Raw genomic sequence first — 72,089 nt, 5'->3', positions numbered from 1 at the left:
AAAGTTGGTCCCCCGTCTTCTCTCTTCTCAATTGCTTGTGCCTATCTTGTCCACCATCTCCGCATTGCTACCGCAATCAATGAAGGTCGGAGCAACCGCAGAGAATATGAGTGTAAAAAAAGAGACCACTAGTGAAAAGATCCCTGACAGTAAACCGTCAGGGAATGGGTACCTGAGTAAAACTATGTAATTTTGTTATTACCTCTTGGGTGCCCTATGTAAAACTATGTCAAATACATAGAGTCTGTTGCTCTGCCTCTGGGGGTGCCTAGTCCTGCAGTCCTACTACACGCTGTAGCATCTGATGCTACTGCTGCATGTCAAATATCCCGTCCCGTTTGGAGGATAATTTCCCGTCCTCATCTCCACATGCAGGGAACAATTTTTCCCCATCCCTATCCCCACATGGGGAATTGTACCCACCGTATTTACAGAATACGGGTCTACACATGTAAGAATGTAGTGTGAATCATGACTTATCAAGTGTACTTAACAATTTATTTGTAAGACATGGTTTTCCAAACTCAACTACTTCAATATTAGAAAACATGAAGACTTTAACATTTCATTGTGCTCGGAAGAAATTGATTCATTGCTTGAAAGCATTTAAGGAATAGTTCATTTGCAAAGCTCATAAAACATGAGAATGTATCAGAAGGCACGGGGACAATGCTACACATGCAGAGAGAAATGGACCAGACGCAACCACAAATGCGCATACACCATGCAACTACACTTCAACGTTGTTTTATCCCGGGTGCGAGAGGGGTGAATCGTCTGATTAGATCAACGGCTGACGGGCGTCAAGTGCTGCCGCGGGCTGAGCTGGTGTGATGGGCCGCTCTCGCGTTTTTGGGCCGAGCAGTGCGCGAGTTTAAGGGCTATGCACGCACAATTTTGGGCCGCTTTGGCCAGGCCGCATTGAGTCTTGGGCTTTAATAAATTTTCCGTGCATTTTCTTATGTTTTAAGATTATTTTTTGATGCGCTGTTTTAATTAGTGATTATTTGCCCAATAATGTCGTATTATTTCATAGAAAATTATGCTATGCCTCTAATTAAATAGAACCAACAAGAAATTTTAATTAAATATGTTTTGAGGATAATTTTGGGATTATGTTTGGCTCATGATTATATTTCCGACCAACATTGTTTATAATCATGGGTCACCCCATTAATCTTGTTAAGTTGTTTTTCGTTTTCTACTTAATGGTGATAATACGGATTAGAACTGCAATTTGCATGCTATTAATCAGATCAACGTAGGATTAATTTTATGTTAAACATTATTTTATGTTATTTACTAATAAGAGCCTATTTTCAGCTGTGAATCTTCAAGCATTGCCACCGTAATTGACGGCATTGAGCAGCTTACTGTGAACAATTTCCCCTCCTAGAAAGAGAAGGTTTAGGTTGTCCTTGGAGTTTTGGACCTTGGCTATGCCTTAAGAGTAGCTGCTCCCATTGCTCCCGCCGAGGGTGATGATGATTATGATGAGAAAAAGAAAGCATATGATGCAAATGCTAAAAGTGGGATCGGTTCAACCGCTCACACGCTAAGACTTTAATGGCTAGGCCCACTCACGCGCTAAGACTTTAATGGCTAGGCCCACTCACGCGCTACGATTGGAGACGCAATCCATCTATTGGTTGCGGTCCCCAGTCACGTTGTGCTATATAAATAAGGGGGAGCCGACGCCTTGCGATCACTAACTCATGCAAGGCCCAACTGACCCCGACAACCCTAAAACTGATCCTTAGGAGCGCTGCAGTGACCCGAAGACCGTCACCGATGCCGGTCAATCCTGATGATAACGACATCAACAACAACTCCGGTGACCCCATGAACTGCTACACCGATAACTCCTCATTGCCGATCTGCACTGCATCAAGCCCACATTGATCCCTGCTGCTGCTATTCTCCAACGGATCTACAAGTCATTAATGGCATCGTCTAACTCAGGTTAGTCCACGATCTTCCGTGTTAGCTAGGTGTTCAAGGTCTTAGGCTAGTGATTATGATGTTTAGACTAAAGTTTAGACCTAACAATAACCAGTATCTGCATGCCAACAAATGCTAGTGGCCGCCACTCCTAACCAACATCCATATCCATTCATGTCCAAGCACATCCTAGCAGTTAATCTGTGTACTGCAAGAGATTGGGTTCCCTTTCCCTCCCTGAGTTGCTGTTGTCCATTATTGAGGTTGATAGCGGAGGTAACTGTTGTCTATGACACTCATGCACATCATCTGCAAGTAGTAATTAACTTAAGGGAGCTAATCGTGGCCTACAATGCACGTGCACTTGAGATCGCGTACGTCGTCGAAGCCGTCCTGAGTGTTCAGAACTTCTGATCCTTCTGCAGTGCATATACAGTGGCAATTTATGAGCTGTTGGGCCAGATCCAGTGGTTGGATTGCATTGCAGCACCAGTACGTACGTGCTCCGAATCATGTGGCCCCACCCCAACAGTCGCGAGATGCTCTGCCAATCATCATCACACATCAGTGGACTTGCTCGCTCTGCCTACGGCTAATTAATCCGCCGCACCTTTGCTGCTGTACGGCGCCGTGGAAGCTGGTTAATAGTCGAGGATATTTTTTACTCCCGACGGTCAAGTTCACTCACGTTTCAGTCTGAAACCTCACTTGCGTTTTAGAAACGTCATCAAGTAAACTTAACTGGAGCAAGTGTTCCGAAAAACCATAAAGTGTTGTAGTAAAATTCTGCTAGGATTATATTACTTTTGAAAAGGAAAAAATGTAAACCCCTTAAAAGTCATTTGGATTTTGACTTTTCCTCCAAAAATTATTTTGTTGCAAAAAAAACTCCCCAAAAGTTTGACTTCATTGCAAAACCCCTCCAAAAATTAAATAAAATAAAAAAATCACAAAAAAGTTCTAAAACAAACTAGAGACAATTCTAAGACCTTCTCTGAAATTTGTTTTTAAAAATAATATCTTTTGCATCATATTTCATGGAGATGAAGTTTGGAAAAAAAGAAAAATATGCAGCTCATTTATTAACTCATGTTATTTTAACTTTTTCATGTCTACCATTATTTTTTCTACATAAATAATTATTTAAGTAAACTAATAAAAGTGGTTGCACTAATTTTGGGGCTGTTATGGATTAGTTATGAATTAATCTATCTGCAACACATTTACTCAATCCTGCACGTTACAATAACTATTTTAAGATTTCATGTATTTTTACAAGATAGAGGATAATGTAAGAAGACAAAAAATATTATTTCATGATTTTTGGATTAGTAAATAATTAACTATGCATTTAGCTTGAATTAATAAATGAGCTGCACGTTTTTCTTTTTTTCAAACTTACTCTCCTTGAAATATGATGCAAAAGATATTATTTTTGAAAAAAAATTTCACAAAATGTCTTAGAATTGTCTCTAGTTTTTTTTTAGAATTTTTTGTGATGTTTTTTAATTTTTTGAATTTTTAGAGGTGTTTTTCAAACAAAATTAAACCTTTAGGAGGTTTTTTTTAAACAAAACAATTTTTGGAGGAAAGTCAAAATAGAATTGACTTTTGAGGGTGTTTTCTCATTTTTTCCTTTTGAAAATGTGACTTTTAACTGGCCATGACGTGCAGATGTAGGTGAGGGACAAGTGTAGCGGGGAGCATTTAATTTTTTTGGACGAATTCCCTCTATACCATAAAAATATAACTCTTTCCTTTGTATCATAATTTTTTTTGAACTTTCTTATCTAATATATCTTTCTTTCCCTCCTTCACTCCGTCAGCCCTCTCTCAGAACTCCTGTTGAAAATCGCTATACATAAATACTGTTCACAGATACTGTTTATAAGCCCATCGATCTTTTGTTACTGGTCTTTAGTTCTCTAAGTTCATAGATTTGTTTACGTGTTTCATAATTTATGTGCAACATATTTTAATTAGATTCATATAAAAAATCTTCTTAGAATTTAAATTTAAATTATCAAAAAAAATTATTTTTATAATTTCTAACAATTGTTATGACCTTAAATAAAATCCAAAAATATAATAAAATTCACTAATATTATTCTTATATGATGGAGTAAATTTTAAATTTATTTTCAGTCATAAGTTATATAGTGAAAAATAAATTCATTTGTAATGCTCTATATATATATTCATGATGAGAATATTCGGTGACAACAGTAAAAAATTCGCTTGATTGTATAAAAACAAATATGAATTATACTTAGGATAGCACCTGACAAATATAAATTCTCTTTCAAAAACTACCGTATGCTAATGAGCTGATCTCCGTATTTTCGTCCATGTACGTGCATGAGTGCACGCGCGCACACTATCGGCGTCGGCCACTGCAACGTCTTCGCCGCCCGCCTCTCTCCAACTTCGCCGACGCCGGCGCCACCGCCGGCGGCGCCGACCCGACACTCACAGCCGCCTACGCCGCGCAGCTGCGATCCCTGTGCGGGCCCTCGGCGTCCTCCAACAACGACACCGCGGTGCCCATGGACTCCGGCAGCGCCGCCCGGTTCGATGCGCACTAGCTACTAAGTGAACCTCAAGCTCGGCCGCGGCCTCTTCACATCCGACGCGGCGCTTCTCACGGACCGCCGCTCGGCGGGCATGATACACCAGCTCACGAGGCAGGGGTAATTCCACGAGGAGTTCAAGAACTCCGTGCGCAAGATGGGCCGCGTCGGCGTGCTCACCGGCGGCCGGGGGGAGATCCGGAGGAACTGCAGGGCCGTCAACTGATCAAGACACGGGGCACCGTTTTTGGAGCACCGCAGCTGATTTGTAATTTAGTTGTGTTTCTTGGGGACAGTAATTAATATATACAGCATATAATTTGGGAGTAATTTAAGTTATTAATTTGTGCCTTTTTTTATTTTCTGTACTCGGGTTTATTTGGTGTTGATTCATGTGAAAAATGTTTGAGACCGATGAATTTGACCAGGTAGTTACTGGGCTGTGTTAATCATTTTCAATTGCTTTTCTCGTGCCAGGAGATGAGAAGGTAAATATACTCTATTTGTTTCGCAATGTTTGTCCATGCTCACCATTATATACAAACTAGTAATACTGAAATCGAATGAAAAAATACATAGAGATGATCATGCTACTCTTAATTAATATAATAATAAGAACAAGTAACTCATTAATATTGGAGTAAATACATGCATGCACTTAAGTACATAGTAGTAAAATAGATTATAAAATATTCTTGATTACCGTAATGGACAAACAATTTAAGACAGATAATACCGAGACCATGTATAAATATTACGAAACAGAGGAAATATATGGCTGTACTAATGAACCGATCGTTGTTTTTGATGTTTTAGCCTCTTGTTATCTCCTTTGTCAAACAGAGCCCTTATTGAAACTATGGTTTATACTCGTTCTTAGTTCTGAATCTTTTAAACCAATTTATACAGACTGACCTCTCTCACGCGGAAATTCCCGTGTTCCGAACTATATACAAAAGACCGCGTTCCGAACTATATACAAAAGACCGCGTGAGAGAAAGCAAGTAAAGTACTATCGTCCACCGTTACACAGACCCGTAAACCGGAAACCTGATGCACGGAATCCTTTAGGCCCTGTTTGGATATTTTGGTCTTATTTGGAATAGTTAAAATTTATGAATCTTTATTGAAAAACGGTTTTTATTGAAAGTTACTTATGCCTTATACCAAAAACTGTTAGTTTTATGAGAAAATTTTAAGTTTTTAGCATGTCAACTTTTAAAAAAATCATTTTCAGTTAGCTTATTAGTTTTTAGTTCATTTTATCATAAACTAGTTTTTCAATTTTTCAAAAGTCAGCAATAAACCAATCTATTTGTTTCAATCTATAGTTTCTGAAAAATAGAAACTATCTATAAGTTGTGCTAAACAGAAACATAGTTAAGTTTTGTTTTGGAGTTTTGAAAAAAAGGCTATGATTTCACGAGATACTTTGGTTTTGGAAAACCATGCTGCTGAATACTTTGATCAGTCCAAAAGTTGGGCCCAAATCAAGTCCTGCGAGTTGGGCTTGGTCTGTCACAAGTCCACTTGAGCCCATAACCCTCGCACCGGATGATCTACCAGGCCTAATTGCCAGGAGAAACATAACCAGGCTCGCCTCAGGTACCCGTCATGAGCAACCAGGGGCTCGGCCCCACCGATCACCAGCCCACAAACATGGCACACCGTGCAGGTTCAGCTCAACTCAGCCCAAAAAATATGATATACTCCTTCTGATTATAAATATAGGTCATTTTAGACTTGTGTATAAAGATTAAGAAAGTAGATCAAATAATTTTATTATCTTTTATTTATTCTGTATTGAAAAAGATAACTCATTAATTTATAAAAGTGGTCTTATTCATTAAATAAGAGTAAGAAAGAAAAAAAAGAGAAAAATGTACATAAAAATTCGAGAATAATTTATATTAAAAAATAATTAAGAAGATTAAAACGACCCATATTTATAATCAGAGGAGTGCCTCGTTGACTGCTCCGCTCATCCAGATCGGGAAGAGCCGCAACACAGCTCCCCTTTCCACTCGTCTCTCTTTCTCTCTCTGTGCGTTGAGGATTGGGTGTTCACTTCATTGCAGGAGGCCGGTCTCCATGCTGCTCAATCGACGCACTGGCGCCAGATTGAGGACGGGGATGGTGGAGCGGGGCCCAAATCCAGCGAGAGGTGACCTCGCGGACCGCCGGGGACGCCGCACGCGATGCTGGGCACGCGCTGGGCTGCCGTGCGTGGCGCCAGGCGCACCCTGAGAGCGCCACGTGCGACACCGTGTGACGCCTCGAGCTCCACCGTGGGCATTCAGATACGAGGCCGCCGCGGCTTGCTGTTGAGCCCCATCGGTGGGGCTGGCTGCTAGCTTCTCGCAGCTGTGTTTTCATGAGGAGAGATGGAGAACTGGAGAAGGGAGAGAAGGCATGTAGAGAGTTTCCAGCGCCGCTGCCCTTTTTTTTGCTTGTGATTTGATTATGCACAGTTTCGCCCTTTCAAATTGTTAGGATTCGGTAGCAAATATGGTATAACTTGCTTAACCCAAGCCGCATGGATTTGCCTGAAAAAACCGTGGATTTTGCTCTCTCAGTTCGTACGATTTGCATTGTAAATTGAAACAAATTTTCAAGGTCTAGCGTATTCGATTAGAGTGTTCATTGCAGATTTTGCACGTTCAGTGTATTTGGAACTACGACAGTAACTATAGTTACAATTGAAACTCCTTTTGTTGGTAAAAAGCAAAGTAACTTTTACTGATCATATGTGAAAATCGCCACTAGAGATTATGTTTAAAGCAGTAGGTGTTGAATTATTTTGGTCATGTACAAACTACGTGTAACACCATGGGACCACTACAAGCCCGGAGTGCTACTAAAATATTCTATAAGATCATCAAATCTTAAAAGAAAATTTTTAGTAGCACCTCCTATATAACTAGAGGTATTACTGATCAATCATCATAGAGCAAGAGATAAATAAATCATCACACTAACAGAAAATAAACATCATAGTAAAACGAGGAATAACCCTCGATCATACTTTCATACCACAATGAGGCATATATACAACACAACAACTAAGAGGCATCAACTGACTTTACAACTAAAAAAACAACAAGCGGAGGTGATCAGTGCGAAAGTCGTGCTGTTACTAATCCCGTATGGTTGACGTCATCTCTAGGCGCACCTGGAAAGATAGCAAGGGTTAGATTCGAAAATCTTAGTAAGTGAATTGCTTAAACAAGCCATTTAACCATATTTGATTAAACATTCATCTTTTACAAAGATATTAAGCTGAACATGTTAACATTAACTAAAAAATATAATTAAACATGACAATACAACATCAACCACGTGCTATCCTACACTAGCTATGATCCGCCATTATAGTACCATCCAAAACGGTAGTAAAGATTTCCTTGCAATACGAAGAGACAACATCGATACAAATAAAGTAAAAACGTTCACATGAATACTTATGTATGCTCATGAGATGCTCTTCCTCACCGTTATCCTTTTTAGAGTAACATAAGGGTGTGCACCGTATCCCTTCTCGAGTAACATATATACGATACTGTATCAGTACGGTCACAAACCTTGCGCGACATAACTTCCAATGCATGAGACATACATACATACACACACATATACATACATACATATAGATACATACATACATACATACATACATACATACATACATACATACATATATGTATATATATGTGTATATATATGTGTGTATATATATGTGTGTATATATATATATATGTATATATATATATGTGTGTGTGTGTGTCTATATATATATATATATATATATATATATATATATATATATATATATATATATATATATATATATATATGCTTCATGCATAAGCAAAAAACATAACTTTTAAGATAAATTTTTTTCATGAGAATGTGTACAGATGCACATGCTATGTTCTTCCTCACCCTTACTCCTTCTCGGGTAACATATGGTGTTGTACCGGTATGGTCGCGACTAAGTGCGGCGACAAAACTTCCGATGCAAAATGTCGTGCTTATGATATACTTCATGCATAAACGAAAGATATAACTTCCAGGATATGAATATACTTCAGGTATTGCATACGAAGAGTATGAACATCTGCAAATCATAACATACCCTACTTCTTTTACCTCATAATCCATGAAATCATCAAATCCAGAAGGTAGATAGAAATAATATGCTCATATTCAATTTAATAGATTATGGTTTTTTTTAGTTTCACAAAGCAGAGTGGGATAACTAAGCTTCTGCAAGCGGCGCCACTGATTATGTGGGATGAAACCTTAATGACTAAGAGGCATGCGGTGGAGGCCCTGGATAACAGCATGCGCGACATAATGGGCCGGCCAGATGTCCCGTTCGGTGGGAAGACGATTGTGTTTGGTGGTGACTTTAGACAGGTCCTCCCCGTTGTCTGAAAGGGGTCAAGGTCTCAGATAGTTAATTCGACGCTGCGCAGGTCCTACCTATGGGAGTGCATGCGACACCTAAGGCTCATGCGTAACATGAGGGCTCAGAGCGACGCATGGTTTGCGGAATACCTGCTGCGCATCGATAATGGCACTGAGGATGTTGATGGTGATGGCAATATACGACTTCATGATGATATATGCGTGCCATATACAGGAAAGGACACATACCTCGATAAACTTATAGATAGCGTGTTTCTAATACTTGACGCTAACCTGGCTGACCCAAACTACATCACATCGAGAGCCATCCTGTCCACACGAAATGAGTGAATGTATACGATTAACATGAAGATGATTGGTCATTTTTGGGGGGACGAGATGGTGTACCATAGCTTTGATTGCGCTGAAGATGACCCCCACAACTACTACCCCCATAATTCTTTAACTCTCTGACCCCAAACGGGCTACCTCCGCATGTGCTGAAGCTCAAGGTTAACTGTTCTATCATACTGCTCAAAAACATTGACCCCACCAATGGACTTCGCAACAGGACAAGGCTTGTGGTCTGGTGGTTCCAAAGAAATGCTATTGACGTAGAGATCGTGCTCATCAGCATGCCGGGAAGAGGATTTTCCTCCCTTGTATCCCCTATGTCCCTTTGATGATGAGATGTTCCCTTTCCGGTTCAAGCGGAAACAGTTTCCTATCAGGCTCAGTTTTGCCATGACAATCAACAAGGCACATGAACAGACCATCCCGAATGTCGGCATGTACCTTCCCCAATTAGTGTTCTCTCATGACCAACTATACGTCGCGTTATCTAGATCCACTGCTAGAAGGAACATCAAGATCCTCGTCGTCCCAGATGAAAGTAAGGAAAAGGAGAAGCGCTCAAAGCAGAGTGGGACATGCACTAAGAACATCATCTACAAAGAGGTCCTCACACCATAGTCGAGGTATTTTATTGCTTATTTATTGATTTGTGATTACCGGCTATACTTCGCTTATCTTTGATGTGATACATCTAATAATTTTCTCTTCTTCGCCGGTGGGCACGAGTTTGATTCTTGCCTATTGCCAAAGCTCAAAGTATAAACATGGTCTAACATTGCATCTTGTTGGTAGCTTAGTTGATTAATGGATTCCTTATGTTTGAATTGGTTCAACGAGGATGGTGCAGCAGCCATTTTCCAAATTATTTGTATTTTTAATTTTTGTTTATGGTTCGTGACAAATTTTTGAGTATAATAATACTTTGTTATGTTCGACGCCAATGCTTGGCCTGAATCTCCTTTTCTTATATTTTTTATGGGTGTTCAATGTATACTCGAATAAGGATGTACAGTTTGTTGTATGACAGTGTGTTGCCTAGTGTTCAGAATAATACCTTTAGTGTTTGCAGTGCTTCAACAATATTAATAATATTATTGCTTGAAAGATATTTCGACGATGATGTCTGGTTTTATAGGAGTCAACAATGTTATCATGTGCAAATTTGTGGCTCCCGTTGCAACGCACGACACTCAACTATACAATTTAATTTGCACATGCATGCAGGGCAAAACCATACTTCATCCTCCAGAGGTACTAGAAATAAAAACAATTACAAATGAATAGCAGATCCGCCATACGGAAGCATAGGGAATCACTTTTTAGATCTATTGATGTAAGCAATATCTATACATATGCTTGATATTATTTTGTGTAAATTTTATTTTTGTTGTAACGCACGAGCACTCAACTAATCATCTACAAACAATTGTCTAATATTACAGAAGGCCTCGTTCCCATGTGGCTTGCGAGTTGTTAATCTTCTATTATATAGTCATGCTTAGTTGAACATTTGAAGTTATGGTTCTATGGTTTGATATTCCCAAAATGAATTATGGGTTCCCGACCGATGCCGGTATGTTTCCGTTCCGATGACTCTGTTTTCGAATATCCGACAGTTTCAGCTTTGTTTTTGCTTCTTGATTTCCCATTTTCGATTTTGATTTCAAGAAAAAAAAAATGAAAGCAAAAGTGGTTTGAGGCTTTTCCTTACCGTTTTCATCCCTAACGGCTGATACCCATCCTGTCAGCTATTGGATTGCCGACAGGGCCCTAGTTTTGCTATTATGCAATTTTGACAACTGTTTTTGCAATTCTTTAAAAAAATATTATTGAAAAAAATTCCATCATCTGCAACTGTTTTGCAACTATTACCTGCATGATGGCCAATGAGGCAATGGTTCGCCTGGATCTTATTTGAACATCCGAGGCAGATGCGACTACATCAGTGACAGTCAATAACAAACGAGGCACATGTTGTGCTTTGAGAAGCAAGAACACTCAGACCCTAGTGTCCAATCTCTATTCTGTTCCTTCACTATTGCCTACTTACCTGTTGTGTCTGTGTATTCAGCAATTGTTCTGCAGGTATTTGCCTACATGAGCACTAATAGTTACAACACACCTGAACCTCCTATCAACTTTACCCCGAAGAACGGATCTATCTTTGGTGTCGGACACAGTACAACTGTACCAAGTAATTGTTATAATGGGAAATCTCGGTATCAATTAATCTTACTACTGTACTATGTTCTTGTTGTAGGCAATCCTCATGCTAGTACTGTGATGAGCACATCAATTTGCTAGATGAATTTTTTGCTCACAATACAAACAGAGACACGTCAATGCAAACAGTAGTTCAAAAATAAACGACAATTCCTTGTTTGATATATCAGTCATAGTAGGCATACCGAGCAGGTCTATAAGAAAGCGTCTTCACATGACACACTCAGATGCAGCTGTAGCGAAAATGATCATATTAGATTATGATTGTGATTTTGATGATTAATAACATATAATCAATGAGACTAACATATTTGTCAAGAATATATGTTAGTAGGTCTCATGGATACAATACACGAAGAAGTCACCGTAGTCGGGACAAAGTTGGACTTAATTGGAGAAGTCCTAAGAAGATTTACCTCACCGGATAGTCCGGTGCTCTGGGTGTTGAACTCATCAGAGTGTATTTGACAAAGGGGGAGAGAGGCCTGAAGACCTCACTGGAAGGTCCGGTGATTAGCAAGTGTGCTCACTGAAGCAGTTCTTCCAGAGAAGGGTGTTGTGCTGAAGAATAAAGGCTAAACCTCACCGGATAGTCCGGTGATCAAAGAATAGCAACACCGGAGTGTTTCTGTCCAGAAGGCAGAATGAAATAACGCATCGGATAGTTTGGTGATCAGAGAAAGCTACACACCATAGCATTATTACCAGAGAAGGATGCAGCCGCAAAAGATCGAAGGTTCAACTCATCGGATGGTCCGGTGTGAATAGAATCAACACCAAACAATACACCGGATAATGAACAGTGCAAAGAGTCAGAACAAAGTTCAAGGCATCGGATGATTTGGTGATGGAGGCTGTATATACCGGGGCATTATTTCCAGAGAGGGTTGCAGAGGCTCGACTAGCTAAGGATCACTCACCGGATGGTTCGGTGATGAAGTGATGGGCACCGGAGAATACACCAGAGCAATTTACTCAGAGAAGAAATTGGCTCGGATGGCTAAGGATATACTCATCAGAAAGTCTAGTGATGAAGAAGAAGTATACACTGGAGTGTCCGGTATTTACAGAGGTTTGAGTGGAGGTTCCAATGGCTAATTTGTGAGAATGTACTCACTGGATGATCCGGTATTAATACTACTGTTCTCACCGGATCATTCGGTGTTAACATCTTTTCTAAGCCGTTGGGTTAACGGCTAGTGTGCGAGTTTGAGTCTATAAATACCCATCTACTCAGTCATTTGAAGGTGTGACATGCTGCTGGAGTCCAGAGAAGTCCTTATACACCTGACAAGACATCCAAGCCACCGAAGTACTTAAAGTGATCATCCAAGGTGATTAAATACACCATTAGAGAGTGATTAGTGCTTATAGGCATAGAGAGTGTGTTGCTAGGTGATTGTTGTCTAGAGAGTGGATCAAGGAGTGATCCTAACTTGTACCAAGTGGTACGCTGTCACCTTGTAGTCTTGGTGACTCGTTGGCAAACTTGTTGACCCTCCGACTTGGTGTGGAGTGGCGGCAAGGTAATTGTACGGGAACGCGGAGACCCTTGTCTTGGTGGCTCAAGCTCCAAAGTGATTACGACGGTAAGGAACCGGAAGAGAGGTTAGTGGTGAGACCTCGCTTTGGTGGCTCATCCGGGTGAAGACCTTGTATTTGTGACTTGGTGGCTCAAAGGCTGTCATCGGGCACTGACCGGGAGTATATCCTTTGTGGAGCTCTAATGTGGATTAGGGGTGACATTTATGCCATCGATACCACGGGATAAAATTTTTTGTGCCTAGTTTGCTCTCTCTACCTTATTTATATTTTCGCATTTACATTCTTGCAATTTAACTTCCTAGATAGGTTGCAAGCTCTTTTTATTGGTAGAGTAGACACACTAGATAAACCGAGAATTATGTAGTAAAAAGTGAAATGTTAAACAACCCCGAATTGGCAATCGTTGAGGGAACAATCAGCTTGTCAAGTCAATATTCCCAAGGGTATGTGCTAGCAATATATATCTAATAGAATAATTTTCACACTTTTGTCAAGTCCTCTGTATTTCAATCTCTCTACTTATCGTGGCCCTATTTCTCATGTTTCCTTTTTTGCAATGCTACTTCAGTTGCATTTGCAACACCTGAATGCATATAATTTATCACTGAAGCATTTTGATTTTAATGTGACATGTCTATAGCGGCAACGACATCGTGTCGCTTTTCAGTTCAGACACTATAATAGCAACAGCAAGTAGTCAATTGGGGGTTATATAGCTGATGATGACAGGCTTGTGAATATATACATGTATCAGTAGCTTAGGTTTCTTCTCTGCATTACCATTATATTCTTCGGTCGAGCTTCTCTGCAAAGGTAAGGGTGTCTTCTCTCTCTTACGAGCATCACTAAAGAAAGATTGTGAAGAGCATCTTTGATTTCTTCAGCTGTTTGCATGGTCGTTTTGTTCGATTTTGAACCTACTTTTGTCTGGTAGTAGCATAGCGTACCATTTTTTTGCGCTGACTCCACGATGGATTTTCAGAGTATTTTGAAGCTAAAATTTGATCGTTACGACATCGACTATCACTTTTAGGAACCAATAAGCACTCTAGGTTCCAATAAGTATTATCAATTATGCCATTACATACTGAAGAAGAAATTACCTATATTTTAATATAATAGTTGTAGACTTTAATACAATAGACTTTTGAAGGGGTGGAAAGAATTTGCCCTCGACAACAATTTGCAGCTGAGAGACCTATGCCTTCTTGAGCTACTAGACACCAAGAAGTACATCGTCAATGTGCATATCATTCAGGCAGAGGTCTATTCAATTATACACCCTATTTATAGTTTGTAAAGTTTGATTGCCGCTGATTCTGAGTATTTCTATTACAGGGAACTACCAATGATACCATTGATGGGGATCATGATATGAATGTAAGCATTTTAAAGATATGTTCTTCACTTATGATCTGCTCTTTCCTTTACATTTTTTCACTTTTGATTCACCCAACTCATTATCTGTTTCAAATCCTGTGGTCAATTTTTATATGATGTTACCAATCATACCATTGATGGGGATCACGACCTGGACGTAAGCGTTTTAAATATATGTTCTTCACGTATCATCTGCAATTTCCTTATTGTTTCACTTTTGATTCACCCCAACTCATTGTCTGTTTCGATTCCTATGGTCAACTTTTATAGGACGAGCTCTAGATGATCGATCAGAATGAAATGGAAATACATTCATGCAATGACCTATCCCCAACTCATTATTTGACACAAACTTGAAGCTGGTTTATCTGTTTATCTAACTTTTGTGATATGTACATAATATATTGTAATATGGCTACGTGTGATATGTACTTAATATATTGTGTAATCTGAACTCTGGTTGTCAATATTTATATTGAAAACATCTTTTTGTTTTGGGATATAAATATGTCATGCAATGTGCTAGATATGCCAAATGGGAAATTATGCAGCAACCTGTGATGCTTTATAGTGTTGTTGCTATAATCAAATTTGACAAGTTATAATCCCTCTTTGAAATGATTTATAGTTATGGGTCTTCTATATGTATATGGTACCAGTTTAAAGACGACTACCTCATCACAAGTTACAAATGCATGGTATCTACCTATTCAAATTACAATGAATAAATCAAAATATCACCAATTATATTTGGCAACAGGCTACATGGCGCGCTAATGGCGTGCTATTTTATAGTCCAAAGCTATAGTGTAGAGAAAAACAACCAAGAGAGGAAGCTTCAGGGGTAGGCATAGGCATTACACAGGAAGAACACTCAAAAAGGAGCAGACAAGCCGCCGGCCTACAGATGGATGTAGTATCAGCCAAGAGAAAAACAATGAAGCAACCAGCCCCTTCAACTCAATATTTCTAGCATTCATACAAGCACCGCCTTTGGTCAGCCCCTTGCCAAGCCAAGCCAACCCAACCGACTCAAGCACAGACACTTCACCCATATAACCAGCACCTTCTCATTTCGTTTCCACACACACACATGCACAATAGAGATAAAAATCATGGCTAGGGTATCACCTATGCATGCATGACAAATTCATGTTCATGTCAGTAACTAGCACGCGTATGTTCATGTTTCTATATTTTAAATCACATATGACATAATGAAGTGATTGCCCGTACTGTTTAAGAAAAGAGTATGCCTAGTTAGCTCTGAGTGTTACATATCATCATAGAGCTAAATTAGTAGGCACCGCTTTTAAATATTTGGATCAAGTCGTGAAACATCTGTTCCTATCCAATGGGTTCTCAACACTTCACATATCTTGGTCTTCCCATTGGTACCACAGCAAAAAATTGAAGATTTTATTCCTTTGGTCCAGAGGATTCAGCTGCTCATCCTTCTTAACTCAAGGAGGAAAGTTAGAAATGGTTAATTTTTGCTTAACCTCTCTTCCAACCTTTTATATGTGCACTCTTAAGCTGCGCCTTCGGTGATCAACTAAATTGATAAATACAGAAAGCACTGCCTTTGGAGAGGCTCATATTTGAATGCTAAGAAGCAAACTCTTGCTGCTTGGAACTTGGTATGCAGACCTAAATATGAAGGTGGGTTCGGTGTTATTAAGCTTAGGGTTCAAATGAGGCACTCCTTCTAAAAAACTTAGATAGATTCTTCAATAAGAAGGACCTCCCTTGGGCGAAACTGATTTGAGACAATTATTATGCAAATGGAAAAATTCTAGGTACGGGACAAAAGGCTCCTTTTGGTGAAAAAATATTATTAAGCTTCTAAATACTTTCAAAGGGCTGGTTGTTGCTAAAATCGAAAATGGTACTTCAATTCACTTCTGGCAAGATATGTGGGGAGGGTAGGTTCCCCTAAATGCTTTTTCGGAACTTTGTTCCTTTATCAAGATCAACAACATTTCCCTCAACTCGGCTTACAGCAAGAATAATCTTCTTGAGCTTTTTCACCTCCCCCTATAGGTTCAAGCTTTTTCATAGTTTCAATTGCTTTAAGACAATGTACAAGGTATACTTCTTTCAGCAAGGGCCGACTCCTCGACATACATTTGGGGCATGACTGGCTTTTCTTCAAAGAGAGCTTATACTTTACTAATGGGCCATACAACTATTCACCATGCTTTAAGATGGCTTTGGAGTTCCTCTTGTCAAAAGAAACAAAATTTTTTGTCTGGCTACTCATTATGGATAGGTTGAACTCAAGAGGAATGTTACGAAGGAGGCATATGGTTCTGGAGGATTATACCTGTGAGATGTGTATTTGGCAGAGCGAGGAGACAACCTCTCATCTCTTTCTAAGGTGCAATTTTGGAAAGGCATGTTGGTTGTTTATTGGCATAGATCTACCTCACCGCACTCAGTTCGATCGAATTTGGCACTACATGAAAAGGAGGATTAATGCACCTTTCTTCATGGAGATAATAATCCTTATGCGTTGGAGCATTTGGTCAGCAAGGAATGGTTGGATTTTCAATAATATCGACCCTTTTGTTTCACAGTGCAGAAATCATTTCCTCCATGAGTTGACATTAGTTACTCATAGGATAAATAGAAAGTACCTTGATCAATTCTCAGAATGGATAAACTCAAGATTGTAATCTCTTGGTTTTATTTTGTTTATTTCGCTCCCTAACCTCTGTATATGTACACTCCTATTTTTTCTTTAATATATAATCTGTAGGGACCAAGTCCCTCCAGTTTCGATAAAAAAAGAAACATCGAGACTATCATAAATAGGAGTTTCGCTCCTAGAATTACATCATAGAGCATTCTTGCAAATCCATGCACTGTAACCCATTACCAAATTTAAATAGACAATGATAGGACTGACGGGGCATGCTCATATTTGAATATCATCACTGCAATGCTACAATTGTTCATCTAATGATCATACCTTCCAAAAAGGGGTTTAAACTGTTATCTAACCATTTTCTTTTTGATTAACTTGCACCATCTTGACGGCCGGCAAGGAGAGAAGACGATGGCGACCTTGGCGTTGGCGACATAGTGGAGCTAGGGTTTAGACCTTAGCCTCCTTGTGCCAAATTGGGGAAGAAAACCATGAGGCAAGGGCGGTTGGAGATGCCAAGACCCCATCCATGTCTCCAATTTCGGAGGGGAGATAGTTACTGGCGGCGAGTAGTGGAGGCACCAGACCATAGAGAGAAAAGGGGATCGGGAGGAGTGGAGAGAGAGAGAGAGAGAGAGAGAGAGAGAGAGAGAGAGAGAGAGAGAGAGAGAGAGACCAAGAGAGAGAAAGGGAGACTATGAGAGATATCTGAGAGAGGGATACCGACTCGTGGGACCATTGGTCCCACTTGTCAAAAGAAGGTACCAGAGGAAGAAAGGCTGCCATTGGAGCCACACGTCAGCCATTTTGAACATCGAGGTTTTGACATGTACATGTGTGAATCATCAAAAACTACTACATGTAGCTCCAAAGTACTACAAAAGCAATGCAAGCACCCCTTGACCATTTTGAATCTAGTGTTCAATTTTTTTTTTTGCATGGTTCAGGAAGTTAATATGCATGCGATTATGTTCTTTCAAAATGTTTATCAGGAAGGGGTGGATAAGCCTAATTGATGTCATGTTTACTTACCTTGCATTGATATCCATGTTCTTGTAACCCTAGGTTATGGCTAGACATAATAGAAATGTCAAAGGGTAGAATAGAATAAATCGGTAGAAATTTCTTAGTTTGCAAGTCAACGTAAATGTATAGTGTCTTATCAACTTTTGATCATAATCTGGTAATTGCTAAGGTTGTTAGGAGGTCATTGCTTGCTAGATAGGTTGTATGTCGGATGTTGGCAGGTTTAGGTCATAAATTTGTGGAGGTGAGCTTCGTCTCACATATGTTTAGGGGAGACCTGCCGAGTTATATAAGGACTGGTACCTTGTGCCTTGAGTCAAGGATTAACGTACAACTACGGGAGTTGGTATGGGATGACCATGGCAAAGTAACTATTTGATGTTATTCTTGCCTTCTAGAAGTTAGGGAAGCATGTACCGGTGATTCCATAGCTATGGCTCACTCGGAGGGACCTCCATCATCATAGTGGTGGGCCCAAGGTCGAACAATACAATATTTTGTATCCTCTGGACTAGTGAGACCCTAAGTAAAGAAGGACTAGCCTCTGGGGTACTTACTTTAATGTATAAAGGAGGATAAAATACATTTTGGAGAAGGCAATAATAGTAATCACTTAGTGAAACGGCTGCATATGATACATAAGTGCACACTTCATAAGTGCACGGTATCGACGGGTACCACATGGGTCACTCATAACTCATGGGTAAATAGTACAAACTTTGCAGAGTATAATCTATTCAAATAGTTGTGCTCGCAGTCATGAGCACTTTGATGATAGATCTTTTTTTAGAACTATGTCTTGTCATCGGGATTGCACTTGAATGCATGAGTCATCAGTCGGATGATTGAAATTGAAGGAGAATGTTATTCTTGCCTTGGAGGTTATGGATAAATAGGAAATCTTGACATGAAAATAAGAATGATTTGATCTTATTGTTTATCTTGATGCAAGTTCATATGTGCTTTTAAATATCATTTAGTTCTATTATCTATTTACATCTTTTAAAATGTCAAAACTCGCATTTATGCAAAATAACCAGATTTATGAGCTTTCCTTTGATTAACCATACATGTATGTTAGGTTTTGCTAAACACTAAAGTCGTGTAGAGTACAAAAGTACTCACACTTGCTTAATTATGTGAAATTCAGATAATGGAGCTACATTCTTACACTAAAGTTTCGAAAAGGACAACAACGGTCTTTCTAGGGTTCAACTCCTAGTCAGTTGACTATAAGTGAACATGAGGCATATCCGCTGGATATTTGCATCTTTCATATATTGTATCCACTGTTGCTTTAAATCTTTAAGATATTCTTGTTGGCTTTCGAGCCACAATTTTGTAAATTTAAATTATTATGAGAACTTTTTATAGATCTGCAATGTATGCAAGTGATATTGTTTTTGTAATTGGGTGTACTTGCTACTGATCATGGGACAAGTACGGTGAATATGAGATTTTGAGTAATTTAATTACCTGGGATGCTATAGTTAACCCCTAATAGAATTCCTAGTCCATATGAACTCTTTTCCCCCATAAATATGACTAAGCTCCTAATCCATAAAATCCCTTGCCCTGTTTCTAGGAGATCAATAAAATTTAAGTCTCCTTTCATCATTTATTACTACCCTGTTTCTAGGAGAGCAATAAAATTTAAGTCCCCTTTCATCATTTATTACCAACCGTTTTTTACAAATATGATGATGATAGGAGGACGTGTAGTATAGAATATCAAGGATAGATAATCATGCATGCATTTATTTAATAAATGCTTGTTTAGTACTTTTTACTCAGATAAGGTTTAATAATAGAGCTGATAATTATCTTTAAGTCCATGTCATGTCATCTAAAGACAACACTGAAGACCACCAATACATTGAGTTGTCTCTTCCAATGGGCCACTAACAACGCATGTAGAGCTGGGCTGTTGCATGAAAGATGATTCTTCTATTTTTCTTTTGTCTCTCTCCACTACATGCGCAAAAGTGCTATGTAAGAAGGATAGATGCCCTTTATTGTACTTTCTCTCACCTTTGTTATTAGCTCCTCCACTTCTAGGGAAAAGGCAGCTTGAACGATTTTATAAGCCTGACATATGATCTATTAAAAAGATGCACCAAGGGAGGACATGATATGTTGGAAACTTGCTAGCCCAGTTATGTAACTTAGAGATGATGCCATAAAGGTCAAATCTTATGAACAATGTAAAGTCCTAACTATTTATCTACTGCATCAATATGATTACGGTCATTACTAAAGGGAGCATAGCTTTGTCGAGTAATAATCCTTAAGCTGGCACTTTTAAACAAAATGTTGAAATTGTGGGGCATCACAAAGTGCATTCAAATGAACAGAACAAGAACACATCACCTATCACAAAGTAAGCGAAAGTTTTATTTCATTACATAGTGCCGACTGGCCACCAATACATAGTAATACATCATGGTAGCAACCTCATCATTTTGAGATGCACGATGATAAGCATGTCCTTGATGATGGTAAATTAGCCCAAATGTCACACCTTTTCTTCCTTTGCGCCTCAGCCACTGCGACATGTAGCACCTCAATGTCCTTGCTGAGGACATCAATCTCCCCACTCTTTTCCTCCAATGCCACCTTCAGTTTCCCAATCTCACCATCCTTTTCAGCATTGTAGTTCTCAAGTGCCTCAATTTTTGACTTCAGCTTGCATGCTTTAGCCTTTTCAGCATCTAGTGCTTTCTGGACCAAATTGTTCTCATCTTTCAGGTGTGAACGCTTGGCCTCAAGCTCATCATAGGATACTTGTAGTTGCGACATAGAAACATAGAGCTCCTCCAACTCAGCCCTTAGCTTATCGGCCTGAGCATCCTTGTCGCGCCCTACTTCCTCACTTGCCTCCTTACTGGCTTGGATTTCCTCCACATTCCTCTTGAGGTCCTCCGATTCCTTCATGATTTTTGCCTTCTCAGCATCAAATGCATTCGCATCTGCCTCCTTCGCCTCTGCCAACGCACCCAATTCCATCTGAAGCCTCTTAACCTCAGCATCAGACATGATATGTTTTTGCTCTAGAGTCAAAAGCTTCAATCAGAGCTTATCATATTCACCTTGCAGCAAATCGTTGTTGGCCTGGATTTCCTCCACCTTCCTCATATGATACTCCGATTCCTTTATGATTTCTACCTTCTCAGCATCAAACGCCTTCGCAGCTGCCTCCTTTTGGACTTTATATAGTTAGGACTTTATATTGTTAATTAGATTGAACCTTTATGACATCATCTCTAAGTTACATAACTGGACTAGCAAGTTTCCAACATAACATGTCCTCCCTTGGTGCACCTTTTTAATAGATCATCCGTCGGGCTTATAAAATCATTCAAGCTGCCTTTTCCCAAGAAGAGGGGGAGCTAATAACAAGAGTGAGAGGAAGTACAATAAAGGGCGTGTATCCTTCTTATAAGGCACTTTTGCGCATGTAGAAGAGAGAGACAATAGAAATAGAAGAATCATCTCTCGTGTAGCAGCCTAGTTCTACACGTGCTGCTAGTTGCCCATTGGAAGAGACAACTCAATGTATTGGTGGTCTTAAGTGTCACTACATGAAAAAAAAATCATTAGTGACGGGTGATAACAGGAATTAGTGACGGGTCCTGTACCCGTCACTCTTATCGTGTCACTAATAATAGGCCATTAGTTACCGGTGATGACCTATCACTAATGAGGTCATTAGTGATGGGTCATAACCGTGACCCTTCATTAATGTTCAGTCATTAGTGACAGGTCGTAACCGTGACCCGTTACTATTGGCTGAACATTAGTGACAGGTTGTAATCTTGACCCATCACTAATGACCGATGAATATTTTTTGTATTTTTTGGATACAAAAAAGACAAAAAATATTGCTTTCACCTGAGCCATCCCAACGCAGGTCCATCCCATATGCCTCACAAGTCACGCTTTTTTCACATTGTTTTCAAGTTTGCGTTCCATGGGAATCGAACCCGTGACCTCCTCCTCGCTTATGTAGCCACCTTACCACCTCTGCTATCACGTAGTTCATTAGTGACACGTCATAACCATGACCCATCACTAATGACTAATTTTACCAAATTTCGTTGAAGGTTATAATTTGATAGGTGACCGGGAGTGCATTCGGTAAAATGGGCATAACTTTTGCATACGGACTTCGATTTTAACATTTTTTTTTTACTCTACGGAAATGTAAAAAAAAGTTACATCCATTTCTCCCCAACTTTATCGGTTTCGGAGAATTTTTCGAGGCTAAAAACGGCTTGGAAGATTGAATTCTCGCCCCGGAAGTTTCTGCACCGTTTTCGAAACACGTGTTTGTGTCCATAGCCGTCACACCTTACATCAAACTTGAGCAGAAATGTACAATGATCCCTATTCTAGTGCTATTAAGATGAGAAAAAATAAGAGAAAATAAAAATAAAAATAAAAAATATTTGCAAATACCGGCATTAGTGATTGGAGTTGGTCATTAGTGACGGATTACAAGTTGATCCGTCATTAATGACTGGTATAGGATGACCCGTTACTAATGAGTGGATCATAAGTGACGGGTTGTGACCTATCACTAATGACTGGTCTAGGATTACTTGTCACTGATGACCTAGTCATTAGTAACGTCACAATTGACTCATCACTATTATCATCAATGACGGATCATGTTACGACCCGTTACTAATGACCACTCATTAGTGACGGGTCTATATCTGGTTTCGATCAGAAGGGATATTAGTGGCGCGTCCTTATTAGATCCGTCACTAATAGGATATTAGTGACGCGTGTTGAGCAGCCGTTACTAATGTGGTATCTCATTTGCTTGTTTCTTATGTAGTGTGTTGTCTTTAGATGATATGACATGGACTTAAAGATAATTATCAGCTCTATTATTAAACCTTATCTGCGTACAAAGTACTAAATAAGTATTTATTAAAGAAATGCATGCATGATTATCTATCCTATATATATCCTATACTATACATCCTCCTATCATCATATTTGTAAGCTGGCACTACACAATAAAATGGAACTTTGGCTTGCGTGCTTCTATTTTTTGTGTTGTTATTGCTGTTTGTCTGGTGTAGTATATGTTGTTGGGGCTTGGATGTGTACTCATTATGGTATTTTCATTCAGGAATCTATGAGATTTTCTTGCTGGTAGATTAGACACCATTTTGGGATTCCATAACGAATGTCAAGAGTCGACAGCATTGGCTGGTTAATTGTCAGGCTTTTCTTTTTTGAATTTACCATGGTTTGTGTTGGTGTCTCTCCATTCGAAATGCGAAAACATAACTTGCTGTGCCGATGACAATCTATCCTTAACATGGTTATCTGACACTACTAGCATATGATGTAATGACGATCAGTCTGCGCTTTGTACAATTGCAGAAGATCTTTAAAAGAAATTGTCTTAAAGAGATGTCCTAGAAGGAGTTGAACACTGCATTGTGAGATCAGAATTTCAGACCCAAATTTCAACTGCTGAAACCAAGCGATTCGGATTCACCCTTAAACAGGTTAATTTCACCAACCAATGCAATACATTCAGAATGACAGAAGGTTCAGGTGTGTTATTGGCCATGTAAGCCGATGACAAGTGAAAAAAATTCTCAGGAACGTATAATTTGGTGGCAATATTCACAAACGATCCAAAAAATAACTAAAATGAAAAATGGGATGGCAATCATCATATTTGTGTCTTGCTAGTTGTTGAGCTGAACTGTTAAGATAGACTCCATAGCCTGACAAACTGCCGAAGCTCCTCTCATCCATTCTGAACATTTGAACTCTTGGGAATCATTTCTTTTTTTCCGAACCAAATCACTAATAAGATTAGTATGACAATCTTCACACTGAATACTTCAAGTAAAAGATGAGTTATACTAGTTAGCAAAAGCAATCCAGAATTCTCAAACTAGAGGCATCACAGGGAACGACATTCTGAAACTAGAGACATCACACAGGGCATGACATTCTGAAACAGGAGGCATCACACAGGGCATGGTGTTTTTATTCAAGTAACCCAACACTAACAGTGCACTAGTTCCAGAAGAAAAAAAACATTGTGCACTAGTTTCAGAAGAAGAAAGCATTGTACACTAGTTATAAATGAAACTAAAATAGCTCACTAGAATGATGGCGCCTGAAGATAACTCCTTAAAATCTTTCTCTTCATATTCAATTTGATGACACCCAAGTGCCTTTGTACTGACATGCCATCCCTGTTGACCCTAATTTGCAGAGCGACAGCGAGGGCGCAGGTTGCACCATGCTGGCTGCAGCATCACAGGGAATGGCGAAGGCGTTGGACGACCGGAGCACGCTGTCAACGGCGGCAGGGACAGCCGGAGCTTGCAATCGATGGCGGCGGGGATGGCTGGAGCTGGCCATCCATGACACCAGGGGCGGCCGTCGGCCACCGAGAGAACTAGGGAACGAGGGGAGGCGCGTCGCTTCCGTCGTCACCGGCGGCAGGCGCGGCTGAAGGTGGTGGCGTCCGCAAGGCCTATGACTTCCCTTGGGATTGTCCGACAGCTCCATGTTTATGCAATGGTGAATTTTCTGAACTTGAGACTAAGAAAAGGGCCTTATAACGGCAAACCCATACACAGCAATTTTGATCTTTCATATCAAAATTCAAAAACCAGCGCTGGCATGCCACCAAAAAGCAGGCAAATTCCTCCGAAAATTACAGAACATTCAGACTCACAAAACATTGAAGTGTATTATTAATCATCATGCTAAGGCTGCTAACTGATGAGCACATGGATTTGCCAACCGTATGTATGTATATTAACGCTTGGTACAAAGATCGACCCTAACCAGCAGAAAAGTTTCAGATTGCAGTCACTAACATTAATTTGCCAAACAAAACGTTCACGGATCACAGCCAGAAACCATAATGAACAAAAAAGATCACAGCAAGTAACGACGGCATCCATTCCCACAGGATTGAGTGATTGATACTCCGTACATCGAAGAATCATCCATCATCCGCCACAACTCCGCTTGATATAATCCATGGCGGCGCCTAGCCTAACGTAAGCAAGACACTGCTAGCTAGTAACAGAGCTGCGGCGGTGACGGTACCAGCGGGCTCAGAACTCCTGTCCTGGGAGGCGGATCCGATCTCAGCCTTGTCCTTGCCGCCGGCCTTCGTGGGCAGCGGCGTCTGGTTGATGTTAGGCAGCACCCCGCCGGCGCAAGACAGCGACGGCAGCAAGGTACTCTCTTTCTCTCTCTCCATCCCTGTTCCTCTGTCATCTACTTCTTTCGTCCTCCTCACCGACACTCCATCCTCTGTCCTCTGCTTCTTTCCTCCTCCTCACCTACACTCCATCCTGTATATCTCCCCTCTGCTTCTTTCCTCTTCTTCACCAACACTCCATCCCTTCTCTCCTCTGCTTCTTCCTTCTTCCTCACCGACACTCCATCCTCTCTCTCTCCTTTCCTTCTTCCCTTATATACACCTCGAGGTAGCTTCGGCAGGGGCACAGGACCAGACCGCATCCTTCGGCTAGAGCACGGCGAAGATAGCGACGCGTCTTCCACCTCTAACGAGTGCGAGACAACAGCGGCCACATGTCGTCGTCGACCTCTCAAAATCTCCAGAACATATCGTGGTTTCAAGGTGAGACGGCCAAGACATTATTTTTTTTCAGTGCAGCGTGGTCCCGTCTCTCTCCTCTAACACCCCTCTAAAACATACCTTTTGCAGATCTCTTCACTGATGACAGGGTGACGTCCCTATCCCGTCAGGTCTCAACACTGCGAGACAGGGTGTGGGAGTTGGAGCGTAAAAACACTCAACTATCTGGTGAGAAGGCTAATCTGGACAAGCAATTAGAAGACACGACGAAGGCAGCTCAGGTGTTCTCAAGCCAAAAGGAAGAGGTGGAGAGGAGCTTACAAGAGTTCAAGAACACAGCCCAGGTGTACCAGGCAGAATCAGAGGAGCAAATTAAGGCAAAGGTGGAGGAACTAAAGGTGCTGAGGGTCCAGAAGACGGAGATGGATGTGAGGGTAGCATCTTTGGAGTCGGAGCTCCAAGCAGTTATGGCTAAGAAAGAGGAATTGGAGGCCGATGTCATAGTGAAGATGAGGGAATATGAGTTGGTGAAGGAGAAAAATGATGAGCTTCGATCAAAAGTTTTGACTGCAGAGCAGAAACATAGCCTATCTGAAGCAGAGGTTAAGAGGCTCCAGATGGAATTGTGTGCATTGGTGGAGGCGAAGGAGGAATCTGCAAAGGCATTTGATTATGAGAAGGAAAAAATCATAAAGGAATCAGAGGACCTTAAGAGTAAGCTAAAGGAAATACAGGCTAGCAAGGATTTGCTGGAGGGTGAAAATGATAAGCTTCGATCGGACATTTTGAATGCAGAGCAGAAACATATCCTATCTGAAGTAGAGGTTAAGAGGCTCCAGATAGAATTGGGTGCATTGGTGGAGGCAAAGGATGCAGCTGTGAAGGCATTTGATGTTGAGAAGGCAGAAATCATGAAGGAATTGGAGGATCTTAAGAGGAAGGTGGAGGAAATACAGGCCAACCAGGATTTGGTGGAAGGTGAAAATGATAAGCTTCGATCGGAGGTTTCGACTGCGGAGCAGAAACATAACATGCTTGAAGCAGAGGTTAAGAGGCTCAAGATGGAATTGGGTGCATTGGCGGAGGCGAAGGAGGCAGTTGTAATGGCATTTGATGCTGAGAAGGCAGAAATCATGAAGGAAACAGAGGATCTTAAGTGGAAGGTGGAGGAAATCCAGGCCAGCAAGGATTCGATGGAGAGTGAAACTGATATGCTTCGGTCAGAGGTTTTGACTGCAGAGCAGAAACATAGGTCGTATGAAGCAGAGGTTAAAAGGCTTCAAATAGAATTGGGTGCAATGGCAGAGGCGAAGGAGGAAGCTGCAAAGGCGTTTGATGCTGAGAAGGTAGAAATCATGAAGGAATCGAAGGATCATAAGAGGAAGGTGGAGGAAATCCAAGCTAGCAAGGATTTACTTCAAGGTGAATATGATAAGCTTCGGTCAGAGGTTTTGACTATAGAGCAGAAACATATTCTATCTGAAGCAGAGGTTAAGAGGCTCCAGATAGAATTGGGTGTATTGGCGGAGGTGAAGGAGGTAGATGCAAAGGCATTTGATGCTAAGAAGGAAGAAATCATGAAGGAATCGGAGGACCTCAAGAGGAAGGTGGAGGAAATCCAAGCCAGCAAGGAGGCGGCTGAGGAAGTAGGGCGCGACAAAAATGCTCAGGCCGATAAGCTGAGGGCTGAGTTGGAGGAGCTCCGTGTTTCTATATCGCAACTACAAGTATCCTATGATGAACTTGAGGCCAAGCATTCACAGTTGAATGATGAGAAGAATTCGATCCAAAAAGCATTAGATGCTGAAAATGCTAAAGCATGCAAGCTGGAGTCAAAAATTGAGGCACTTGAGAACTACAATGCTGAAAAGGATGGTGAGATTGGAAAACTGAAGGTGGCATTGGAGGAAAAGAATGGGGATATTGATGTCCTCAGCAAGGACATTGAGCTGCTACATCTCGCAGTGGCTGAGGCGCAAAGGAAGAAAAAGTGTGACATTTGGGCTAATGTATCATCAGCAAGGACATGCTTATCATCGTGCATCTCGAAATGATCAGGTTGCTACCATGTTGTATTACTATGTATTGGTGGTCAGTCAGTACTATGCAATGAAATAAAACTTTCGCTTCCTGTGTGATACGTGATGTGTTCTTGTTCTATTCATTTGAATGCACTTTGTGACGCAACACAATTTCAACATTTTGGTTAAAAGTGTCAGCTTAAGGATTACTCAACAAAGCTATGCTCTCTTTAGTAATGATTGTAATCATAGTGATGCAGGAGATAAATAGTTAGGACTTCATATTGTTCATTAGATTTGAACTTTATGACATCATTTCTAAGTTACATAACTTGGCTAGCAAGTTTCCAACATATCATGTCCTCCCTTGGTGCACCTTTTTAATAGATCGTTTGTTGTATTTATAAAATCATTCAAGCTGCCTTTTCCCTAGAAGAGGAGAAGCTAATAGCAAGGGTGAGAGAAAGTACAATGAAGGGCGTATATCCTTCTTACATGGCACTTTTGCGCATGGAGAGGAGAGAGACAAAAGAGAAATAGAATAATCAACTCTCGTGCAACAGCCCAGCTCTACGCACGCTGCTAGTGGCCCATTGGAAGAGACAACTCAATGTATTGGTAGTCGTAAGTGTTGTCTTTAGATGACATGATATGGACTTAAACATAATTATTGGCTCTATTATTAAACATTATCTAAGCACAATGTACTAAACAAGCATTTATTAAAGAAATTCATGCATGATTATCTATCCTATATATCCTATACTATATGTCCCCCTATCATCATCATATTGGTTAAAAAAAGGTTGGTAATAAATGATGAGAGGGGACTTGGCTAAATTTTTCTTTTTGTTAGATGCTTCCATAGAACAACATTTAAATTTTATAAAAGAGCAAGATCGGAGGAACTAAGTGAACATAAAATGTTTTCAAGTGTTATTATATCTTTTCTGATAAGCAAATATCATCAAACATATCTAACCTAGGAGTATATATGGGAAAGAATGTTAGTGATATTAAAGATGCAGTAGATCAGATTAATAATCTTGAGCTTGAAAGATTTGTTGTCAAAATGTAAGAATAATAGTGGCAAGAAAAAGGCCAAACATTTAGAGGATGAGGAGGAATATGATGAAGGGTTGGATCACCTCGCACTTAGTCGATTCTTTGGTGAGTTTACGAAGGAGGTAGTAGGCAACACTGATTACACCGTAGTAGTGAATTTTTAGGTTGCTACTAAGAAATCCAACTCCTCATCAAAGAAAAACTCCAATCAAGGATCACAAGTACAAAAAAGGTTGGTAATAGATGATGAAAGGGGACTTAGCTAAATTTTGTTTTTTGTTAGATACTTCCATAGAACAACATTTAAATTGTATTTCTCCTAGAAACAGGGCAGGGGGATTATGGATTAGGAGCTTAGTCATATTTGTGGGGGGAAAGAGTTCGTATGGACCTGGACCAAACGCCATGGTGGATCAGGATGAATTCTAATAGGGATTATCTGTAGCATCCCAGGTAATTAAATTACTCAAAACCTCATGTTTACCGTACTTGTCCCATGATCAGTGGCAAGTACATGATTACTAAATGATATCACTTCCATACATTGCATAACTATCAAATTTCTCATAATGATTTAAATTTACAAATTGTGGCTCAAAAGCCAACTAAAATATATTAAAGATTTAAAGCAACAACGGATACAAAATATGAAAGATGCAAATATCCAGCCGGTATGCCTCATGTTCACTCACAAGCAACTGACTGGAAGTTGAATCCTAGAAAGACCGTCATCGTCCTTTCCGAAACTTTAGTATAAGAATTTAGCTCCATTATGTGAATTCCACATAATTAAGCAAGTGTGAGTACTTTCATACTCTACAAGACTTTAGTGTTTAGAAAAACCTATCATACATGCATGGTTAATCAAAGGAAAGCTCATAAATCTTGTCCTTTTGCATAAATGCAAGTTTTGACATTTTAAAAGACGTAAATAGATAATAGAGCTAAACGATATTTAAAAGCACATATGAACTTGCATCAAGATAAAGAATAAGACATATTCATTCTTTATTTTCATGTCAAGATTTCCTATTCATCCATAACCTCCAAGGCATGAATAACATTCTCCTTCTATTTCAATCATCCGACTGATGACTCATGCATGCAGGTGCAATCCTGATGACTTTACATAGTTCTAAACGAAGATATATCATCAAGTTGCTCATGACTGCGAGCATGGCTATTGAATAGATTGTACTCTTGAGAGTTTGTACTATTTACCAATGAGTAATGAGTGACCCCTGTGGTACCCATCGGTGCCATGCAGTCACGAAGTGTTCACTTAGGTATCATACACAGGTATTTCACTAAGTGATTACTATTCTTGCCTTTCGCGAAATGTATTTTAGCCTCCTTTATACATTAAACTAAGTGCCTCAGAGGCCAGTCGTCCTTTACTTAGGGTCTCACTAGTCCAGAGGGTACAAATTGTTGAATTAGTTGACCTTGGTCCCACCACCGTGGTGATGGAGGTCCCTCCGAGTGAGCCATAGCTATGGAATCACCCGTACATGCTGCCCTAACTTCTAGAAGGCAATAATAACATCAAATAGTTACTTGTCCACAGTCGTCCCATACCAATTCCCGTGGTTGTATGTTAATCCTTGACTCAAAACACAAGGCATCAGTCCTTATACGATTCAACAAGTCTCCCCTAAACATCTATGAGACGAAGCTCACCTCCACAAATTTATGACCTAAAGCTACCAACATCCGACATACAACCTACCTAGAAGGCAATGGCCTCCTAACAACCTTATCAATTACCACATTATGATCAAAAGTTGATAAGACACATTAGGCCTAATAATAGATGGGAGATGCCTAATAAGGAGAAAATGATACAACATATATTGGTTATTGTCTCATTGTAAACTCATATGAGAAAACTTGGAAAGGAAAACCCATAAGTGAGTTTATAGAAACAATAGGTTTGATCTGTTGATCAATATGTCTTTGATATCTCCTTAAAAACACCAGTAGGGAAAGTAGGAAATATGACATATATTCTTGTGTAGATATTGCTTCATTAAAACCTTTTATGAGAAATCTTGTGAGTGAGTACAATATGACGTATGAATAGGTTAAAATTTCAGGAGGAGACTCCACCTGAACCTTGCAAATTTTGAAGTCATCACATACCAATTCCATGAACATATTTTTGGAATGTAGAAGTTGAAAAGGACTTTGTGAATAAATCTGCGAGGTTATCCCGAGACTTAGTTTGCAAAATGTTTATCTCTCCACTTTGTTGTAATTCATGAGGATAAATAATTTAGGGGCAATATGTTTAGTGATATTGCTCTTTATGTAACATGTTTGGATCTGAGCAACACAAGCAGCATTATCTTTGTAGATAATGGTGGGCGATTCAATGGAACCAATACCACATGACTGTTGTATGTGGTTGATCATTCTGCGAAGCCACACGTATTCTCATGATGCTTCATATAATACAATTATTTTATAATGATTGGTGGAGGTAGCCACTAGAGTTTGTTTTGAAGACTTCCATGATATGGTTGTTCCACCATATAAGAACACGAAGCATGTCTGTGATCTGGTATTGTGGGGATCTGATAAGTAGCCAGCGTCAGTGTCTGGATCTTTCTATCTGTCATATTTGGATCTTGGTTTCTTAAAAATTGAAAAAATAAGCCAAGATCTTTGTTGCCTTGGAGATATCTGAGGATATTCTTGACTCCCGCCCAATAGCGTTTAGTTGAAGCAGCACTGTGTCTAGCTAGTAAGTTCATTATAAATGCGATATCAGGCTTGATGCAATTTGCAAGATATATGAGCGCTCTAATGGCACTGAGATATGGAACATCAGGTCCCAATATCTCAACTCTATCATCCTGTGGTCTAAATGGATCTTCCTTCATATCTAGAGATCAAACAACCATAGGTGTTTTAGATGGATATGATTTATCCATATTGAATTTCTCTAATATTTTCAGGATATAAGAAGCTTGTGTACTAGAATTCCTTAGGGAAGATGCTCGAGTTGTATACCCAAACAAAATTTGGTTTTACCCAAATCCTTCATCTCAAATTCCGTCTTTAGATGATCACCTGCTTCACTGATATGTTGTGCGTTGCCAATGATATTTAGGTCTCAACATACACTGAGAGAATACAAAATCCTGTTGAGGATTTCTTGATGAACACGCATGGACAATCATCATTTATTAGAGTAACTCTTCTGCAGAAGAAACTCACTAAATTGGTTGTACCAAATTCGTACCGACTGCTTTAAGCCAAATAGTGACTTACTGAGCTTTACACAATATATGTTGCAATTTGCATTTGGATTTGGAATTTGGATTCTATCGGGAACCTTCATGTATATATCCAAATCAAGTGTCCGATATAAATATGCAGTCACTACATCCATCAATTGCATAGATAGATAATTTGAACTGACATTGAGATAAGATATCAGAATGTGATTCCACTTATGACTGAAGAATAGGTTTCATTGAAATCAATACCAGGTCTCTGCGTGAACCCTTGTGCTACTAGCCATGCTTTGTATCTCACCACCTCGTTGCTCTCATTCCATTTTTGGATGAAAACCCTTTTGAATCCCATAGGCAAGACATTTGGAGGTGTTGGTATTACTGATGTGAATATGTTTTGGTGAACAAGACTATCTCTGCTTGGATTGCATCCTCCCATTGAGGCCAGTCTGAACGGTTTTTGACATTCTACTATGGTCTTGGGATCTAGTTCATTTTGGAGGTTGTTTACAATTGTAGTCTTTCGGTCATACGATTCTCTAGAATCTAGATAGTTAGTGGAAATCTCTTGTACCCTTGGTGACTTTTCGTGGTTTCTCAATACGATAGAGTCAGGGTATTCCGATGTCCCAGCATCATGAATTGAGTGCACTATTGAGCTTTGTTGTGGATGTTGCCCATCCACTGGGTATACATTACCAATTAGGTGTCTATCAACTTGACATTGAATTGCATTTACTGTTTTAGAGGGTTTCTTCCTCTGTTTCTGCTGATGCTTGCAAGAAGTTGTATCCTTCTTTGTGGCCGTACTTCTCCCCCTCTCTCCTTCATACTCGGCCCAGATTCCATCCCACTGGGCCAAGCCCATTTGGCCTTCCTTTTCCCTCCCACCTGGGCCGGCTCAAGCCAACCCAGTTCTTTTCCTCAGCAGCCCCTCTGGCCTGCTTCCCTCTCGTGCACACGTGGGCTAGAAGCTGAGCCACCGCCTAAGCTGCACGCCCTCACCCTCTCCCTCTGTACCACTGCCAGCTGGGCCCATATGTCAGTGTCATCTCTTACCTCTGGCCAAATCCGTTCCCCACACGATTGAGACGGCCAGCTAAATCCGTGCCAATCTGATCAAATATGGATGGGGGAATCATCTAGAAGCTTACCAGATCAAGTCTTTGTGATCCCTGCATCCTGTTGCTGTCCTATCTCCAACAAATTTGGTCACCGCCGCCTCGGTCTCCAACTCCCGTACGCTTTCTCTTTGCCCTATAAATCCCAGACCCGGCTGTGCCCTTGCCTCATTTTCTTCCATCAAGTCGCTGCCTCCCATGCCCTATTTCGCCAAGACGCCAAAAACATTAGATACCGCCCGCCAATGATGCCTCGACCGAGCTTGCCAATCCACCACGTCGAAGCCGTCTCCGCCCTTCTGAGTAGCTCTTCAGCACCGCAGCTGCTCAAAGAGCTCATCCCGACATCCTTTGTCGTCTCTCCGCTGCTGGACAACTCTCCCTGATGAGCTCCAATCCCTCCATCATCACCTTGTCGTTGGTAATCATCCTCCGCCAGTCTCCTGTCGACGAGAACCACGCTGGTGGGACACCATCCCTCCCTCTCTATTTTGGTCCATTTCCCATCATGCTTGGAACATCAGAGCTCGATCGCGTGTGTCTCCAGTGATCTTTAGCCATGTCTACAGCAGCACCGCCTAGCTCCGTTGGTCGCTAGCCATCAACACCCCTAAAATAGCTAGCAACAGTTGGATCCGATCTCAACGACTCTGATTAAAACCCCGCCACCGTCCCTCTTCGCCACATAATCGGTCCACCATGGACCGATGGACCGTGCCACATCAGTCGGTTCACAGGGTCATGGTCCAAGTTAGTGTCCAACCGAGCCTAGTCGGCCTTAGATTTACAAACAGGTCCTTAGCTAGTTTAAATAATTAGATATAGGTCCTTCTCTTTTCAAATTTAATCCAAAACTTGTTTTTAGCGTATATTCTTCTAGATCCGATTTGAGTGATTCTTACGCTCAAATCTTTCTAAAAACAAGATCTACCCAACCATGCTAGATTCAAATAGTAATTCTCACATCTCTATAGTAGTTTTCCCTTATGAACATCTAGATCCCTACAACATGAAGATATTATTTTGATTAGTAAATTTATGGTTGTCACAGTGACATATAGGTCCTAATCAAATCTACATATCATTGTATCACAAACATAAGTTTATGTTATTAAAATAATATATTAGTTTGTAGATAAAACATGTTAACGCTTCGGCCAATCTTTTCTATCATTTCATGTGAAACCTTAGCCCTAGTTCCTATATCTTTATCTTTCTTCAAAAGAAGTCCAGTCAATTCTATTCTCTTTGTCCAGCCCAATCAAGCATCTCAGTCTTTCATTCTATTCCTTATATTTTTGCAATTTGGAGTTTATTTGGTGTTTATTCGATGTTGTTTTTTATTATTAGTAGAGTCCGTGATTAGTCGATAACGCTTCGGATCTGTTTGAGAGACTTCAAGACCAAGGTTTTGACAACACTGAGCAGCATTGGGTAAAAGACAAGTGTACTCTTTGATCATATTGCTCCTATGTTTTAAATATTTTATTTTAAAATTGCATGCAGTGTCTCTTAATATGATTGGTAGTCACCTATGTTAGGGTTTGCCCTAGTTTTTCCTTTACATCCCTTGAAGCCTAAGTGGTAGATGTATGAGTCTCTTAGGTAGATTTGTTTAGCCATACTGTTGGGATGTTGGGAAGTGTCATTTACAGGATTAGTGAACATATGCAGTGTTGATGATAAACTTGATATAGTAACATGGAAGTCTAGGACTTGGGCAAAGAGATGGCTTTGATAATGGTGGTTCATGTGGTGAGCTTGTGGATACATTTTAACCAACGGTGTTAGATTTTGTTGGATATTTCCCTGTTGGATAGTCTTTGTCCAAGTATCACATATAAGGACCGGTTCATGGAGCGACAACCTAAGAATTACCGTACCAACCACGAGACTGATATGTGTAAGGCTTAGCATATTGATTAGACACCTGGCTCGCATCCTTTGGGGTACTAGGACCTAATTGATAGACCATGCTTCATAGTGATCTCCTGGGGACACACCACTTGCGTGTGCTAAGTGTCTTACAAACATAGTAACATGGAAATCACGACTCATGGGGAAAACTGGATAATCTCTGCAGAGTGTAAAATCTGATATATCAGCCATGCTCGCAGTCATGAGAGACTTGGATCCTCACACGATTAGTTTGCTTGGGTTATGGTTATGATTAGTTGGTTGTGGTTATAGTTTTGGGTATGGTACTAGATGGTTAAGGTTTGCAAGGTGGTTAGCCTCAGTTGTTAGTTGTTGGGTTGTTTGGGTTACATTCACTTAACAACATATTAATGCTTTTCAATTACATTATTGTCTTCTTTACTTGCATTTATGCAATTATACCATGTGTTAGCTTGTCCTTGATATAAGCTTGCATATCATTATTCTCCTGTATACTTGTAGAGCGCGTCATGTGTTCACACTTGTTATTTTCCTTATGTCATGCGACATGCATGGTGCTGCTCAATGAGTGAAGATGTTGAAGACTATCAAGATGAGGATGTGACGTTCTAGGCGCGTGTCTCTTGGTCGATTGCCTGTGGTGTTGTTTGACAGCAGTGCTTCTGTTACGCTTCAGATATCTTCTTAGAAGATAATATATGTGAATTTGCTATAAGAGTTAACATTTATTCTATAAAGGTATTACTTTTGTTACTTCACCTGTGACATTCTTATGTGTGTTGAACATCCTGGGCACACATAAGCTGCATCTGATTTTGTCCGTTAAAACTAAGTGTGACAACTTGTTGTTATTCTGAACATTAGAATGTACTTCAGGTAAAGGAGCAACGCCTATTAAACGCTGATGATTATTCCTTAGGAGGAGTTCATTATGTTTTTCGGTCTGAAGTAATATATGAATTAATTCAAAATACACTTGGTAATTTCTTGCACGATATTGTTGATGTAAGACCCTATAAGAGGGAAGTATAGTAGATAAAGTTTTCTCTATTTTTTTCTGCATCTGTAGGTTCTTCTTCGCAAAAACGCAATTTTTAACATCATGATTGTATTCCCCGCCGGACTTAAAGCCCTGGGGTTGAAGATGTGTCCATTCATGGTATGCTTTGGGTACAATGACTGCCCTCTGTTGTTCATATCTAGTTTTGAAAGCTAGCCATAAAGTGCTTGGATTTTCTCCAATTAGATACTCAGATTTGAGATCCAGATAGATATGGTGCCTTATTATGTATAATGCTCCATATTTAACTTAATATGCTAGTGGTGGATCTCCCTTTTGGAGAGGTTGGAGTACTGCTACTATTCTATGGGACGCAAGACTGACCTCGACGTCCATTGCCTATGTTGGATAATTGTGATCGTAAAGCGCGAGTTCATTGAACTCTTTGCTGGTCATCTTGACCTACATGGATATTAGTTCATAGATTTGATTAATTTACTAGAGGTAAATTAAAAAACATCTTGGTAATGGTTTAATAATGATGCAAAATTTGTAAAGTCAAGTTGAGACTTGAAGTACATAGTGTAGACCTCAAATTATGTAGCTAACATGTTGAAGATAATAACCAAATTTGGTGTAGATCTTGCACTAGTAGGAGGCATAATCTAACATTTATCAGTAGATGCCTATATTTCTATTACCTTGTGTTATTCTAAATAGAATATTTGGAAGAACACATTGAAGGTAGTTATTAATTCAAGATGACAAAATGTAGATCTCACAATAATGATAGATAATCTGCAAATATATAGTAGATTCCATTATTTCATTACCTTGTGTTTCTCAAATATTAAATTGAGGTAATCACTTAATTTGATTTTGCATTTAAATTTTGCTTGAATTAAGCACTTTGGGCATGTGAGCACATTGGGCTTAATTAAGGTGAATTTCAAATGTAAAACTTGCAATAAATAAGGTTAATTGCAAAAATCAACAAAGTCAATAATAGAACTTAGCATGTTATAGGGATTGCATTAGAGCAAACACATGAAACATTATAGATTTCCAAAAGAATAGGGTCTGGAATGTGAAGTTCCAACAATAAACAACACAATGCATAATTACAATAAACATTGAGGGCCTAAACATGAAAAGTACTAGATACAGAGTACTATTTAGTTGAACCATCTTGCAATATGTTCAAAACCCAGGGGGGTCTTCTGCAAAATGGTATGAGGCTTCGTGAGGGCGCTGGCGCGAGTGGGCCAAGACAACCTAGGCAAGAGCCCAGATGGCCTTTAGGCCCATCTGGACGGTGCAGGAGTGGCACTAGAGGGAGGGCCGAGGCAACCTAGGCCTTGGCCTTCTTGGCCTTTCAGCCGGCCCAGGTCAGGGCATGCTCGCGGTGGATAAAAAGGGGCTGGGGCGATGGTGAGGGTTAGGGTTACCCCACCCCGGCTGCTGCAACCGTGCTCCTCTGCGCCTCTGCATCATCTTTCCGCTGCATCGCTCAGCACGGCTGGTACTCCTCCCCGTTGAAGGAGGAGATTAGGTCACCGCTGCTACTATCGGTGGGGGCCTCGAATCGGAGGCCTGATGTCGTCGAGGTCCAAGATCCCGGGCGAAGGTCCGGATGCAGTTGCCACTGCTGTTGCAAAGTGATGGAGAGTGTGGCAAGCCAGAGTCAAGGGCAACTTACTAAGGGCGACCTCGGTATCACCGTGAGCGGATCCAGCGACCGCATCGGTGTAGTACAAAGGAAACCCATGGCGAGCTTCCATGGTGCTGTTACTGGAGGCAGGTGCACCGCTGCTGAAGCAGTGCACCACCGTGGCGGCGATGCGGCCTAGGCGGTTTGGTCCTAGCTTAGTCAAGGTGACCGGCATGGGTGTTGGGGATGGGAGCTCCGAGTCAACATCGAAGGGGATATCCACCTACGATGGCGATAGGTCGACAGTGGTCACGGTCGGGCTAAAGGTGAATGGCGTGAAGCTGTGGGTGGGGTAGTAGCCGAAGGTACATGGAGGTCACCTCGAGTGGATGACCCTATGTGCGTTGGCCATGGTCAGAGTGGTGCTAGGGTCGGCACCATGCGCGTCGACCCGAGGACGATGAAGCAGGCGAGGATCATGACGATGACTGCAACCATTGATGAAGCAGCGGCCAAGGTGACCGTGATCGCGGCCCTAGGAGCATGGTGGCAACGACGACCGTGACCCTGGGCAAAGTGAAGACCACGGCAACGACAGTCTTGGCACAGAACATGAAGGAGGGCAGATGCCAGAGCCATGGGAGGTATGTGCAAATTCGCCATGGCACTCACTTGTGATTGATGGAGGCCTTCATGCCTCCTGTTCTTCTTTTTTATCACTCAGTGGAGAGCATGCTTGATAACGTATTTAAACTAAATTGAGTGTAGATAGAGAGATACAAGAAATGGATTCAATCATCTATTTTTGCATTGATAGATGTAGGTATTTATATATTGTGAATAGTTGTGTTCATGTCCGTTCGGGAGGGATGCCTGATGAATATTGGTGTTGGTCCTTTGGATTCATAACAAACACAACACTGATTCCAACTATGTTCCTCCTCAGCCATGACTCCGCATGCCAACTAAGCCTTGCATTGTCTCCTGTTCACGCATGTGCATCCACCTGGCTAGCCGAACGGGCCTACTCAGCTCCTTGGACCGAGCCACATACCCGACCTCCTGGTCACCTGGACCCACATCTTGCCGAGCCAAAGGCACATAGCCGTACTGGTGCTAAACTCCTGACCGTATGGCTATAGCACAGTTTCCTAGCCCCGCATGCTACCAGCCACACGCAGCCACCGCACGCATGCAGCCAACCGAACAACCTGTCCCACATGCAACCGACATGTATGCATGCTACATGCACGTGGCTATCTAGCATGCAAACTACATGCATGCATACAACATGCAAGATGTGATATGAGCCTACAACATGTGACGTGAGCCTCCTGCTTAACCGGCCTACCGAACCACCAGGCCACATCACATGCCTATGCACCATGCCACTGAGCTCTACATGCCAGGTCACCTGTCTTGCATAACCGATCACTCCACGCGTGATATGCACATGCATCACGCACCCCAGCCCTGATGTTGATCTCCATCGTGACACTACTCGGCTACCGCACAGCTCTTATCCAACTGATCCAGTCGGTCGGCTCCTGGCCAGCAAGTCATCCACTCTGGCATGCGCGCCTTTAGCGAACCCGAGCCCCAGCTCCTCACACTGCTGACTCCTCCATGTGCCTCTCCAGCCGAGGCCGATATGGATGACACACCCGCACCAGGCCTAGACGGCACACGTGGACAATGAGTCGACTGCCCGCAAGGGTCCTGTAGCTGAAGCATCACGACCACGTGCTCCACAGGCCGATGCGCCTCCCACACAAGCCGCACACACCAAAGCTCCTTCCATCGTACATGGCCTTCTGCTCCATCCTTAACAACGACGTCCGGCTAGAAAATCTAGCCGCCATTGATGCTCTCATACACGTCTATGCACACCGCATGTCCGTGAAGCTTTCGTGTCGCCATCCGCGCTGCACTATTCGTACGCTTGCATCGACCCGCCGCGGCCACACACGCCTCGCCTGTGTGCAGAAGCCACCATCATTCTCCACCTTGCACCATGTCCGCCTCGCTATGCACGTGCGTTGCATGATGCCTTGTATTTGCATAATCATTTTCACAGGCGATTCCTTATGTGAACCGCTTGTAGAAATGAAGCTATTTTCACAGGCGGTTCTCGTAAGGAACCACTTGTGGAAACTAGTTTTCACAGGCGGTTCACATTAGGAACCGTCTGTGGAAATATCCCATAAATAGTGCCTCCCGTGGGGAGCTCGATTCAGACCGTGCTCACTGTTGTTCGAACAGTGCAGCTCAAGTGGCAGACGCGAATTTTGAAAATAAAGGGGGAAGATTTTGTTTTTGAATTCCTTGGAGACATCTAAGGTAAGAGTCTCTCATCCCTAGGTAGCATCTTTTTGAAGTGTAGATTTAGATTTATAGCTTATTTAGGGTTTGAAAATGTTCTAGAGTGCTCATGTGTCGGAGGATTAACTCCTGTCGCAGGGATCCCGAGAGACCCCCTTTTAGAGATTCGGCCGGGGGGATGATCCTGAATAAGTTCGTCGGAGAAATAAATGGAAGTGAATGCAAATGCAACGGCCGGTGGTGGGGGATGATGGCCTAGTGCAAAGAGAAGTAAATGCACCGGAATTTAGACAGGTTCGGGCCGCACGGGGGCGTAATACCCTACTCCTGTATGGATGCAATAACTGCCCTGGGGAAGTCCCTCAAGGGTGTGCTGGTTACAAGAATATTTGTCTAACTAAGAGGCTCCTTCTTCTTCGGCAGGGGCTGTTCCTTGTGCCTTGTATGCTGTGTTGTTCTGCGTATCCTCTACTTGTCCTTCTTTTCCTTTCGGTTCGATCTCCCTTTTCTCTTCTGGGTGCCGACTCTTTTAAGCACTCGCCAGCTGCGACATGCCCCGAACGGGAAGGGGGGGGGGCACAAGTTCCAAGACGCCGTGACTGGGAAAGGCGTCATCATTTCTTTTGGGTGAAGTGGCCGGGGGGTGGAAAATGCGTTGCACGCCCGGTCACCTGTCACCATAAACGCCCTGGCAACGGGCGCCATAGAGAGGGCCCACCGGGCAACCGCAGAGCAACCCGGTGTGCCCGCTCTGTCTTGTTCCTCTGCCACAGCAGGACGGCAGACGGAACGCCTTGATCCTGGCGATGTTATCCCGAGATACGCCGGATGATACGGGACGGGACCCATGCAATTAATAGCCACACACCTCTCTACCAAAATATGGCAGGAACTGACACTGCGGCGGGAGCAGTTGGGGATGTCAGACCACGCACGCTCATTAAATGCGGCTTCGGACCTCTGACTGATTGACACCTCATCGGTGGGCCCCTCGGGGACCTTTCTGGGTCGTCAGGGCACCGAGTGCTCGGGGGTACTGTTCACCTCCCCGAGCACTCTCTCCTGAGCACTCTGCACGTACTTTCAGGGAACCGAGTGCTCGGGGGCTGCCACGTGCAACCCCGAGCACTCTCTCCCGGGCACTCTCTCCCGAGCACTCTTGCCCGATCCTTCGGGGAACTGAGTGCCCGGGGGCTGCCACGTGCAGCCCCGAGCACTCTCTCCCAAGCACTCTTATACGGTCCTTTGGGGAACCGAGTGCTCGGGGGCTGCCACGTGCAGCCCCGAGCACTCTCTCCCGAGCACTCTTTGTGTAGAACCTCAGGGAACCGAGTGCTCGGGGGTTACTGCCCGCAACCCCGAGCACTCTCTCCCGGAACTTTAGCTCTTCTGATCATCAGGGGACTAGGGTGCTCGGGGGTGACCAGGCACCGGCCCGAGCACTTTCTTCCCGGTACTTAGACTCCGCGGATTATCGGGGAACTGGGGTGCTCGGGGACCAGGATTGTGGCCCCGAGCACCTTCTCCCGGGACTTGAACTTTCCTCACCCCGCAGGAGGGAACTCGCGGGATGGCGCCATGTGGCGGATGGCTGGCCTGGCCTCGGGACTCAGGGACCCCCGGTTCTTGATACACCGATATCATGGTTCTAGCTATTTATATCCTTAAATTAGCTAAAATTTGTGGAAATGTTGATTCCATTGTGTAGATTCACATGATTCTAGCATTATATTTCAAAATTGTAGCTTCAATTTGATGTTTTTTAAGCCTCTAGGAGGTTTCATTATGAATGGGGATTTTTTGGATCTAGATCTAGATGTAGAGGGAGAGAGAGTAATGAATCCATATTGTTTTGAGCCATAAATTTGCGTCAATGTAGATTCAATTGCGTAGACATATTATAATCATAACATGCCTAATTTTTTCTATATTTTAAAAAAAAATCTTTTTTAAAATTGATCTTATTATTAAGTAATTAATTTATGTATCTAATTCTGTGGTTGAAGTTAAAGATAGACGGAGCATGGATGTACGATGCGCCAAGACATGGAGAAATACATATTAAAGGACTTTCTACTTTTATTGAAACTGTCGAGAAGGACGCTTTGACTAAGAAGATAAAGGAAATATATTGTCCTTGTTCTGACTGCAAGAACTAGAAATTATGGGTCAAATCAAGCATAATCAAATCACACTTGATCTTGAGAGGTTTTTTCGAGGATTACACATGCTGGTACAATCACGGCAAACAACGTACAAGCGAACCAAACGACGATATCGCTGCTGATCAAGTGGATGGTGATGATGAGGGAGTCGAAGGCGACACTAATGTTATGGTGGATGATGATACCGATTTCGATTTGGAGGAAATGTTGCGCCACGCAGAACCGCATATTTTAAGGGACACGAGAGGTTTAGATAATTTTAAGACATTACAGAAGACATCAAAGGAACTTTTGTATGAGGAATCGAAGGGCTGTGATAAGGAGTTTACGGTGTTGCATTCGGTGCTTAAACTTCTAAGGTTCAAGGCTAACAATGGATGGTCTGACAAGAGTTTCTCGGATCTGTTGAGCCTCTTGACAAACATACTTCCGAAGCCTAACTCTTTGCCCACCACCACTTATCAGGCGAAGAAGCTTATATGTCCGTTGTCATTGAATGTGCAAAAATACACACGTATCTGAACCACTATATCCTTTACCTAAAGAGTACGAAGCATTGGATAGATACCCAGTGTGCAATGTGAGTCGGTACAAGAGGAATGATGATTGTGAGGGCAAAGATGCTTCCGCCAACACGAAGAAGAAGAAGAAGAGTACTGCTGGTCGTAACAAAGAAGACACTTCTTCCGACGCGGAGAAGAAGAGAAAAAGTCCTACCATGGTGATGTGGTACTTGTCAGTGATCTCCCACTTGCAGCATTTGTACTCAAACCCTAAGGACTCTGAACTGATGCGTTGGCATTTCGATAAGCGCAAGAAGGATGGAACTAAGCTTCGACACCCCGCTGATGCTAACCAATGGAGAAAGTTCGATGCCATGTATCCAAATTTTGCTGAAGAACCAAGGAATGTAAGGTTCGCGTTGAGTACCGATGGAATGAATCCTTTCGGTGACATGATCACCTCACATAACACTTGGCCAATGGTCTTGGCCATCTACAACCTTCCTCTATGGCTATGCATGAAACATAAGTACCTTATGATGTCCATTCTTATCCAAGGACTGAAACAACCTGGCAACGATATAGATGTGTTTCTAGAACCACTGATGGAAAATATGGCGAAACTATGGAACGATGGGGTCTGGGTGTGGGATGAGTTTCGACGACAGTACTTCACGCTGAAAGCCATGATTTTTGTTACCATCAGTGATTATCCCGCCCATTTTTCTCTATCGGGACATGTTAAAGGGAAGCAAGGATGTGTTGTGTGCTTGGATGTAATCGCATTTGTGTACCTTCCGTACTCACAGAAGGTAGTGTACACGCGACATCGACGGTTCTTACTCAGAACTCACAGATACCGCAAGATGAAGAAACATTTTGACAATACGTATTATCAATTATGCCGTTACATGCTGAAGAACAAAATACCTATATTGTAATATAATAGTTGTAGACTTTAATACAATAGACTTTTGAAGGGGTGGAAAGAATTTGCCGGTGACAACAATTTGCAGCTGGGAGATCTATATGCCTTTTTTGAGCTACTAGACACCAAGAAGTGCATCGTCAATGTGCATATCATTCAGGCAGAGGTATATTCAATTATACACCCTATTTATAGTTTCTAACGTTTGATTGCCGCTGATTTTGAGTATTTCTATAACAGGGCACTACCAATGATACCATTGATGGGGATCATGAGTAAGCATTTTAAAGATATGTTCTTCACTTATCATCTGCTCTTTCCTTTACATTTTTTCACTTTTGATTCACCCCAACTCATTATCTAGCAACCAGCCCCTTCCAGTTCAACTCAATATTTCTAGCATTCACACAAGCACCACCTTTGGTCAGCCCCTTTGCCAAGCCAACTCAACCCAACCGACTCAAGCACAGATACTTCACCTTCCCCTTCTCATTTCGTTTCCACACACACACATGCACAATAGAGATAAAAATCATGGCCAGGGTATCATCTATGCATGCATGACAAATTCATGTTCATGTCAGTAACTAGCATGTGTATGTTCATGTTTCTATATTTTAAATCACATATGACATAATGAAGTGATTGCCCATACTGTTTAAGAAAAGAGTATGCCTAGTTAGCTCTGAGTTTTGCATATCATCATAGAGCTAAATTAATAGGCACCGCTATTAAATATTTGGATCAAGTCATGAAGCATCTGTTCCTGTCCGATGGGTTCTCAACCCTTCACATATCTTGGTCTTCCCCTTGGTACCACAGCCAAAAATTAAAGATTGTATTCCTTTGGTCTAGAGGATTCAGCTGCTCATCCTTCTTAACTCAAGGAGGAAAGTTAGAAATGGTTAATTCTTGCTTAACCTTTCTTCCAACCTTCTATATGTGCACTCTTAAGCTACCTTCGGTGATCAACCAAATTGATAAATACAGAAAGCACTGCCTTTGGAGAGGCTCATATTTGAATGCTAAGAAGCAACCTCTTGTAGCTTGGAACTTGGTATGCAGACCTAAATATGAAGGTGGGCTCAGTGTTATCAAGCTCAAGGTTCAAAATGAGGCACTCCTTCTAAAAAACTTAGATAAATTCTTCAATAAGAAGGACCTCCCTTGGGCGAAGCTGATTTGGGACAATTACTATGCAAATGGAAAAATTCTAGGTATGGGGACAAAGGGCTCCTTTTGGTGGAAAAGTATTATTAAGCTTCTAAATACTTTCAAAGGGCTGGTTGTTGCTAAAATCAAAAATGGTACTTCAATTCACTTCTGGCAAGATATGTGGGGAGGGCAGGTTCCCCTAAAGGCATTTTTGGAACTCTGTTCCTTTATCAAGATCAACAACATTTCCCTCAACTCGGCTTACTGTAAGAATAATCTTCTTGAGCTTTTTCGCCTCCCCCTATCGGTTCAAGCTTTTTCACAGTTTCAATTACTTTAAAACAGGGTACAAGGTATACTTCTTTCAACAAGGGCCGACTCCTGGACATACATTTGGGGCATGACTGGCTTTTCTTCAAAGAGAACTTATACTTTCCTAATGGGCCATACACCTGTTCACCTTGCTTTAAGATGGCTTTTGAGTTTCTCTTGTCAAAAGAAACACAAATCTTTTTTCTGGCTACTCATTATGGATAGGTTGAACTCAAGAGGAATGTTACGAAGGAGGCATATGGTTCTGGAGGATTATACCTGTGAGATGTGTATTTGGCCGAGCGAGGAGACAACCTCTCATCTCTTTCTAAGGAGCAATTTTGTAAAGGCATGCTGATTGTCTATTGGCATAGATCTACCTCATCGCACTCAGTCTGACCGAATTTGGCACTACATGAAAAGGAAGATTAATGCTCCTTTCTTCATGGAGATAATAATCCTTATGCGTTGGAGCATTTGGTCAGCAAGGAATGATTGGATTTTCAAGAATATTGACCCTTCTGTTGCACAGTGCAGAAATCATTTCCTCCATGAGTTGACATTAGTTACTCATAGGATAAAGAGAAAGTACCTTGATCAATTCTCAGAATGGATAAACTCAAGATTGTAATATCCTGGTTTTATTTTGTTTATTTCCCTCCCTAACCTCTGTATATGTACACTCCTATTTGTTCTTTAATATATAATCTGTAGGGACCAAGTTCCTCCAGTTTCATCATAAAAAGAAACATCAAGACTATCATAAATAGGAGTTTCGCTCTCAGAATTACATCATAGATCATTCTTGCAAATCCATGCACTGCAACCCATTACCAAATCTAAATAAGCAATGATAGGACTGACGGGGCATGCTCAGATTTGAATATCATCACTGCCATGCTACAATTATTCATCTAATGATCATGCCTTCCAAAAAGGGGTTTAAACTGTTATCTAACCATTTTCTTTTTTATTAACCCACACCATCTTGATGGCCGGCAAGGAGAGAAGACGACGGCAACCTTGGCGCTGGTAGCATAGTGGAGCTAGGGTTCAGACCTTAGCCTCCTTGTGCCAAATTGGGGAAGAAGACCATGAGGCAAGGGCGGTTTGAAGTGCCAAGACCCCATCCATGTCTCCAATTTCGGAGGGGAGATGGTCGCCGGTGAGTGGAGGCGTCAGACCACAGAGAGAAAAGAGGATCGGGAGGAGTCGAGAGAGAGAGACCAAGAGAGAGAAAGGGAGACTGTTAGAGATATATGAGAGAGGGAGACTGAATCATGGGACCATTGGTCCCACTTGTCAAAGGAAGGTACCAGAGGAAGAAAGGCTGCCATTGGGAGCCACACGTCAGCCATTTTGAACGATCGAGGATTTGATGTGTACATGTGTGAATCATCGAAAACTACGACCTAAAGCTCCAAAGTACTACAAAAGCAAGGCAAGCACCCCCTTGACCATTTTGAACCTAGTGTTCAAAATTGTTTTATTGCATGGTTTAGGAGATTAATATGATTGATTATGTTCTTTAAAAATGTTTATTGTGAAGGGGTAGATAAGCCTAATTGATGTCATGTTTACTTACCGTGCAATTGATATTCATGTTCTTGTAACCCTAGGTTATGGCTAGACATAATAGAAATGTCAAAGGGTAGAATAAAATAAATCGGTAGAAATTGCTTAGTTTGCAAGTCAACGTAAATGTATAGTGTCTTATCAACTTTTGATCATAATCTGGTAATTGCTAAGGTTGTTAGGAGGTCATTGCTTGCTTGGTAGGTTGTATGTCGGATGTTAACAGGTTTAGGTCATAAATTTGTGGAGGTGAGCTTTGTCTCACATATGTTTAGGGGAGACCTGCCGAGTCGTATAAGGACCGGTACCTTGTGTCTTGAGTCAAGGATTAACGTACAACCACGGGAGTTGGTATGGGACGACCATGGCCAAGTAACTATTTGATGTTATTCTTGCCTTCTAGAAGTTAGGGAAGCATGTACGAGTGATTCCATAACTATGGCTCACTCGAAGGGACCTCCATCATCACAGTGGTGGGCCCAAGGTCGACCAATACAATGATTTGTATCCTCTGGACTAGTGAGACCCTAAGTAAAGGAGGACTAGCCTCTGGGGCACTTAGTTTATTGTATAAAGGAGGCTAAAATACATTTTGGGGAGGGCAAGAATAGTAATCACTTAGTGAAATGGCTGTGTATGATACCTAAGTGCACACTTTGTGAGTGCACAATACTGACGTGTACCACAGGGGTCACTTATAACTCGTAGGTAAAGAGTACAAACTCTGTAGAGTATAATCTATTCGAATAGCCGTGCTCGCTGTCATGAGCACTTCGATGATAGATCTTTTTTTAGAACTATGTCATGTCATCAGGATTGCACTTGCATGCACGAGTCATCAATCGGATGATTGAAATAGAAGGAGAATGTTATTCATGCCTTGGAGGTTATGGATAAATAGGAAATCTTGACATGAAAATAAGAATGGATTTATCTTATTGTTTATCTTGATGCAAGTTCATATGTGCTTTTAAATATCGTTTAGTTCTATTATCTATTTACGTCTTTTAAAATGTCAAAACTCGCATTTAAGCAAAAGAACCAGATTTATGAGCTTTCCTTTGATTAACCATGCATGTATGTTAGGTTTTTCTAATCACTAAAGTCTTGCAGAGTACGAAAGTACTCACACTTGCTTAATTACGTGGAATTCAGATAATGGAGCTACATTCTCATACTAAAGTTTCGAAAAGGACAACAACGGTCTTTTTAGGATTCAACTCTTAGTTAGTTGCCTGTGAGTGAACATGAGGCATACCCGTTGAATATATGCATCTTTCATATTTTGTATCCACTGTTGCTTTAAATCTTTAAGATATTTTTGTTGGCTTTCGAGCCACAATTTTGTAAATTTAAATTATTATGAGAAATTTTATAGATATGCAATGTATGGAACTGATATCATTTCTGTAATCGGGTGTACTTGCCACTGATCATGGGATAAGTACGGTGAACATGAGGTTTTGAGTAATTTAATTACCTAGGATGCTACAGTTAACCCCTAATAGAATTCCTCTTGATCCACCATGGCATTTGGTATAGTTCTATATGAACTATTTTCCCCCACAAATATGACTAAGCTCCTAATCCATATAATCCCCTGCCCTGTTTCAAGGAGGGCAATAAACTTTAAGTCCCCTTTCATCATTTATTACCAACCTTTTTCTACAAATATGATGATGATAGGAGGACGTATAGTATAGGATATATAGGATAGATAATCGTGCATGTATTTCTTTAATAAATGCTTGTTTAGTACTTTGTACTTAGATAAGGTTTAATAATAGAGTTGATAATTATCTTTAAGTCCATGTATGTCATCTAAAGACAACATTTAAGACCTCCAATACATTGAGATGCCTCTTCCAATGGGCCACTAGCAGTGCATGTAGAGCTAGGCTGTTGCACGAGCGATGATTCTTCTATTTTTCTTTTGTCTCTCTCCTCTACATGCGCAAAAGTGCCATGTAAGAAGGATACACACCCTTTATTGTACTTTCTCTCACCCTTGTTATTAGCTCCTCCACTTCTAGGGGAAATGCAGCTTGAATGATTTTATAAACGACAGATGATCTATTAAAAAGGTGCACCAAGGGAGTACATGATATGTTGGAAACTTGCTATCCCAGTTATGTAACTTTGAGATGATGTCATAAAGGTAAAATCTTATGAATAATGTAAAGTCCTAACTATTTATCTACTGCATAACTATGATTACGGTCATTACTAAAAGGAGCATAGCTTTGTTGAGTAATAATCCTTAAGCTGGCACTTTTAACCAAAATGTTGAAATTGGGGGCATCACAAAGTGCATTCAAATGAAGAGAACAAGAACACATCACATATCACAAAGGAAGTGAAAGTTTTATTTCATTGCATAGTGTTGACTGACCGCCAATACATAGTAATACAACATGGTAGCAACCTCATCATTTCGAGATGCACGATGATAAGCATGTCCTAGATGATGGTAAATTATCCCAAATGTTACACTTTTTCTTCCTTTGCGCCTCAGCCACTGCGAGATGTAGCAACTCAATGTCCTTGCTGAGGACATCAATCTCCCCATTCTTTTCCTCAAATGCCACCTTAAATTTCCCAATCTCATCATCCTTTTCAGCATTGTAGTTCTCAAGTGCCTCAATTTTTGACTTCAGCTTGCATGCTTTAACCTTTTCAGCATCTAGTGCTTTCTGGACCGAATTATTCTCATCATGTAGGTGCGAACTCTTGGCCTCAAGTTCATCATAGGATACTTGTAGTTGCGACATTGAAACACAGAGCTCCTCCAACTCAGCCCTCAGCCTATCGGCCTGAGCATCCTTGTCGCGCCCTACTTCCTCAGTCGCCTCCTTGTTGGTTTGGATTTCCTCCACATTCCTCTTAAGGTCCTCTGATTCCTTCATGATTTTTGCCTTCTCAGCATAAAATGCATTCGCATCTGCCTCCTTCGCCTCCGCCAATGCACCCAATTCCATCTGGAGCCTCTTAACCTCAACTTCACATAGGATATGTTTCTGCTCTACAGTCAAAAGCTCCGATCGAAGCTTATCATATTCACCTTGCAGCAAATCCTTGCTGGCCAGGATTTCCTCCACCTTCCTCTTATGATCTTCCAATTCCTTTATGATTTCTACCTTCTCAGCATCAAACGCCTTCACAGCTGCCTCCTTCACCTCCTCCAATGCACCCAATTCCATCTGGAGCCTTTTAACCTCTGCTTCATACAATCTATGTTTTTTCTCAGCAGTCAAAACCCTCAATAGAAGCTTATCATTTTCACTCTCCACCAAATCCTTGTTGGCTTGGATTTCCTCCACCTTCCTCTTAAGATCCTTCATTTCCTTCATGATTTCTGCCTTCTCAGCATCAAATGCCATTGCAACTACCTCCTTCGCCTCCGCCAATGCACCCAATTCCATCTCGAGCCTCTTAACCTCTGCTTCAAACATGCTATGTTTTTGCTCCATAGTCAAAACCTTCGACCGAAGCTTATCATTTTCAGCCTCCACCAAATCCTTGTTAGCATGGATTTCCTCTACATTCCTCTTAAGATCCTCCGATTCCTTCATGATTTTTGCCTTCTCAGCATCAAATGCATTCACAGCTACCTCCTTCGCCTCCGCTAATACACATAATTCCATCTTGAGTCTCTTAACCTCTGCTTCAAACATGTTATGTTTCTTCTCTACAATCAAAATCTCCGATCGAAGCTTATCATTTCCCCCCTCCAGCAGCTCATATTCCCTCTTCCTCACCATGACATCGGCCTCCAATTCCCCTTTCTTAGCCATAGTTGCCTGGAGCTCTAACTCCAAAGATATTGCCTTTGCATCCATCTCCGCCTTCTGGGCCCCCAGCACTTTCAATTCCTCTACCTTTGCCTTGATTTGCTTCTCTACTACTTCCTGGTACTCATCAGCCGCGTTCATGATTAGCAGACCCGCTTTCCTTGTATCATCCAATTGCTTCTCCAGTTTACCCTTCTCACTAGACAACTTTGTGTTTTTATGCTCCAATTCTCCTTTTTTAGCCATAGCTGCCTGGAGCTCCGACTCCAAAGATGTTACCCTTGCATCCATCTCTGCTTTCTGGGCCCCCAGCACCTTCAATTCATCCACCTTTGCCTTGATTTGCTTCTCTACTACTTCCTGGTACTCATCGGCCGCGTTCATGAATAACAGACCTGCTTTCCTTGTATCCTCCAATTGCTTCTCTAGTTTACCCTTTTCACCGGACAACTCTGTGTTTTTATGCTTCAACTCTTGCACCCCGTACTCCAGTGTGGAGACCTGGCTTGAGAACAGCTGAGTCGCCTTTGTTGTCTCCTCCAATTGCTTCTCCAGTTTACCCTTCTCACCGGACAGTTGGATGTTTTTACGCTCCAACTCCCGCACCATGTACTCCAGTGTGAAGACTTGACTTGAGAACACCTGAGTCATCTTTGTTGCCTCCCCCAATCGCTTCTCCAGTTTACCCTTCTCATTTTCCAATTCCTGCACTTGTATCTCCAGGTCATCCTTCTCATCGGACATCTCCTCCAATTGTATCTCCAGGTGATTCTTCTCATTGGACAGCTGAGTGTTTTCACGCTCCAACACCCTCACCTTGTTCTCCAGGGCCGTCAGCCTGCCACGCTGCACTGAAAAAAATGTTTTAGAGGAGGTGTTAGAGGAGAGAGACAGGACCACGCTGCACTGAAAAAAAAATGATGTCTTGGCCCACCCCAAACCCACGACATGTTCTGGAGACTTGGAGAGGTCGACGACAACACACGACCACTGTTGTCTCGCACTCGTCAGAGGTGGAGGACACGTCGTTGTCTTCGCCGTGCCCCAGCCGAAGGATGTGGTATGTGGTCCTGTGCCCCTGCCGAAGCTACCTCAGGGTGAATATAAGGGAAGAAGAAAAGGAGAGAGAGGATGGAGTGTCGGTGAGGAAGAGGGAGGAAGCAGAGGAAAGAAGGGATGGAGTGTTGGTGAAGAAGAGGAAATAAGGGACGGAGTGTTGGTGAAGAAGAGGAAAGAAGCAGAGGACAGAGGATGGAGTGTTGGTGAGGAAGAGGGATGGAGAGAGAGAGTACCTTGCTGCCGAGGTGTGACCCGACTTCTTGTATCTCGATCCCTCTTTCTCCTCCTGTCGCACCGCGTCAGTTTCCGATTTGCTCATGGCAATTTGTACTGTTTCAGGTGCTGGAACTTGTGGGGAACGCGGTGCAGGACAACAACAAGAACCGTGTCATGCCGTGGCACATCCAGCTAGCTGGCGGTGTGGAACGACGAGGACCTCAACTGGCTACTGGGCGCCGTCACCATCGCCGCCGGGGCCGGTGGGGTGCTGCCTAACATCCACCAGACGCTGCTACCCATGAAGGCCGGCAGCAAGGACAAGGCCGAGATCAGATCTGCCTCCCAGGACAGGAGTTCTGAGCCTGCTGCCACCGTCACCGCTGCAGCTCTCTTACTAGCTAGCAGTGTCTTGCTTACGTTAGGCTAGGTGCCGCCATGGATTATATCAAGCGGAGTTGTGGTGGATGATGGATGATTCTTCGATGTACGGAGTATCAATCACTCAATCCTGCGGGAATGGATGAAAAGATCGTTTGCTGTCGTTACTTGCTGTGATCTTCTTTTTTTGTTCATTATGGTTTCAGGCTGTGATCTGTGAACGTTTTGTTTGGCAAATTAATGTTAATGACTGTAATCTGAAACTTTTTTGCTGGTTAGGGTTGATCTTTGTACCAAGTGTTAATATACATACATACGGGTTGGCAAATCCATGTGCTCATCAGTTAGCAGCCTTAGCATGATGATTAATTTTTGGAGGAATTTGACTGCTTTTTGGTGGCATGCCAGTGCTAGTTTTCAAGCGGAGTTGTGGCCAACGGCCGCCCCTGGTGTCGTCGATGGCCAGCTCCAGCCATCCCCGCCGACATCGATTGCAAGCTCCTCTGTCCTCGCCGCCGTTGACAGCGTGCTCCGGTCCGTCCAACGCCTTCGCCATTCCCCGCGATGCTGCAGCCAGCATGGTGGCAACCGGGATGGCATGGCAGTACAAAGGCATTTGGATGTCATCAAATTGAATATGAAGAGAGAGATTTTAGGGAGTTATATGTAGATGTTTGATAGGATCTCTGCAGGAGCTAACATTCTAATGAGCTATTTTAGTTTCATTTATAACAAGTGTACAATGCTTCCTTCTTCTGAAACTAGTGCACAATCTTTTTCTTCTTCTTCAGGAACTAGTGCACTGTTGGTGTTGGGTCACTTGAATAAAAACACCATGCCCTGTGTGATGCCTCTTGTTTCAGAATGCCATGCCCTGTCTGATGTCTCTAGTTTAAGAATGTCGTGCCCTGTGATACCTCTAGTTTGAGAATTCTGAATTGCTTTTGCTCACTGGTATAACTGATCTTTTACTTGAAGAATTCAGTGTGAAGATTGTCATACTAATCTCTACGTATCTAAACCGTGTGCCGTTCTCTCACACCTGATTGCTTCACGTTAGCTACAATGTTCCGAGCCCTCAGATCAAGGTCTCATCTAACCTCGACCGTCCGATCCACTAGGGGAAAAAGGAAAAAAAAATCTCGAGACCACCCGTCGGGGGATCTGGGCGTCCCCGCGTGAAACAAACTTGACGGCGACATTCAGGACGAGCGGCGTCGCGACAAAACGTTCCGGCTCTGGGCTCACGTGAAACAAACAGGAGGACGGGTTAGAACGCGAAGCGGTGAGTCCAAGGATACCGAGAACGGGCGAGGGAGCTCACCGGAGCGGAGGTAATCCGATCAGGAAGCGGGCGACGGTGGCGAACAGAGCAGGCACTCATGGTGTTCGACGAAATGCTCGTCGCCTAATCCGCCGTGCTAGACGTGGTAGAAGGAGAGGAGGAAAGGGAGGACATGCCAAACAGGGAGAGGAGGACTAGGGGATTCCGTTTTCTAGGTCGGAGAGGCAGCGACGAACACGCGGCGTTGTCCAGGCGTCGGTGCTCTCGGCACAGCAGCTCGTCTCGTGCTTGCCTCCGTGTAACCAGCAAGGTAGGCGGCGGCGCGATGCACAGAAGAGGAGGCGGCCTCGTTACCTGGGCATCGAGATAGGCATGGCCGGCAGCGGTGGCTTTTGGTGCCGTGAGCATGCAGACTCGGGAGCGGCTTGGGCAGGCCAGCTACTGCAGGGCGGCCAGCGGCCGTGCCAGGCTGGGCGGGTTGGGGAAGCTGGCATGCGTGCATGGCGAGGAGAGAGAGAGAGAGAGAGAGAGAGAGAGAGAGAGAGAGAGAGAGAGAGAGAGAGAGAGAGAGATGTCGATCAGTACCGTGCATGTCGAGTTGGTATTGCGTTTGTGCCGCGAGAGAGAGAGAGAGAGAGAGAGAGCGAGCGAGCTTCTGTCGATCAGTACCGTGCATGTCGAGTTGGTATTGCGTTTGTACCGCGATGATCACAGCCTTGTTCAAGCTTCATAATTACTTTTCCTTGCCTTTTCAACTAGTAATACGTATGTGTTGATTCGTTCTAATATAAGGTTCTTCCTGGCATCAACTGTGCATGGCCGGCTTTAGTTTCCTGACACTTAAAATGGCACACCGTTGGCACGCCCTATGACCAGAGACGAAGAAATGAAGATATAAAGTCTAACCTGTAAACCGTGAAGAAATGAAGATGGTGTAGATTGAAACAAATAGCTTTTGAGCTGACTGATCTTACGTGTAAATAGTATTATTCTTATATTGGGTACTACACAGAACAAACTAACACAATTATTATTATTTTATGTGGCAATTGTTTGCATCATAAAACAAAGATCTGTGATTTTATGGAAAAGTTTGGGGACTTAAACAGAGAAATAAATAGTTAAATAAGTAGAGGGATTTATATGGAATTTACAGAAAATATGAGAGTTTATCTGTAAATTGAAAGCTTTTTCCTTTTCTTTTACGCAGCCTAGGCTTAGGCCAGGAGGCCTTTTCGGCTTAGCCCAAGCCAGCTCCCACACCCCTCACTTGCAATAGATAAAAGGAGGGTGATTAGGGTTTTCCAAACCCTAGCCGCCCCATCTCATAGTCGTCGCCGCCACATGGCTGGAGGCCGCTGTCATCGCCATGTGTCTCCTTCGCCACTAGAGGGAAAATGAGAGCCATCAACGCTTCTGGTCAAATCTTCTGAACAATGTAAAGTCCTAACTATTTATCTGATGCATCACTATGATTACAATCATTACTAAAGGGAACACAACTTTGTTGAGTAATAATCCTTAAGCTGGCACTTTTAACCAATAAGTTGAAATTGCGGGGCTTCACAAAGTGCATTCAAATGAACAGAACAAGAACACATCATGTATCACAAAGGAAACGAAATTTTTATTTCATTGCATAGTACCGACTGGCCACCAATACATAGTAATACAACATGGTAGCAACCTGATCATTTTGATATGCACGGTGATAAGCATGTCCTTACTGATGATAAATGAGCCCAAATGTCACACTTTTTCTTCCTTTGCGCCTCAACCACTGCGAGATGTAGCAGCTCAATGTCCTTGCTGAGGACATCAATCTCCCCATTCTTTTCCTCCAATGCCACCTTAAATTTCCCAATCTCATCATCCTTTTCAGCATTGTAGTTCTCAAGTGCCTCAATTTTTGACTTCAGCTTGCATGCTTTAGCCTTTTCAGTATCTAGTGCTTTCTGGACCAAATTATTCTCATCATTCAGGTGCAAATGCTTGGCCTCAAGTTCATCATAGGTTACTTGTAGTTGCGACATTGAAACACAGAGCTCCTCCAACTCAGCCCTTAGCCTATCAGCCTGAGCATCCTTGCCGCGCCCTACTTCCTCAATCGCCTCCTTGTTGGTTTGGATTTCCTCCACATTCCTCTTAAGGTCCTCCAATTCCTTTATGATTTCTGCTTTCTCAGTATCAAATGCCTTCGCATCTGCCTCCTTCTGATGAGTAATGTTGGCCTGATCTTCCGATAGGTAGCGATAAGTCGGTGGGTGGAGAACTCGACGTTGATGATCCAAAGGCTTCGACCCGAACAGATCGTCTCCCTTGCAATCACTACACCACAGCTCCGTTGGTTATCAACCGTGTCGCGCGGTTGACCTCGCCAAGAAGGCTCAATCCCTGCAAGCGTACCGAGAACACAAGCAAGAACGTAGAAGATGCAATCTGAAATATTGCGAATAGAATTCAAGCACTCGAAGTTGGAGTTCCACAAACACTTGCGGCGGCCTAGTCGGTCCGGAACAAGAGCGAAAATCTCACAATCCGTGTGTAGATCAATATCTAAGCAAAACCCCACCCTAATTAGGGCGGCAGCTACAGTATATAAAAGACTAGGGTCGGCCAAGGACCCCTGGACGCATCCCTAATGGACTCCAACACGTTACACGGCCCAACGGCCCAAAAGATGGTGGCGTAGCACCCTGACAGATTCTGAACGTCCACTTATTTTGACGATTCCTGTTGACTCAGAAAGAATTTGGATATGGGACCAGTCCCGTTGGAAATCTTATCTCCTTAGCTTTCCAACCATGTGTAGAACGTTGAAAACGGAGTCCGTATGCGTCCTGGACGACGATTTTAGTGCAGACTGATCCTGGACTCCGAAACGGACTCGAACTTGATTGGACCTCCACCTTGGCTTGGGCGCCCTTGCTGTTCTTCTCCCGTGTTCCTAAGTAACAATACATCACAATTATTCAATAGCATCCCATCCTCATCAAAATATAAAGGAACACTAAGGAACGAGCTCACCTCATGATTTAATTGACGTGCACGAGCTCGTGTCAATGGACCTATTGTTGGAGGAATACTCGGTGTGTGTGTATCCGAAAGAGTGATGTCCTCATCATCCTCCCTCTCTTGAATTGGAGTCGTCCTCGACGCAATGTTATCTTCTTCTCCCAAGTAAGGTTTTAAATCTGAAATGTTAAATGTGGGACTAACCCCATAATCTGCAGGCAACTCAAGCTTATATGCATTATCATTGATCTTTTCCACAATTTTAAAAGGACCATCAGCTCGAGGCAGCAATTTAGATTTTCTCAAATCAGAAAACCTATCTTTGCGCAAATGTAACCACACAAGATCACCAATTTCAAAAGTAATATGTTTCTGACCTTGGCTACCATAAGTTCTATACTTCTCATTCATCTTTTCAATATTTTCCTTAGTCAACTCATGCATTTTCAGAATCAAATCAGCACGTGTCTTAGCATCAAAATTCAATTTCTCGGATGTTGGTAAAGGAAGTAAATCAATAGGGGCACGGGGGTTAAAACCATACACTACCTGAAACGGACTTACCTTAGTGGTGAAGTGAACTGATCTGTTGTAAGCGAACTCAATATGGGGTAGACACTCTTCCCACATCCTCAAATTTTTCTTCAAAACAGCCCGCAACATGGTGGATAATGTGCGGTTCACAACCTCCGTTTGTCCGTCGGTTTGAGGGTGACATGTCGTCGAAAACAGCAGCTTTGTCCCCAGTTTATTCCAAAGTGTCCTCCAAAAGTGGCTCAAAAATTTTGCATCACGATCCGAAACAATGGTGTTAGGCACTCCATGCAAGCAAATGATTTCCCTGAAAAACAAATCAGCTATGTTTGTAGCATCATCGCTCTTGTGACAAGGTATAAAATGTGCCATTTTTGAAAAATGATCCACAACGACAAATATACTATCTCTCCCCCTCTTGGTCCTAGGCAATCCTAAAATAAAATCCATAGAAATATCCTCCCAAGGCACACTAGGAACAGGAAGAGGCATATAAAGTCCATATGGGTTCAAGCGAGACTTAGCTTTATTGCAAGTAGTGCAGCGTGCCACGTAGCGCTCGACGTCGCGCCTCATCTTAGACCAAAAGAAGTGAGCAGCCAGTACATCCTCGGTCTTCTTCACTTCAAAATGTCCCATCAAACCACCTCCATGCGCTTCCTGCAAGAACAATAGGCGAATAGAGCTAGCTAGGATGCACAGCCTGTTAGCACGGTATAGTAATCCATCATTCAGCACATATTTATTCCAAGTTCTTCCTTCTTTACAATGTTCAAAAGCATCTTTAAAGTCCAAATCAGTAGCATATAATCCTTTAATTGTTTCTAAACCAAAAATCTTATGATCGAGTTGGGACAGCATGGTATAACGTCTAGATAACGCATCTGCAATGACATTGTCTTTACCTTTCTTGTGTTTAATGATATAAGGAAATGACTCTATAAATTCAACCCATTTAGCATGACGTTTGTTCAGTTTGGTTTGGCTTCTAATATGTTTCAAAGCTTCATGATCAGAATGAATAATAAACTCCTTGGGCCAAAGATAATGTTGCCATGTTTCTAAAACTCGCACTAAAGCATACAACTTTTTATCATAAGTCGATTAATTAAGAGATGGCCCATTCAATTTCTCACTAAAATAAGCAACGGGTTTACCTCCTTGTAGTAGCACTCCTCCAATTCCAATGCCGCTAGCATCACATTCTAACTCAAAAGTCTTACCAAAGTCCGAAAGTTGGAGTAGAGGTGCATGCGTAAGCTTATCTTTCAGCGTATTAAAAGCTTATTCTTGTGCTGGCCCCCATTGGAATAGAACGCCCTTCTTTGTCAACTCATTGAGTGGGGCAGCAATGGTGCTGAAATCTCTCACAAAACACCGATAGAACCCTGCAAGGCCATGAAAGCTTCTCACCTGTGTGATAGTCTCAGGGGTCGACCAGCTCTTTATGGCTTCAATTTTAGCTTCATCCACTTCAATTCCCTGTGGAGTAACAACATAGCCAAGAAAAGCAACTCTATTCGTGCAAAAGGTGCACTTGTCAAGGTTAGCAAACAAACGTGCCTCTCTCAAAGCAGTAAAAATAGCACGTAGATGATCAATGTGTTCTTCATGTGACTTGCTATAGATCAAAATATCATCAAAGTACACCACCACAAATCTTCCTATGAAAGCACGTAAAACCTCATTCATCAATCTCATGAAAGTGCTAGGTGCATTAGTTAAACCAAAAGGCATCACTAACCACTCATATAGACCGAACTTAGTTTTTAAAGCAGTTTTCCATTCATCTCCCAATTTCATTCTTATTTGGTGGTAACCACTACGCAAGTCAATCTTCGTGAAAATAATAGAACCACTCAACTCATCAAGCATGTCGTCTAGCCTAGGAATAGGGTGACGATACCTTATTGTGATATTATTAATGGCTCTACAATCAACACACATGCGCCATGTACCATCTTTCTTAGGAACCAAAAGAACAGGAACAGCACAAGGACTAAGGCTCTCTCGTACGTACCCACGGTCCAAAAGGTCTTAGACTTGTCGCTGAATTTCCTTAGTCTCCTTCGGATTGGTCCTATATGCAGCGCGGTTTGGCAAAGTCGCTCCTGGGATCAAATCTATTTGGTGCTCTATCCCTCTCAATGGTGGCAGCCCCGGGGGTATCTCAACTGGAAAGACATCCTTATACTCCTGCAAAAGGTTAGTGACAGCAACAGGCAAAGAGCTAGGTATATCATCAATTGAAAATAAAACCTCTTTGCATACCAAAGCATAGCACAAAGTATCATTATCTTGAATTTCAGCAAGGTCAGATTTAGTAGCAAGCATAACACCACCCTTTAACTTAATGCCTTCGGACCTAGGTGTGTTCTTCTCTTTCTTAGGTGGAAAAACATATTGAGCTACTTGCTGATTTTCAGATTCCAAAACACGTTCTTTCTTTTCTTTTTCAGCTAAAGCTTTATCACATTGCACAATTTCAGCAGGTGTCAAAGGAAGCAAAGAGATTTTCTTTCCCTTGTGCATGAGAGAGTATTTATTACTTCTACCATGGTATGTAGCATCGGTATCAAATTCCCAAGGACGGCCTAACAAAAGTGAACATGCTTGCATATGCACTACATCAAAATCAGCATAGTCATGGTAGGAACCAATAGAAAAATGTACTCTCGCAGATTGTGTTACCTTAACCTTACCGCTGTTATTGAACCACTGAATGTAGTATGGATGAGGATGTGCACGTGTTGGCAAGGAAAGATTCTTCACAAGATCGGAGCTCAAGAGGTTGTTGCAACTCCCGCCATCAATTATGGTACGAACACGTGCATCTTTGACAATGAGAAATGTCTGGAACAGATTATGGCGTTGTAGCTGCTCCACTTGCCCCATTTGAGAACTCAAAACTCGCTTCACAATGAAGGTGCGTGCTGCATAACTCTCCGTGGCAGCGGTACCACTAATCTCCTCCCCCTCACTATCCATGTCATGATCGGCTGCAAGATTAGCTTCAAATGCATATTCTTCCTCGACATCACTATGACTAACATATCCACCATCTGCTGTTGCGGAGTATGCTCGCTGGCTTGGGCAATCCTTCATGGCGTGGCCAATACCTTGGCAGCGACGGCACACAATGCCCGTTGTACGACCCATGGTAGCTGCACCTGAAGAAGAGCTTGGCATTGGATCCTGTGAAACAGTAGATTTACTCACCTCACGTGATGGTTGTGGTGCTCCTGCTGAACGCGCCCGAGTGTTGGAGGAGGGGGCAGCAGATCGTGTAGATGTAGAAGGGAATGTTGTTGCTTGTCCCGGTGCTACTCGTGAAGTAGATGTACTCCCAAAATTGTTCCGCAATTTCTGCACCTGTTGTCGACCCTGCAGTTCTTTTTCTGCCAAGATAGCAAAATGGAACAACCTATTGGTAGTATTGTAATCTTTATAATCAACAAGGTCCTGAATTTCATGTCTCAACCCGGAGTAAAAACGAATAATGGTATCATCATCATCCTCTTGTATACTACAACGAAGCATAGTAATTTGAAGCTCTTGATAGTAATCATGCACAGATTTAGAACATTGATTTAAGCGCTGTAATTTCTTTTTCAATTCACGTGTATAATCAGGAGGAATAAATCTATTGCGCATGGCACGCTTTAGTCTAGGCCATGATTCAGGTTCTAAGCCATAGAAACTAAACCATTCCACCAAATAATAGCATAATTCGTGAACTCACAAGTGGCTAGTCTAACTCTATGCATTTCAGGAACCATATGAGAACTATACTTTTGATCAACCGTCATTTCCCAATTCAAATAAGCATCAGCATCATATGCACCATCAAAAGGAGGCATTGAAAACTTAATCTTAGAATAAGGATCATCGCGACCGTTACGATTAACATTATTACCTCCATTACCTTGATGACGTTGTTGTTGGTCATGACGTAATTGTTCAGCACGAGGACGTTGCTCAGCACGCGCATCTTGCCCAACAAAAACCTCACCATCTTCTTGGTCACCATTATTAGTATAATCATCATCATGTGAATGGTCATCATCCTGTGGTGGCTGTCGCAACTCAAGGTCGTTGACTCGCGTGACGAGGTTAGCAATGCTTGTTCTAATGTCTGTCAATAGCCTAGTATGATCCTGCAAGGCTTTGTTGAGTTCTTCCTTGGACACACAATCCTTAAAATCCGACGGAGAGCCATCACCTAACATGGTTAGTAGAAAACAAAGGACAACACAATATTATCCCTATCAACTACTAGGTTGTGGAAGGTGGAATCACACACACTCAAGCGTCTTACCACGCTCTTACAAATGTTCTTACCAACGCAGCAAGGAGGAACAACCGGTGACGAGTCTGGAAGTGTGGGATGATTGCAAGAGTGAACCTGTTCGGATCAAAGGAGGTGGAGCTTGGAAGGCACAATATGGTAGCAAGGATTAGCAATAACTGTAATCAGAAGAGCAAAGCTAAATAAGTGTCCAAAGTATGAATCACAGTTGCTGGTCTATCACGTGTCCCTAGTCCTAGCACAACAGCTGAAACAAAGCTAAAAAGGATTATCAGAGAAAGACACAGTAAATAGCACAATGATCTGGGTGTTCTCTATGTGCTCCTCTTTTTTGTCTTTTAGTACTAGTAGGAATCACGGAAAAAAAATTCGTATTTTTCTGATATTTTTTCTGAACTAGGAGCACACAAGAAACAACCACATAAATTTTCAGCTCAAACGGATGCAAGATGTGGCCTATAGAAAATCAAGCACGTTCTTTGAAAAGCGTGCGGAAACTTTGTGGCTCGAATACTCAATCTTCCGAGCCGAATTTGGGAAAAAAATTCGACGGAACCCGGTGAAGCGGGGGAGCAACGGATGTAACTTTTTCTGTAGATGTCCGTGAAAAAATTTTTGCCTGATTCCGAGTCCGTATGAGAAAGTTATGGCCGTTTTACTGAACCCCATGTCGAGTTAGGGTTTTTTTCAAAGCACCTCTTGCAGAAATTGACCTCTTTAAGGTATTGCAAGCAATAGGATCGCGAGATGAACAAGGAGGGCAGCGGTGGCAGGGCAATTGATACAAGGCAGCTTGCGACCTATCTAGGGTTGGCGTGGCGGAAAGTAACACAAGGCGGCTCGCGGTGGCAAATCGAGTAATGTGGTGGCTCGACTTGTTGGTGGGGATGGTGGCGATGGGATAGCGGCGTGATCCAAACACCACGGAGCGTTGACTAAAGACCAAGAATACGACTCTAAAACCAGCAACAAGACTCGACCACGGACACAAACTCAACAACGCGCAACAGAAAACAAAAATTGCAAAGGCACAAAGGGTTCTAGGGCAGCGGAAATTGATGGAATTTTTTTTGGCTTTTTCTGGACTCTAGGTAATGAAAAACAGACTAATCTAAAGGGGAAAACGAAATTACCTAACGGGCAACCTGAAGCTCTGATATCAGTTGATGAGTAATGTTGGTCTGATCTTCCGATAGGTAGCGATAAGTCGGTGGGTGGAGAACTTGACATTGATGATCCAAAGGCTTCGACCCGAACAGATCGTCTCCCTTGCAATCACTACACCACAGCTCCGTTGGTTATCAACCGTGTCGCGCGGTTGACCTCGCCAAGAAGGCTCAATCCCTGCAAGCGTACCGAGAACACAAGCAAGAACGTAGAAGATGCAATCTGAAATATTGCGAATAGAATTCAAGCACTCGAAGTTGGGGTTCCACAAACACTTGCGGCGGCCTAGTCGGTCCGGAACCAGAGCGAAAATCTCACAATCCGTGTGTAGATCAATATCTAAGCAAAATCCCACCCTAATTAGGGCGATGGATACTGTATATAAAAGACTAGGGTCGACCAAGGACCCCTGGACGCGTTCCTAATGGACTCCAACACGTTACACGGCCCAACGGCCCAAAAGATGGTGACGTAGCACCCTGACAGATTCTGAATGTCCACTTGTTTCGACGATTCCTGTTGACTCAGAAAGAATTTGGACATGGGACCAGTACCGTTGGAAAGATTATCTCCTTAGCTTTCCAACCATGTGTAGAACGTCGAAAACGGAGTCCGTATGCGTCCTGGGCGACGATTTTAGTGCAGACTGGTCCTGGACTCCGAAACGGACTCAAACTTGATTGGACCTCCACCTTGGCTTGGGCGCCCTTGCTGTTCTTCTCCCATATTCCTAAGTAACAATACATCACAATTATTCAGTAGCATCCCATCCTCATCAAAATATAAAGGAACACTAAGAAACGAGCTCACCTCATGATTTAATTGACGTGCACGAGCTCGTGTCAATGGACCTATTGTTGGAGGAATACTCGGTGTGTGTATCCAAAAGAGTGATGTCCTCATCACCTTCGCCTCCGCCAATGCACCCAATTCCATCTGGAGCCTCTTAACCTCTAATTCAGACAAGATATGTTTCTGCTCTAGAGTCAAAACCTCCGACCGAAGCTTGTCATATTCACCTTGCAGCAAATCCTTGTTGCCCTGGATTTCCTCCACCTTGCTCTTATGATACTCCAATTCATTCATGATTTCTACCTTCTCAGCATCAAACGCCTTCACAGTTGCCTCCTTCGCCTCCGCCAATGCACCCAATTCCATCTGGAGCCTTTTAACCTCTGCTTCATAAGACCTATGTTTCTACTCTACAGTCAAAATCTCTGACCGAAGCTTATCATTTTCGCTCTCCACCAAATCCTTGTTGACCTGGATTTCCTCCACCTTCCTCTTAAGATCCTCCATTTCCTTCATTATTTCTGCCTTCTCAGCATCAAATGCCATTGCAACTGCCTCCTTTGCCTCCGCAAATGCACCCAATTCCATCTCGAGCCTCTTAACATTTGCTTCAAACATGCTATGTTTCTGCTCTGTAGTCGAAACCTCCGATCGAAGCTTATCATTTTCACCCTCCACCAAATCTTTATTGGCTAGAATTTCCTCCATCTTCCTCTTAAGATCCTCCAATTCCTTCATGATTTCTGCCTTCTCAGCATCAAACGTCCTCACAGCTGCCTCCTTTTCCTCCATCAATGCACCCAATTCTATCTGAAGCCTCTTAACCTCTGCTTCAGATAGGATATGTTTCTGCTCTGCATTCAAAACGTCAAATCGAAGCTTATCATTTTCACCCTCTAGCAAATCCTTGTTGGCTTGGATTTCCTTCAGCTTCTTCTTAAGGTCATCCGATTCCTTCATCATTTTTTCCTTCTCGTAATCAAATGCCTTTGCAGATTCTTCCTTCGCCTCCACTAATGCACACAATTCCATCTGGAGCCTCTTAACCTCTGCTTCAGACATGCTATGTTTTGCTCTGCAGTCAAAATCTTTGATCGAAGCTCATCATTTTCCCCATTCACCAACTCAAATTCCCTTTTCTTCACTGTGACATCGGCCTCCAATTCCTCTTTCTTAACCATAACTTCTTGGAGCTCCGACTCCAAAGATGCAACAATGCATCCATCTCCATCTTCTGGGCTCTCAGCACCTTTATTTCCTCCACCTTTACCTTAATTTGCTCCTCTGATTCTGCCTGGTACGCTTGGGTCACATTCTTGAACTCTTGTAAGCTCCTCTCCACCTCTTCCTTCTGGCTTGAGAACACCTGAGCCATCTTCGTCGTCTCTCCAATTGCTTATCCAGTTTACCCTTCTCACCGGACAGCTGGGTGTTTTTACGCTCCAACTCCCACACCCTATCTTGTAGTGTCGAGACCTGGTGGGATAGGGACGTCACCCTATCATCAGTGAAGAGATCTGCACCGTATGTTTTAGAGGGGGTGTTAGAGGAGCGAGACAGGACCACGCTGCACTGAAACAAAAATGATGTCTTGGACGTCACCCTATCATCACTGGAACAATTTGACAAGACTTGTACAATCTGGAATATAGTGGAATGTAAAACCTGGAAACAGTGTACATTGGTTCTCACTCCAGAAGCGCTTAAGTTCATAAATCATGACAAAAATGTATTTTCCTGAGGCACAATACAGAACTGTACAACACAGAGCAAACAATAATGTTTTATTACTAGTAGTTGTGAATTGTAAACCAGCAGGATCATGGATGAAGCTGATAAATTTCACCAAACGCTTTTAAACCTAGAGTTCATCTTTAGGCACTGGTAAGCAGTCCTCATCCCAGTAGTAGGGGAACTTCAGCTTCGCGGCTGTATGAGGCATACTCCAGTCATCATATATAAATCTGCAACAAGCAATATCATTGAAGCTTAGAAACACTATTCATTGCTCATATGTGCAATTGTGCATTGCTCACCAGAGGAAGAAAAGAAAGGTATGTGCACCACCCACTTGCTGTATAATCAATAGTACTAGGGATACCATTAGAACACAAATGGTGGTACTGGTACAGATAACAATGGTGATATCGATAACAAAGCAAAAGGGATCATGACACATGTGAATAATACTATCATGTACTGTTCTTAGCAATGTTGGTGGAGAATAAAAAGAAAGTGCTAAACCAGCAAATCACACAGATAGTATCAGGCATTGTTTAAGATGCTAATGTCTGAATACAGCATCAGGTACAGTAGCTTGTGGTAATGTTCAGTATTCATTTTGAGAAGATCGACATTTTATATTTGCATTTTTTTTTTAAGTTTTTGAAAAAGAAGTTGTCAAAGGTTTTTTCTGCTACCCAAGATAGACCCTTGTTCTAGATTTTTTTGTCTCCATCATGTGTGCTTAAATCTTTAGCATCTATGTTGACAAGTATGTGTACTGTAGATTAGGTTATAGGAACAATTATTCTCAGAAACAAGGATAAAATGTATTTTCATCCTAGCATGCCTAGCCAAAATTTGTGGCCTGTTTAGTTCACCCTGGATCAGTAAACCAAACAGGACCATGGCCAAAAGGTTCTGACCAGAAATCCTAACCGTACGTGTATGGTACAAGCTTGAACAAAATGGAAACATCAAGAACACTTCGTAAAAGGTTCACAGCACACATGTGTATCACACTAGACACAAGTTACTCTGAACTCTGAAGTAGTCAGTATGCACGAATCAGTTCAGTATATGTTGTTGAATGAATAAATAACACAACGTTCAAGATATGCTCACATCTTGATAGGTGGGCGTGATATGATCACAAGAACTTGCAAATCTTCGTGCTCGTCAGAATTCCAAACCTGCAACAAAGAGAGTGACGATGTAAACACTAACATATAAATCAATCTCCTTGCCACAAAATAAGTTCTAACAGGATCTTGAAATCTAGCTAAGATACAGTAACACATAGTCTAACTAAAAAATCAAAGCCCAGGGAACGTCTCCTCCCCATGGTCGAGAAAAAAAAAAAAATCAGAAGAGTTGTGCAAATCAGGTCTCGAGGCACGGTCAAAATACATAATCATGACAGCCCTTCTCTTTTACCTGGTGCGGATCATTTACTGGAACCGAAAATGTGCTATTCTGAAAGACAGCAATTTCCTGCGGCTGTCCTGGGTACTTGAACGAGCTCGACCCCAGCAAGAGTGTGCCTTTCCCTTTGAGGACAATGAAAACCTCCTCACAGGAATGCCTGTGGATCGGCGTCCTTTGGCCAGGACTAAATGTCTGAAGCCACACTTCCACCTGAAGGAAAACAATTCATGAAGAAGCGAGAAAGAATCATAGCAGTATCGACACTGTCAATCGACTATTCAAATACGACTCATCAAGAAAAGCATATCTACACATCAAGACAGCTAATTAAGCCCTTCGGACTCATAGCAACACCAATTGAGCAGTACAGTCCATTTCTTGAGTTCACATAGAAGCAAGAAATTATCATGCATCAAAGTGGCATTACAGTCCAATCTACAATGTCCACCAAAACCAGTTCCTTACATAAAAAATGTCTATACATGAATACATTCAACTAATGTGTTCACTACTTGTTCATGCCAACACTGATTGGGAAATACAATGTGGCGCCAAGGGTTCGTTCCTCACCTCTTTCATCCCGTGAGCGAGCGCGCCAGCAACAGTTATATGCGAGAATCCTTCCCTCCCATAGTTGCTTTGATGCATTTGGCTTATGTCTCTCACCAATGAATTGTCTGGACACATTAGATAGCCTTATCAGATTTACTAGGACAAGAGTACTGAAAGAAAGATAATCACTTGTACGGCGAAACTAGTGATTTTTATGCTTAGAAGCCCCAAATCTCTCTGATGCACAGTTTAGTGCTCGCATCGGTTCTATGGTTGGCAAAAGCGTGATCTTGTGCGTGTGCGGTGAGGTACTCAACTTTGGACGTTTCAAGAAACTCGAGAAGGAAAGGGGAAAGGGGAGGGAGAGGAAAGACACCTCGGGGGCAGGACGAATCCGCTACTGGGAGTGAGGCGGCGGCGGTGGCGGCGAGGAGGGCGGCGAGGAGGACGGTGCGGCAGGCGCCGGCGAAGTGGGGCCCACGGGCGGGCAGTGGTCCACGCCCCATTTTCTCTGGCTCTTTCGGTTTTCGTTTCTCCTCCCTTTCTTTCTTTTTTTTTGATCGGGTTTCTCCTCCCTTTTTTTATTATTATGGGCTCTAGCGTTGCTTCTAGACAAATCTTCTGCTGACGGTATGGTGAAATGAAGCGGCGTCTGCTCTGAAAACTTCCTCCGGCGAGCACCGATTCGATCAATGGTCTATTCTGAAATGGGGTTTTGAAATTCAAGTATTAAGACTATCTTTAGTAGTTACTTTAAATTTTCATTCTCAAAAATATTATTATAATAGCTACTATAATTATTACAGTATCTTTTATTTTTTTCATCTCCAACAGTACCTATTTTTTATCTTATACTGCTCTTTTTCTCCCTCCGGATCCACTGTCACCCTCTGTCGACAGTACTGCTACAGTGTTGCTACAGTGACCTGACGGTGTTTTCCTCCCTTCGGATCCACTGTCACCTCTGTCTACAATACTGCTACCATGTGCTACGGATCAGCCTCTGTGAACAGTACTGTAGCACTGGAATTTACAAATTTGAAGGTTTTATTGGAGTTAGCCTTAGAATATATAAGGTTGAACATAGAAAAAGATAAACTCTAAGTATTATATGGATTACTAACAAGGTATTTGGGGAAGGTTCAAAGTCTTCAGGAATCATGATAGTCGCAGTGTTTTGAAAATTAAAGGCAATTGTTGTCTGATCGGTCGTGGAGGGGAATATGTGTCCTAATCTAAAGATGTCTAAATATACCGTGCCTACTGAATTAGTCTGAGGCCTAGCACTGTAGGCACGATCCAAGCCGAACTAGGTCGAGCTGGCATGACACAAGGCTACGGGCCGTGTCTGGACCGAGCACGCGGCATGGTGGGCCAGCACGTCATGGCCTGGCTGTTTCGAGCTGGCACGGGCACAGCACGGCTTAGCCCAGCACGCCTCGGTCCGGCTCATCCGCTCAAGCACACCGCGGCATGGCCCATTTGGCATGCCTGGGCCGGCCAGAAGCTATTGCAAGTGGGGCCAGCCCAGGTGAGCACGGGTGGCATGGTCGGCACAGGAAGACGTGCGGGGGCACGCCGGGTTAACGGGTTAAACTACCCATTTAACCTGTTAACCCGTTATTTTTGAATTTTTTAGCTGTTTTGTGACCGTTTGGGATCCAAAAAATTCAAAAAAAATCAAAAATCATCATTTTTCACATATAAATAGAGGATCACCCTGCCCTTCCATTCCACACTAGCAATAACATTTGCTCTCTTATTTTCTCCTCTTATTCTTGTCTTAAAGTTCTTGAGAATTTATGATAATTTAGCAAAATTAGTTTGAGTTGTTGTCAAAAATCCGAGAAATTTCAAAAACGCCATCCTGCTGTCTTGAAGAAATCTTGGTGATTTTTTGCATCATTGTTCATTCTTGTTTTATTATTTGATTATTTTCTAACTCTGAATATTTGATTTTTTTAGTGTCATTCGATATTGATCATGGACGCGGATGATCATGATCATAATACATCCATCAATCATGATTTTTTTCTTCAATGACTTAAAGGGGACTACGGCCCCTTTGATAGTAGTACTGCAGATTATAATGGACTCAACGGTGAACCTCTGGTTGGTTCACATGCAGCAACACCTTCATCGTCAGGCTTTACAAGTGTACACGTATCAGCAAGAGCCAGTATTTCTGAAGTTTGGCAAGACTTTAAAAGGTTCTACTTTGAGGAAGGTGGGGTAAGTGTCAGGTATGCTAGACGTTATATTTGTAAACATGAATTATCTGCAAAGCCCTCAGGTGAAACAGGACACTTGAAGAGGCATGCTACAACTTACAAGCGAAAGAGTAGAGCAGTCATGAAGCAAACGTTATCAGCAAAATTTCAACATACTGCAATGGTCGCATGAGCACAAGACGAATTATCTAGTGCTTTCACTATTAGAACAAGATTTATTAACGGTTTTCATATCTACAGTTTCTTCTGATACTGCTTTCAGTCTTACTGGAAGGATAATCGAAGAGAGAAGAACAAATATGTCAAGTGAGATGGTGGAAATACTCACCATAGTAAAATATTGGGAACAAGCTGAAGCGCGAATGCAACACACTGCAGAGAACACTGAGCTTGAAGCTTCATTCAAAAATTCGTATCTAGATATTGATGAGAACATATAATTTTCAATTTTCTGAGCTAAATTATATTCTTTTTTTTCTAGAAATGTTTTTAATGAGCTAACCTATAAATAAAGCTCATTTTTGAATTAGTTATGTCTCCGTATTATTTCTGATTTTTTATGATTTTTTTTTATTTTTTCGACCCGTGAGGCCGGGTTCCACAACCCACCTCTCATCTTGACATATAAATAACCACCATCCGTCCATACTAAACTCCTAGTGATCCCAATATCCCATTCTCATCGGTCACTTATCTCTGTTTTTCTATTTGCTAGTCAAAGTCACTGGGCTATCTCGACAAATCAATTTCATATTTTCATTTATGGATCAAAATACCGAGAACTCACGTGTATGGTTATGGGTATGGCAACATTTTAAATAAAGGTCTTTAGAGAAATTAACGAAAAATAGGTAAAATTTGCTAAATGTAATATATGCAGCCATGAATTAGGTGTCAGGTCTACAAATAGAACGGGGCACTTCAGGAAGTATATTAAATATTGCAAGCAAATTCTGAGGTTTCTAATGAAACCATGTAATTTTCAGAGCATAGTCATATGTTGCACTCTTTTTACCTTCTAGTAGAAAGATTTTAAATGAGGCAATCAATCAATGAAGCTCATTTTTATTTATTTTCTATAATTTTTTAATTTTTTTTGGAATTTTGTAGCTATTACTTTTGATTTTTTATTTTTGGAGTGCTGTCGGGTCGACCGCCCAACCGTGCCGATGGGCCAGCCTTGTGCCGCCATGCCACCGGACTGCCCGTGCGCTGTGCCTCCACCGTGCCCGTCGACCCGCCTGTGCGTCGCTGTGCTGCCAGGCCGCCCATGCGTCGTGCATCCACCGTTCCCACCGGGGCGCCGTGCCTCCACTGTGCTCGCCAACCCGCCCGTACGTCTCCATCGTGCCCGTCGGGCCTTGCTGTGCCACCAGGCTAATAGGATCAGCTGTGCCGCAATCATATCTAAACCGACCCAACACGACACGGTGGCTGACAGGCTGTACCGTGGGCCAAGAGAACGGCACACGGGCCAGCACGACACGATCCATTATAATAACCAGACCGATCAGACCGAGTCATAACCGGACCAGACTAGACGAGCCCGTGCCATGCCGGCCCGATAGTCTTATTTGGCTATATCTACCGCAACCTGTTATGCCAGTTAGGTCGCGTAATCGGCCTGACTATATCATATAATCATTACTAGGTGGGTGACCGATCGAGTATCGGTTACCGGTTTTCAATGTAGTAGCATGACCAACTGAGCACGAAGATTGAACGAATGCTTTGTCCACTGGCATGCTCACCGGAACTACGGATCCCGATTGTTTGGTTATTTCACTCCGAATTCCTGTCACATACATAGCTCATTTTGAATATTTTGGCCGAAGTTGAACGAAAATTACTCGCATGAGAGGTAGAGATGGACCCATGTCAATGTTTAGTCCTAAGAACGGTTGAATGCAATAGGAAAATTCACTGGCATGTTTATTGGTTTAATAATAATAACTTGAATTGCCTAAGGGCGTGTACAGCGGTCCATACAACGGTTGTCTATAAGATTCATCAATATCATTTCTAAACAGTGATGAAAACAACTCATACAATGTACTGTTTATAAAAGTTGTCAGTTGGACTCATATGTAATGCTATAAATACCAATAACTATTTATACAAAAGTTTAGATGGCATCGCGCTGTCTAAGGTAACGTTTGGTGGGCTGAATGAAGTTGAATAGGATGAGATGCTTCTAGACGAGGTGGTATAAGTAGCTTGTTTGGTTAGATGTATGGGATAGTATGAGAATGTGTTTGGTTGGATATATGAGATGATATAAGAACGTGTTTAGTTGCTTAAAAACCTATTATATTCATATATAATTTAATTATTTTACAGAAATAATAAGTTTTATATTTGTTATTATCAATAAACTATGCTAATTAGTATTAATCATTACTAATTTCAGTTAATTATAACTTAAATTACCAATAATTATCATTAAATACCTACAATAATAATTATTTATGGGTAATAACATCTAATTGTAACTAATATTTAACTAAAAATCCTTAATAAACACTTATAGTCATTGGTTATCACTAACTGTAAGTGATTAACGGAGTTAACAGATCATGTACAGGGTTGTTTAGCTAATTTTCACACATGAGACCGTTCAGCATCTGGATGAAATATCCTAAAATATGTACCACTACATTCAGGATGGTTTGGTTTAGTTCAACCAACCAAACGCGAGGACGAGTCCTCGGCCTGGACAATCCCATTCAGGCTCGGGCTCATGCGTCCAACCAAAAACACGGTAATAAAGCATCTATTAAATATTAGATGATATTTTTCTCTTTCCTTCTCTCTCCTCTGTATCAACTAAAATTTCACGTAGCATATCTTATATATAGCTGATATCACCTCAATATATACGCCCTAATTAACTGATTATTAGGATAACTGGGGCAATATATTACCTTACCGGCCCCTTCCCACAGCATG

At 42.1% G+C, this 72,089-nt stretch overlaps 3 protein-coding genes and 3 pseudogenes across 3 annotated transcripts; 2 read left to right on the top strand and 4 right to left on the bottom strand.

Annotated features, from left to right (window-relative positions):
- Window positions 1-20,556: 20,556 nt before the first annotated feature.
- Window positions 20,557-25,357, bottom strand: LOC133906033 (uncharacterized; annotated as a pseudogene).
- Window positions 25,358-25,604: 247 nt separating this feature from the next.
- Window positions 25,605-27,753, top strand: LOC133906032 (uncharacterized). The gene is made up of 2 exons (XM_062347830.1): window positions 25,605-25,741; window positions 25,829-27,753. The coding sequence occupies exons 1-2, from the start codon at window positions 25,693-25,695 to the stop codon at window positions 27,751-27,753; spliced, it is 1,974 nt and encodes a 657-aa protein (XP_062203814.1). The 5' UTR covers window positions 25,605-25,692.
- Window positions 27,754-49,087: 21,334 nt separating this feature from the next.
- LOC133906030 (uncharacterized) lies at window positions 49,088-51,492 on the bottom strand. Its single transcript, XM_062347829.1, has 2 exons — window positions 51,384-51,492; window positions 49,088-51,300 (listed from the first exon to the last, which is right to left on the bottom strand). Exons 1-2 carry the CDS (start codon window positions 51,397-51,399, stop codon window positions 49,088-49,090), a joined length of 2,229 nt encoding a protein of 742 aa, XP_062203813.1. The 5' UTR covers window positions 51,400-51,492.
- Window positions 51,493-51,504: 12 nt separating this feature from the next.
- Window positions 51,505-52,433, top strand: LOC133906029 (probable histone H2AXb; annotated as a pseudogene).
- Window positions 52,434-55,081: 2,648 nt separating this feature from the next.
- Window positions 55,082-64,700, bottom strand: LOC133906028 (protein CROWDED NUCLEI 2-like; annotated as a pseudogene).
- Window positions 64,701-64,899: 199 nt separating this feature from the next.
- LOC133906761 (auxin-binding protein 4-like) lies at window positions 64,900-67,493 on the bottom strand. The gene is made up of 5 exons (XM_062348760.1): window positions 67,286-67,493; window positions 66,928-67,034; window positions 66,367-66,567; window positions 66,055-66,122; window positions 64,900-65,171 (listed from the first exon to the last, which is right to left on the bottom strand). Exons 1-5 carry the CDS (start codon window positions 67,413-67,415, stop codon window positions 65,069-65,071), a joined length of 609 nt encoding a protein of 202 aa, XP_062204744.1. The 5' UTR covers window positions 67,416-67,493; the 3' UTR covers window positions 64,900-65,068.
- Window positions 67,494-72,089: the final 4,596 nt, after the last annotated feature.

The sequence above is a fragment of the Phragmites australis genome, chromosome 23 (genome assembly GCF_958298935.1).
Source record: "Phragmites australis chromosome 23, lpPhrAust1.1, whole genome shotgun sequence".
In the NCBI taxonomy this organism is placed as follows: domain Eukaryota; kingdom Viridiplantae; phylum Streptophyta; class Magnoliopsida; order Poales; family Poaceae; genus Phragmites; species Phragmites australis.
Note: the sequence above shows the minus strand (reverse complement) of the source record. Positions and strands in the feature narration are given on the sequence as shown.

What these genes read in the sequence shown, in the direction of transcription:
- LOC133906032 (XM_062347830.1), top strand. Translation starts at nt 25,693, where the DNA reads ATGTCGTCGTCGACCTCTCAAAATCTCCAGAACATATCGTGGTTTCAA. An exon ending in GAACATATCGTGGTTTCAAG is followed by an intron (nt 25,742 to 25,828) that starts GTGAGACGGCCA and finishes TACCTTTTGCAG; the next exon opens with ATCTCTTCACTGATGACAGG.
- LOC133906761 (XM_062348760.1), bottom strand. Translation starts at nt 67,415, where the DNA reads ATGGGGCGTGGACCACTGCCCGCCCGTGGGCCCCACTTCGCCGGCGCC. An exon ending in GGATTCGTCCTGCCCCCGAG is followed by an intron (nt 67,035 to 67,285) that starts GTGTCTTTCCTC and finishes TAATGTGTCCAG; the next exon opens with ACAATTCATTGGTGAGAGAC. An exon ending in TCGCTCACGGGATGAAAGAG is followed by an intron (nt 66,568 to 66,927) that starts GTGAGGAACGAA and finishes GTTTTCCTTCAG; the next exon opens with GTGGAAGTGTGGCTTCAGAC.